Source organism: Lissotriton helveticus, chromosome 4_1 (assembly GCF_964261635.1).
Source record: "Lissotriton helveticus chromosome 4_1, aLisHel1.1, whole genome shotgun sequence".
NCBI lineage: Eukaryota > Metazoa > Chordata > Amphibia > Caudata > Salamandridae > Lissotriton > Lissotriton helveticus.
This window is the reverse complement of record NC_136063.1, coordinates 1,194,032,921-1,194,105,009: the sequence shown is the minus strand read 5'-3', so window position 1 is coordinate 1,194,105,009 and position 72,089 is coordinate 1,194,032,921.

Genomic DNA, 72,089 nt, shown 5'->3' with positions numbered 1-72,089 from the left:
ATTGGCTAGCCTGGTCAGCCAAGAGGTTTGAAAAAGAACGGCAGGATATTGAAGGAGAAGGCAGTACATCAGCATCAGCATCAGCAGGCCATCCCCAGTCAAAAAAATCCACTTCTGCACCTGTGGCTGTGGCACAAGTGACCTCTCAGCCGTTAAAGACACCGGCAACCAGATCATCTGCACCACACACAACAGTAACAGTGGCTGCTGTAGAGGATTGGCTAACTTTGCTTGGGTATGGTTCTCGAAAAAATGTCACAGGCACAGCAAAAAGTAAGCAAAGTGGAGGAACCGTTGAGGACCTTGAGTCGATGGTGCAGGACTATCTGAATGACTCAACAGAGGTCTTTCTTAATGATGAGCCATTGCAGTATTGGCATGGGAAAAAACAATTGTGGCCACAGCTCTCCAACCTGGCTATAAACTATTTGTCTTGCCCACTCGCAAGTGTGTCTTCTGAATGTGTTTTCAGTGCTGCTGGTGGCATTGTAACTCCCAAACGGAGCCGCCTCTCGCCCAAAAATGTGGAGCGGCTGACAATGATCAAGATGAATCAGCACCTCATACCACCAGATTACAAAGTACGAGAAAGCACGCCGCATGAAGACGAGGAGGACGGCAACATAGATGAGGGGATTTGTTCTCTGTTCGGTGACACTGACCTCATCCTGCCTGAATTCGCAGAGTATGATGACGAAATCTTCTTCTTATTCCCTGACACCGAGCCCTGAAAATGAGACAATGAATCAATAACTTTCTTTTTCGTCCTTATTCACTTTTATTCTGTGTGTCTGTCTTTCTTTGTTTTGCACAGTTAATTTAATTCAAACTTTAATCACCTAATCCCAAAAACAAGCCCATCAGCAGAACTGTCTTCACTTGTTTGCTTATTGATTTGAAGGTGCCGCAGTCTACATTCCTCATGTTCACAAGTTCTGAAGAACATGCTCCTCTATCCTCCTCCTCCAGACTCCGATTTCCCTCAAAGCAGAGGGCTGGATTACGCCCAATGAAGAAAGACTCAGCACTTGTGGGGGTGTTCTACTTCTTTGCGGGTGAGTTGACGGCTCTGGGCCCATTGCTGTGAAGCTCTAATAACGGATAAAAGTGTTTTGGACCAAATATGAGGCGGAAATTTCTTGCCGTTTTTGCTGACTTGCTTGCCTTTGAGGTGCTCTTTGGCGGGGTTCCGGGTGTTTGTGGGTGAGTTTTGGGGTCTGGGAGCACTGCTGCAACAGTCTAATGTTGATTGCATTTGCTTTTCAGGAAATCCATGGTGGAAAACAGGAGTTATGATGATGACCTAGCTGCACAGCGCGTTTGGACCGAAGGCCGAGAGATATTGTAAGTATGAGATTTTGCTTTTTTGCTGTTTGGGGGTGTTGTCGCGTGCTTTTTTGCGGGTGGGTTGGCGGGTCTTGGGGCATTCCTGGGAATGTCTAATACCGGATAGAAGTGTTTTGGACAAAATCCATAAGGAAAAGCCTTTTTTTTGCTATTTCTTCTGACATCTTGCTCAATGTAGCGTTTTGGGGGGCTTCCTGGTGTTTGTGGGTGGGTTGCGGGGTCTCTGTCGAAGCACTGCTGCGACAGTCTAATCTTGATTGCATTTGCTTTTCAGGAAATCCGTGGTGGAAAACAGGAGTTATGATGATGACCTAGCTGCACAGCGCGTTTGGACCGAAGGCCGAGAGATATTGTAAGTATGAGATTTTGCTTTTTTGCTGTTTGGGGGTGTTGTCGCGTGCTTTTTTGCGGGTGGGTTGGCGGGTCTTGGGGCATTCCTGGGAAGGTCTAATACCGGATAGAAGTGTTTTGGACAAAATCCATAAGGCAAAACCTTTTGGCACTTTTTGTAACTTAGGGTTCGTTAGGGTTAGCCCTAGCAGCAGGATTGCATGTGTTTCGGGGTGTTCTATTGCAACTCAGTTCCGAGGTTTTAGAGCACTCTTGGAGCGATGCTGGCTATGGATACTTTTGCTTGCTTGCAAGTGGTTTGAATACAATCCACGGTGGGTAAGGGTGTATTTGGGCCTACTTTTACTTTTAAAGTACGTTTTGTCACCATTTTTCTGCTAGGCCTCGTTTTTTGAGATCTGATTGGGGGTCTTCTACATTTGCGACTGGCTTTAGTAAGGGTCTTGGTGGGAGCATTGCTGGGAAGGTCAAATTTTGTTCTAAAACACAGTTTACAGTACACCTACCTTGAGGGGAAAGATCCGCTATAATATTTTGGCCATACTTATTTATCCTTAAAAAGGTGACTCAGACAGAGTACGCAATTTCAAAAATATTGTACTGTCTATTAGGGAAATCAAAGTGTGACTTTTTGCACCACACAGCGTACATACCTTATATTTATTTATCAGTGGTATTGTAATAGCACTTCCTGTTTTCCGTTCAATAATTACAGGCCGGGTTTCAGTCAACATCCGCCAGGCAGGCAGTGGACAGGGTGTCTTCTGTCAGTGGTCACCAACATTGATGGACGAAGCGTCAGCTGGAATGGAGGAGTGCCGCTAATAAGAGGAATTGTTTGCTGCATGCAACTTACTTACCAAATTCAACAGGACAACTCCAACAACATACAGAATACAGATACAGTATCCATTGTTTTCTTCTATGAGTGTGACTGCATGTGGTTAGCTTTAGTTTGTACCCAAAGATTTCTTTATCTTCAATTATTGTTTGTCCATCCTGTGCTTTTTTTTTCTTCTCTCAACAAAACCTACCCAAAAAGAAACCCCCATTCCCATCCATTTTCCAAACCCTAACCCTCTTCCCCCGGGCTGTGTGGTTTTGCTTGATGTCTGACTAAATGACATCAATAATTCCACACACTTGCTGGGGAGGATAAGGTCATAGCAACAGGCTGGTGAAGGAATACGAGGATATATTCTAGACTTACTCAGCTTCAGTACTATTTCTTGTAGTAGTAGGAGCCAATGTCAAATAAATTCAACGCAAGTACTAGTTATACTTGCAATACTTTACCATTTGTTAGGCTACATTGTGGCACTGTTCTAGTGTACTGTCACCTGCTATATTCTCGAGCGTACCGTAACCGTTGTAATGCTACAGTAAGGACAAACCAGGTTTCGTTTTCTTTTTTTCCATAGGCATGCAACTGCCACTGTGTCACACCACTAGTACCACCGCAATGAGAAATTTCATCCGCCCAGGATTGCCAACCTTAATCCCCATTTCACGTGGAGCCAGCCCTGGGCCTAGCCCTAATTTCTAACACAAATTACAGGTAAGATAAGCGTTTGGTGGGAGGTAGTATAATGGAGTATTAGGACTAGACGAGAGATTGACGGTAGTACTACTAAAGTCCTAGGACTCTTCAGGAAAACAAACTTACTGTTACACCCCCACCCACCAGACTGAAAAGCAGTAAAAAACAGGTATGGTCAGATAAAGTTTAAAAAAGTATATTTATGTAGCCCTAACAAAATAATCTCCCTCAAGACCCTCCCTAACACCAACGATTGTCTTTGAAAAGTCCCAAAAAGCACCCAACTCCCAAATCCCACCCCCCAAAAGTCTCTAAAAAAAGGGCAAGGGACACTCCACTACTGGAGGGTGCTGGTGAATTTTGCGGCCATGGTATCATACTCCTTGCGGAGGGTGGCATGCTCGAAGCGGAGGCCCTCCACCAAGTTCTTGTACCTATGGACCTCCTGCTCCAGGTAGGACATTCTCACTCCTAGGCGGCGCTGGCATGCCTTGCAGCTCCTGTGGGGGGCAGCTGGTCTTTTTGCTGCTTGGTGGTGGCGGTTGGCTTTGTTAGCCCGGCTCCGTACCGCTGGAGCACTGCGCTGGCTGGCAGCCCGTGGGGTCACGGAGGAGGATGCAGCTGTCCCAGTCGAGGATGTTGTGGTTGCACCGGTCGACTGCGTGTCCTCCGACTCCTCCAGGGTCACCAGCCGCCGATATTCCACGACAGTGGCATCCAGCCTCCGTTGCCGGGCCATTCGAGCCTGCTCCCTCCGTGATGTCGATTTGGAAGGAGCAACTATATGAAGAAAGAAAGACATAGTCTGTAACCAATGCTCCTTAACATTAATAACACAAAGTGATTGAGCCGAAAGTTGTGTCACAGTACAAGTAGCAAATTGAAAGCACAGTACATAACTATTGAGGACAGTATCTATCTAACCTCCCACTTCTGCATCCTTGCTCTAACATTAGTGGTAGTTTAATGAACAAATTCTACGACCACTATGGACTTCCATTACAGTCGACTATGACAGTACACCAGTCTTATTCTTCTTCTTCTCTCTTGTTTCGGAAAATTGGTACGTTATCTTATGCAAGCCGGCAGAATGCCAGCGCAGTGAACTTGCACCCGAGAAAAACAGACGCACACCATGATGAGTGAGACAGACTTGCGTTACTGTACCGGTCCAGTACATGCAGGTGGTGAAGCTATTACTTTTCTATTACGGGTGGCACTGAGAATACTCTGTTACAAGGGCTACTGCTTAATTAATTTAGCTTTCACCCTACAGTGCAAATGAGTACTAGAAAAGGAAAATGAAGTAGCTAAATAATTAGATTATCTATCACTTCACATGGGATGTATTTGATGACATATGGGATGACTTTAGGTGCTTTGCTTATTATTGAGTGAACAGTGATACACCCACACATGAATGACGTACTACTACTAAACTAAAGTTATTAAGAGAGGTACGGAGTGTCCACCGTAATAACCGGATATATGCTGTGCTTGCAGTTGCAATACAAACTATTGCTACTATTCATGGTAGTATTGGACAAATTTACAATTTCTTTTCCTTGCCTTCCCTACACTGGAACGGACGTGCGGGTGCGGTGTTACATGCTCTTCAAGGTAACACTTAGTTCATCCAGTGACCATCTACTCTCTCTAGATACACATGTGCTATCTAAGAGTCAGATAATACCATGCTCCAGGCATCCATCCATTCAAAGTATATGCACACATACAGTTTATGTTTCACCCACCCAGGCTGTTGTCCTTCCACCCATCCTTGCTTCATCATTGACCCAGCCATGCACCATACCATATTCTTTCCTTCCCAGCCACCTCGGGGGCCAAGCAAACACATATCATTCTTCTTTGCCAGCCATCATAAAATTTCTCGTCCTTCCACACTTACTTACACCCTTCTTTCGCTTTTCGAATATATAGCTTACCTGTGCCCGCCACCACCGTGTCAACCCTCACAGGCACATTGGTGTCGTCCGGCACTCGCACCGCCTCCTCCCCAGAAGTGTTGTCCTCCTCATCCACCACCTCCGCGCTGGCCCCGCCACCAGATGTTCCACCTACAAAGTACATTTAAGAATGTTAGAATACACCACTCACTACTATATAATATTTGGTCTAGGAGGAATAAAGAAAGTTAAAAAAAACGAAATACAATGTAATAATTTGTAACTGTATACTCTACAGTAAAAATGTCCCTTTTTCCAGGGAAGGCTGTTGTCTTGCTGCACTTTTTGGCACAACTGATGAATGCTTGCTTTTTATTTTTAACACACAATACTTTTTCTCCTAACAGAAGCTTGACTTCTAAGAACACGATCAGGGTCAAGCTCAAGTTCAAACCAGGTGAGAGCTCAGCTCGACCACAAGAAATGTGTCCAATTAATCGTTAGCACTAAGCACTTTTCCATTTTCAGTTAAACGGTTACTTTTATGACAAAGTTGATTTTAATAAATGTGTTTAGTTTTAATAAAGCTTTTAAACTTAAATAGACTCTGTGGTTTTTGGTCCTCCAGACTAGAGTGGATGAGCTAAAGGTTTTGGAATTTTTGCAAGCATGAGTGCCTCTGACACTTCTTGACTGTGACTCCGTACTCTTGCCCTGCGTATTATAATCTAATGATCATTGGGGATCAATCATCGGTGACTTAGGGAGCTAAATGACTCTGCCACACTATCTAGTCAGTAAGAAGATTGGGGGTTCTTCAAAGTCTGATATCACTGAGGTATGTGGAAAGAAAGTCTACCTGCGCCTATTATAATTGATAAACAATGCACTATTTAGTGTTCATAGTTCGGTTTGTGCAGATTTGTCCCTGCAACAGTAGTAGCATGGATTGTCCTCCTATCCAAAACAAAAGTAAAGTAGTATTTTATTCTTTCTTGGTGGTCATTCACCTTTTTATTGTTGGCAATTGTCAAAGCATAAACATTTAGAAGACTTGAAAAGACATTATGGACAATCCCAGAGGACTGCACTCAGTGCATAGAGCTATTGCTGACTAGAATGGGAGTCCAATGGAATTGCCAAATGTGCAATCTTAGTTAGCTACACACACAGACTAATAAGAATAATCTAGTAATACCACAGGGAGTCATAGTCGAGGCAGGATAAGAATTTAGATCCAGTCTACAAGAAGATCAAAGACGATTTAGAAAAAATCGAATGAGGAACGCTAGGAAAAAATAGGTACTCTTTATTAAAATTAAAACTTACTGGGGCCAGCAAAGGAGCCCTCGCCTGCCCGATCCTGGCCTGCATCCTCCTGAACAGCACCCTCCTCCTGTGTCCTCTTGCCCTTGGGGGGAGCTGATGTACAACATGAAAGAAAGAAAGACCAGAAAACATGGATGAGATTTGTCAACAAAAATTAAACATTTCAAAAGAACTATAACAAAATATTTTTGAGAAATAGCAAATATAGACAACTATTCCACGGGATATATTGACCTATCTCATGTGGTATACTACGTTATTCGTATTGCCTGATTTGCGGACCGTTGACTTTCAAAGTTCCTATGTAACTCAATAAACAGACTACTAAAAAGGTTTGCCTAGGCCTGGCAGGCAGCAGTCCGCAGCACGCAAAGTGACAGACAAAGTCCATCCTGCTTGCAGATCAGTGAATACTCAAACTATCAATCCACCGACCACCACCATAATTTCTTCTTATAGCCATGTGTCTAAAGGAAGGACTGGACTTCAGTCTGTTGGGGCTGATTTAGAAGTCCCTTGCGGCTCATTTTCCTCCATTGTTGCGTGACTTTTGTGACGCAGCGGCAGAACAAAAGAGTCGCCATGGTGCGACGTATATATTAAAAAAAAACGCATATGGGAGATGCATCACGTTGTAAAGCCCTGCACCATCAGGGGGCGTTCCGGCGCAAGGTAGGGCGTTCCTGCGCAGGAACGAATCCTAAAAGTGGGTGAGGGAAATCTACAAGTCGTCAATCAGTCACTTTTAGGACAATGATGCGTGACTCAAACCCTGCGCCTGCTTGAAGCCGACGTACGGCTTGATGCAGCATTGGGGAGATAGGGCACCCCAGAGCAAAGCTAGAGCTGCGCCATCGTTGGCACGCAACTCCAGCAATGCACCGCCTTTACGCCACAGATGCGTAAGGCTTCTGTGACGTTTTGGGCCAATGGGTGGTGGTGGCATGGCGCACAATTACTGCCGCATCCCTGCTACTTTGCAGGGATGCGCCGGTAATTGAAAATATGACCCTTAGTGTCTAGCATTACGCAGTTCTTTACACTACACTCATACATAATTTCTCAGGCCAATGAAATGAACACAAAATACAAAACAAATAGGCATAGTAGCAAGCAAGGCTACTGAGAAGGAGAGCAGTGCACCTGAAATGCATAGAAGATTTTGAAATATAATTTACCTAATGTAATCGGCAGCATTATTGCTCTTGGTAAAGAACAAAGATTTGCAAATAACAGAGCCGGATAAAACAGATTAGTGATGAAAGAGCTAGAAATGGCTACTACTACTCACCAAGCCCGGGGACCTCTACGCCGAGCACGTCCAGCAAGTCCTGTTCCCGGTCCATGACATCCGTCCAGCGGTGGGTGGCCTGGTTATAGGTGCGCCGGACCCCAGAGAGCTTAAACATGGCCCGGCACACCTTCTCCCACCGCTTCCGGCGCTCCCGGATGCCATAGCCGGTTGCGATCTTGCCGCCTCCCAGGATCATCTTGGGGAGGCGGCGCTGGACGTGAAAGATGAGTGCGGCCACCTCCTCCGCGCTAAAGATCTCCCGTGGCATGACTTGCTCCCCCCTCAAACGCCCGCACGGGAGCCGGGCACGGGGTGCGGGACCCTTCCCCTTCTCAGGGTGCTTCCTGGCTCCCTTTACCATGGTCTGGGCAGAAATGAGTTAAATAATAAAGAAGAAATAGAATAGGGAAGAAGAAAATAAAAGAGTTTAAAAAAGTAGTTTAAAATTAACAAAAAGTAGCAGAAAACACAAAAATATAGAGCTAGAAAAATAGAGGGATAGATAATAAGTAAAATAGATCAAATAAAGTTCACAAAAAGCAAAGGATGGCAGAGATTCAGAGAGGATACAGAAAGCATGCCCAGAACCATAGCAATGAATGAGAAACAAAATGGGAGCGCCCATTCACGACCGCGTGGGTAAGTTCGCGCGAGATTTTCCTCGCGATCACGCGCGAAATTGTACTAGCGAGCAGCACACTTTGCGAGATTACACATAGCGGCCGGAAACGGAATTACGTCACGCAAACAAGATGGCCGCGCCCGTGTACGACCGCTAGGGTAACTTCGCAAACGTATAGCTACAAGCGCCTTGCGAACACGCAAAAAATCACGCGAACATACACGCCGCAAAAAAAAATTGTATTCGCACGCATTCGCGGCTTCCGAAATCGATCTCGCACGGATTCGCGCCCCGCAAATCGCGCGAAATTGCAGAAAAACTATTTTTGCTAAACTGAAAGCAATCAGCAGGTGCAAAAGTTCAAACTTAACATTAGTAACCATTCACTCTAGTGCTTCCTGAGGGGCCCCTCCAGAGTTCAGTTGCCTATTTGCAACTATTCCATGACCCTGCTATGACCCAAACTGCAGGCTCATAGAATAGCGACAAGTAGACCATAAAGGTCCTGTGAAAAAAAATTGCACTGCAACAGAAAGCAAATTACAGATAAGGAAGGAAGCAGGTGCCAGCCAAACTGGAAGTTTCAAAATTACTGACACATTAATCACCCCCAAATTAATTCATGGCAGTTGAAGAAGGGCAGGTGTGCTTGCTTTCACTGCAACAGAAAGCAAATTACAGATAAGGAAGGAAGCAGGTGCCAGCCAGACTGGAATTTTCAAAATCACTGACACATTAATCAACCCCAAATTAATTCATGGCAGTTGAAGCAGGGCAGGTGTGCTTGCTTTTTTTCACCCCCATAATCTACAGTGATAAACAAACCTAATGGGTGGCAGTGAGGATGTACCAGAGGGTGGCATGGGTGTACCAGAGGGTGGCAGTGATGAAACAGAGGGTGCTGTGAACCTGTGATCATAAACCAGACGTAGAAACAACATAGTAGCGGCCGCTGCGAGACGAAAAGTAAGTTCGCAATTGCGAAATGGTCCACAAATCCTCGCGAACGCTCGCCAACACAAAAAACGTAAAAATCCGCAAATCCGCGAGAGTTCGCGGATCTTGCGTATTGCGAATCCATAAATACGCAAATTCGCGTATGCGAGATCCGCTAGATCCGCCCATACTTACCCTCTGCGTTGTCCACAGGCCTCTGTCCCTTTCGAATCCATTTCTTCTGCAACATGTATGTTTTTATTCTTTGTGCTGCTTCAATAAAAATGATTTAAACCTAAACTACGCAGAAAGGGTTAAACCTCTCTACGAACTAATCAAACCTGATTTTAAAACAGTTAATTGGACTCCAAAACACAGAGAAATTTTGCGTTCAGTCCAAAGAGACATGTTGGCAACAAAACATTTGCAAACATGCCTAAACATACGCAACTTAGTGATCCGAATCATTCCAGGACAATGCGGATTCACGTACTTAACTTTTAAAGAAGGTGAAAAAGTACCAATAGCTTACAAATCACATTTGTACACACAAGCAGAAATGAAATTCACTTCTACAGAAATAATTCTGACAGAGGTTCAAATTGCAGTAGCAAAAAAGAGAGCACTCGCACAGGGTAAGTGCATTATGGTCATTACACCTGTACCTGCCTTAGAGGCAGTGACAAACGCGAGCATTCTCAATGCTAAAGCTTTCCATCTAGGATGGATACAATGGGTTAATTCTCTTGCTGCAACAGACGTTTTTGACCCATATTTGAAGACACAAGCATTTCTACAATACGAACAAGAATGACCTCTGCCTACTGAAATTCTGCCTCTAGAGTAGTATGAATGTATAATTTATATTGATGGATCAGCTCAATCCGCTTCTGGGGTAAACGAGCCTATAGTGCTGCGTGCGGGATCATTAAAGGTCGCTGGCGCGACGGTAAATTCTGACCAATGGTCACTAAAAGGCAATCTCTAGGATCTAAGATGTTTTCAGTCTTACAATGAATATCTGCAGAAATGGATTCAAATGGTTACAAATATGTAAACGGTGGCACAATCAAGCATAAATTGCTTTGGGAAGAAGTAGTTCAATTATGACAAGGACTACAACACGCTCACGTGATACATACACTGAGACATCAACATGATGGCGTTCACGTTGCAGGGAAATCATTGGCTGATAAAGCAGCGAAGGCAGCTGTGCAAACGGCTTCCGCAGCTGCAATCACTCGTTCAAAAACGAAAATAGACGGTGTATTAATGCTAGCTGTCAAAGCTTCAAGCAAAGACAGTGGTAAAACATTACCAAAAGGCTTTCCACTCAAATACTCATATATAACTGATGCGAACAATGTTCAGTTTGCTCAAATCCCTGGAGTGGGGGATAGAGTAATTCCAAACATGGAACATAGATTAGGACTAATCTTAGCGGCACATGAAGGGCTCGCCTCTGCACACGCAGGTGTTTCCGCTACAGTGTCGTTATTAAAACAGAGATACTGGTGGCCGCGCATAACGAAACAAACCAGAAACTATGTTTTTGAATGTGAAATCTGCCAAAAGATGAAAATCTCTACAGTGAAACGTCCTGCGCAGACGCCCCTGTTAATTTACCTAGATCACTACAGTCCCATACAGAGGGATGGTAACCATAAATATATCATGGTCGCAGTGGATTCCTGCTCCAGATTAATTTGGATGTGGCCTCAGTGCTCGGCTGACGCTCGAACTGTTATAAAAGCTTTGCGAGTCTTTATCGGTACATACGTAGTTGGCATGCTACATTCGGACCAGGGTCCTGCGTTTAGCTTTCGAGCATACAAGGAGGCCATGGCCAAATTGGGCGTTGCATTGCGGTACTCTAGTCCATTCCATCCTGAGGGAAATTCGGTAGTGGAGAGAAAAAAACGGGACATAAAGCAATCTATACCAGCTAGGGTATTAGGCTCGGGTGACGGGCGGGTCAAACATCTAATAAGTGTCCAACATAGTCTTAATAATCTGCCAAGAAGTTTTCTAAGGGGTGTCACTACATATGAAGTCATTTTTGGAACCGGAATGATAATTTCGGATCTCGGTTGTCAGACTTCAGTGTAGAACAAAAACCCTTCGATATCAAAGACCATTTGGCTGTTTTGCAGGACTTAAAAGAAATAAGAATAAAACAAAGTAACATGTTTCTGAAGCCAACAGCCACTGAAGCGAAACTGGCCATCCCAGCAAGGCCTGTCTGGATTCCTAAGCTTGGGGATCTAGTTAGAGAAAAGATCGCGGACAGGAAGGAATTTGGGTCTTCTTACAGACAACCAGTACCTGTCCTGTCAAGAACCGTATTACTGCTGCCCCTTGCTGGTAAAAAGGAGAACAGGTTTGTGTCCATAAACCTGGTTAAACCACATCATGTGGCCAATAAGCAGTAGGCCAAGTGGACTCCAAAGATGTAGCAGTTGCCCGAATCTGGCTACTATCCAAGAGGTTCAAACTGAAAGACTCATCAATTTTGAAAAATCTGCAGTGCGAAATGAAGAACTAAGCAACAGAGCTATGGATCTTGTACCTCTTGAAACCCAAATAACAGTTCGTCAAGAAACACCTGTCTACAATGGAATAGCATCTGACTATACAAATGTAACAAGTGATCAAGTGGTTCCAGCGATTTCAATGAATCCTGATGCAATCCCTACAATTGACAGAACTGCCTCTGGTTATTTCATTAACCTTGATACGTTTTCCGAGGAACCCAGGGAACCTGAAACGATGCCAGTAAAAGAACTTTTAAAGAACAAGCAACAGACCTTTTTCATCACCTGGAAAAGACTTATCTGGCTTCACCATGGATTGAACTTTGGATTGTGTTGGGTGTACTTTTTCTTCTACTTTGGTTGACTCTGGTAATAACTTTGGGTATGCTGATGAATGGAAGATATGTAAAAAAGGACACAGCAAGTAAAAACATCAACTTAATCCTCAAGCCACACAAATCATCTCATCGTGAACAAAGAGACTTGTCATCAGTGAACATCACAGCCGTTCCTATACCTGGTGGTATAGCTTGGGGACAGAACTGAATATGACGTTTTTGGTCCGGCTGAGCTGTTGAAGATTCCACACCAGTTCAAGATTTCCTTGAATGACTTTGTTTCATTTAGTACCTTTTCTGATGATTGGGACTTAGAGACTGTTAATAATATGATGTCAGACTTAGAAATGTCTGCTGTATTTACAAATAATGAATACTTAGAAGGTTCATCAGACTATGAACAAATGTATTGTTATAATCACTATGGTCATCATTTCTTGCACAAATCTGCAAATCCTAGAAATGTACTGATGTATAACCAATGGGAACATTGTCCGAAGCCACCAAAGGGTAGCTCAAAAATATTTTATGGCAAATTTCTATACTTTTCAGGTTTTAGTGTATCTAATCCAGAATCATTTTACTTTAAAAATTTTAATAGGACAGGAATGAAAAGTATGTTGACAAATACCAAACAAATATATTCTGTGGCCTTTTATGCTCAGCTCTCTTAGTTAGGTTTTGAATTTTGGAAAGACAACATTGAGACAAAAATTGTCTGGGGCACAAAAGACTCGCAAGTGCAGGGATTAGAAGCCTTATTTAGAGCCTGCACCATCCCAGAGCACATAATGTTTTTGAATGACACTGTCCAACAGACATCTCTTGTTGGGTTAACCAAGATAAAAGACCTGAACAATCCATCCATACCTACACCTACACCTGATGTAAATGTAAATGATACTTGTATAGCGCACTACTCACCCACAAGGGTCTCAAGGCGCTTGTACGAATACCGCTGTGGAACCCATCCTGGCTTATCCCTGTGAGGTGTCCACTCCTGGGCACCCCCAAGGTGGAGGCCAGGCATCCTTAGCGTTGTGGGAGCTGTTGTGGAGATTAAGCAAGCTATTGCCCAGAGTTGCAGAGTGGGACTCCATGATTGGAATAGGCACGAGGCGAGAATTATCAGGTCAGTGGAATTTTTGAGCTCAAGACCCGCCTAGGCGAGGAATTGAACCCTGGTCCCGGGCTAGACCTCTGCATCAGGGTCTGCTGCTCTAACCATTGAGCCACACTTCTACACATCAATCATGATAGTGATAACACATCAGAGGGGGAGGTCGACGTACATACTATTTTGCTTCACAACAGAACAGATACAGATTGGAAAAAATGGTTAATCTGGCCCACAGACTCAAACAACTGTCAAGATAGACTCCTGAATAAAACACAAGGGTTCACATTCACTAGGCCAGACCCGAGATATGTTCAGAGACAGCATCCAGTTATACTAACAACATACAGTGTAGGGAAACTGTGCCTTGAATGGTTATATAGATCTACACTCAAGGATGTTAAACAACACTTATCTTTAAATGAAGATGGTGCTGATCTAAGGCACTTCTTGCAAGGACCTACTAAACCGCGTCATAAATGTTTTATATACGCCGGTATCTATGCATTGTATAATGAAGCATGGAAGATTACACAAGCAGAGACTGCAGAACGAATACGAGAAATTGATCCTATTAACTTAGAGAAATCTCTCTGTGTAGTTGACAATGGGTTAATGACTCTGTCATCCAGGATATATTCTTTGGCCAGCATAGTATCATCTGCTATAGATATCATGGAACAGGACTTGGTCATGCTGCAACATGGTCCGTCGCAATTAAGTTCTATTATGCTATTAGGTTGGACGTTACAAAATCTACATTCAGGCTATGTGCCTTGGCGTTTAATCAATACTATGTCACTGTTTTCAGAATTCAATCTCACTGAAAAACAGATCATACTGGCACAGAGGGGAGCAGACTATACGGTGCTGAGCATTAAAAAAACTGGAAAGATTGCCATTTACAGTCGCTGAAAAGCCAGCAATTGAGTGAATAATACACGGAACAATCACTCTCCCTGTTACAATTTTCCATTTTCAGTATTGCTAAAAACATATACCAGCAGGCATATATGAAAGGTTGGGAAAAGAATACCTCAGGACAACCTGGGAATTACCATACACACACAATATCTCCAAAAGCTAGCACCTGCCCTGAGCAGTTGTTATCCAATGGGAGGTGGATAACATGGCTAAGAGCATTAGCTCGGTAATGCATGAATATCGCTGACTTTTCAGCGATATTCATGCATTGTGGCCGTTTTTTATCGCATTTGCGATAAACCTTGGTAATACCAAGGTTTATCTGCGATAAAAATCGCCGCAGCTCAGCGGTAAAATTTTGGCTCTAACCAAGCAATAGCGATAATTATCGCTATTGTTTGGTAATATGCCCTGAAGTTCCTAGATAGAAACATAATAACACAGGTACCTTCCAATTGGAACATTGCTAATGCAACCAGCGCTGACGGCAAAGCTTCACATCTATGTACGGTTGATTTTCTGAAAGAGGTTATCCAACTTTCACGTACAATAGTAGATGAATTCTTTACAGACTTAGAAGATTTGGGGGCATATTATCAAGGGATTTATCTCCCTATCAGCAACAGGGTGCTAACACACAAATTCGCATGTTAGCACCCTTTTTTCTCCACGCTTCCCCTTGCATCTCTAATAAGATGCAAAGGGGGCGTTCCAGAGAAAAATAATAGGAGAAATGTTGTTAAGCGACATTTCTCCTATTATCAAGGATTTCGCTAACCCTGTTAGTGATAAAAAAAGCAGCGCTAACCGCGGTTAGCACTGCTTTTTTTACACCTGGTATTTTCCTGACTTAGCCATGATATCCTATGGAAGGTGGATATCATGGCTAAGTTTGTGAGCCCCTATCATCAAGCTAACTCCAAACTTCGAGAGATGATCGTTGGTTTTCCACCGATAATCTCTCATTTGTCAGTTAGAGCGAGAATTTGTATCACTTCTGAGATAAACCTTGCTAATAGCAAGTTATCTCTGCGATAATTTCCGGCGATGCTTAGCGTTAAAAAATTTGTTGCTAAGCCTCATTAGCGATAAATATCGCTAATCGTTGGTAATATGCCCCTTGATGTTTTCCCCAAACAATAACACTGACTTTTGAATTTGGCACGCAGTGTTCTGAAAGACTCTGAATTCAACCTTCATTTTTTCAAAACAAAGTTCTAACTTTGGGAATTTTTTTTTCAATGATTCAACTTTTGCTTTTCCAAATTTGTATTTTTTCATTTTTTTTGGGCACAAAAGTAATCTGCTTAAAGTAGAACTATTCATAGAGAACAAAAAAAAATGAAAATTCCCAGAGAAAATATTTGACCTTGTTCACATTGAAACAGTTTATATAATCTGCTATGAAGTGGTCTCAACTTTTTTGTTCTGTATTTAAGAGCCATTTCATGAATGTATTTTTTCATGATTCATTCAGTTAGCATTTTCAAATGTCAAACTACATGCTTTGTATGAAATATTACTTTAAATGTGTACAGCACAAATGCTCATTTGTGTACAACCAGTACCAATGCAATTTTTATGTATTTTGGGTGGGTTTTGAACACATCATGTTTAGATATGTTTAACGTGTTTAGAAGTTAGTAATGTCATACATAAGAAAGTGGAGTGGGTGTTGTGTGGCGTTTTAGGCTCAGATTACATTTTCCTAATACATGCCCTTATATAGCCATAGAAATCAAGCCCTTAGTTAGGCATGGCTACTTCCATCCATTCACCAAACGTCACAACGATTTCTTGGAAAACCAGCTTAAGCCATTAGGTGACTTCCCCTTGCTTGAATATTGATTTCTCCAAGAACTCAGTTACTTTACAATGAACAACTATTTCCCAGGGGTTCATTTATGACGTTCATATGCCCGACTTTATGTCAAAGCTATGGCATTCCTAAACACCTATAAGGTATAAATATACCTTCACTTGCTATAGCAAGATAAGGTGGTTCTGAGCAGTTCGAAGACCTACTTGCCCGACGCAGCTTGCTACAGCAAGTGCCGAAGGAAGCCAACTCCCCAGCTGACGCACTGATCAGGAAGCTGCCTTTCTCCTGCCGAGAATCCAGCTCCATTGTTTCCGGCTCCCCTTGCGGGGTGTTGGGAAATCGAGTCCCGAGATAGAGATACAAGACCTCCTTCATTCTGAGGTATGGAGCTGATTAGATCCAAGAGAAACCTTTGGTAGATTCTTGGCAAAACTAAACCTATGCAAAAAGGCCATACTTACTTCCTCCCTTGTACTAGACCTAGGTTAGGTACATTGGGGTAGGCATATTTTAGAAGCACCAGTTGAGTATTTTAGTCTATGTTATTTATGTATGTATTTTTATATGGCTTAGAAACCATACAATGCTTGTACAGTATTATTTCATATTACTGTTTACTCTGTACTCGTTATACTTTGCAGTCTGCCTAACAATTGTAGAAGTTCACTTCTCTTGCATGAGAAAGAAGACTGTTAAATAAACTCTTTTATTGAAAACACCTGTCTCACTATTTCTCTGCAACTCTGTAGAAAGGAAGCATGCACGATTGCCTGAGTAAACTAGTTATCTATTGTTTCCATGACTCTGAGAGATATATTCTTATTCTTGGGAAACAAAGTTGTCATGTTTATGCGATTTATCAGAAACTAATTCCTTCTTGTGTTATTCGAGAAAGTTTCTAGTGAGACCTATTGACATAACTCCTAGGTCACTACACTACACTTTTTTCAACGCCTGCTTCAAACGGTCTTTTTTTGGTTCAAAACCCTGTCTACTATTGTCAGCAAATTGGTATAAACAACCATGTATCACTCATGGGATGCCCCCTTGACTCAGAGTATTGCAAAGCTGTGCTGTGCGCTGCGTTGCAATACTTTCAGGAAAATTTCCAGCACAAAACCAATTTCTGTGCTTTAAAGTAAATAAGAAACACATTTTGGCAGCTTTGCATCACTATTTTTATGAGAACCCAGCACAAAATATTTTTTAATCTGGGCCTTAGTGTCATCGGATCACTGACATAATATCGACTGTCATAATATCGAGATGTCAAAATATCGAGGTCAAAATATCGACTGACAATATATCGACTTCCTATCTTCAAACAGGTAAGTACAAAAATATCGACTTTAAAATATCGAGTGTAAAAAATATAGACTGTCAAAATATCGTTTTTTTTAAATGTCTTAAAAGTAATTTAAAAGTAATATAATAATAAATAAAATTAATTTTAACTTATTTAAAATACTTAAATAAACATAACATTAAAAAATAAATAATATAACTTTAAAAATAGTAATTTATTTTGAATACATATATATATATATACATATTATTAACAAAACATATACAATATTTTTAACGTAGGATAGCAAGAGGTTTAAATGTACTGTAACGACTCCAGTGAGTGCAACAGAAGGGAAAGCGTTGGATAGCGTAGGGGTAAAAATTACTATTCCCACTCCAGAGAGTGCAACTGTAGGGAAAGCATTGGATAGCGTAGGGGTAAAAATTACTATTCCCACTCCAGAGAGTGCAACAGTAGGGAAAACGTTGGATAGCGTAGGGGTTAAAATTACTATTCCAACTCCAGAGAGTTCAACAGTAGGGAAAGAGTTGGATAGCGTAGGGGTTAAAATTACTATTCAAACTTCAGAGAGTGCAATAGTAGGGAAAGTAAATACTTTATATATAAATATAAATAACATAAATAGTAATAACAAATACAAATTAATTAAAATATTTAACAATTGGATAAAACATATTAAATAATTATTTATAAATACAAATTAAAATTATTTAATTATAAAAATTACCTACTAATACTAATTAATTAACTATTAACAATAAATTAATTTACAATTTAAAAATTAATCTATTAATTTTAATTACCAATTATATTTTAATTAATTACCAATTAATAATTATTTAACAATTATTTCTAAATAAATATCATTAAATACATTTACAAATTTAATTAATTATAATTAAATTACTTCACACCCTATTCCCATATAAACCCACAACCCGCTGCAGAAAATAAATTACTAAAATTAAAATATTTATCAATTAATCAATTATAATTAATTACCAATTATATTTTAATTAATTACCAATTAATAATTAATTAACAATTATTTCTAAATAAATATCAATAAATAAATTAACATGTTTAATTAATTATATTTAAATTACTTGCCACCCTATTCCCCTATAAACCCATAACCCGCTACAGAAAATAAATTACTAAAATTAAAATATTTATCAATTAATCAATTATAATTAATTACCAATTATATTTTAATTAATTACCAATTATTAATTAATTAACAATTCATTCTAAATAAATATCAATAAATAAATTAACATGTTTAATTAATTATAATTAAATTACTTCCCACCCTATTCCCCTATAAACCCACAACCCGCTACAGAATTATATTACACAAATAATTAAAAATAATATTAACTTACCTTAAATTCGATATTTTTGTTGTCTATATTATGTCTAGTCGATATTATGTCCATTCTATATTTTTGATTCGATATTATGTCCATTCTATTCGATATTAATTTTTCCTAGTCGATATTTTTGTTGTCTATATTATGTCTAGTCGATATTATGTCCATACTATATTTTTAACTCGATATTGTGTCTAGTCGATATTATGGACTCGATATTTTGACTCTATACAGTGTCATCGTCTGTAGCTGGGCCCTAAAACTGATTGCTCAGCATTCAGATTAAAACAGTACCAGCCGATCATGACAGAAACCTGTCTCAATGAGATCTTACGAAATCAAGAGCACATTTACGAAATGGTTAAGCAGTGCAGCCCAGCACGTCACCTTGCTTTGCTCCACTGTGTGACAGGGAAAGGACTTGAATGTGCTGTATTTAAGTCATAATGGCACCTTCTAGGAAAGAAACCAATCCTGAGAGGCATATTCCTCTTTCTATGTGTGCTGCAGAATGCAGCACACATAGAAAAAGGAAGTAACAAGGAGAAATAAAGATATCTGGGTGATGTATCTTTTTGGCGCATTCCCAAGTTTACCAATTCTGGTAAATCTGAGAATGCGTCAAAACCCCCCCATGCAATTCCCATGGAAAGCCTTCTCAGGGAAGAGTAAGGCAATGCAGCGGTTTGTGCTGCATTGCTTTATTCCAGATTTATGGATCCACGGGGTCATGCAAAGTGACCTTGTGTGGCTTAATAAATCTCACTTAAGGGTTGCGTTGTGCATGTCCCACGTTGTGTGGTGCAAATGCGACACAAACTGGGTCATAAACATGCCATTACACACAACAGAGGACCTGTTCACACAGTGATTCTTATCCTTAGATCCACACCTTTATTCAGAATTAACTAAGGGCACAGCGGTTAAAAATGAATCGCCTGTTTTTACCAGATCTGGGTCACCACTTTTAAAACAAAGTATACTGTGCGAGTTGTTGCGTTGCTTCAAACTGATGTGTCTCCCACACACTCTACCTCCCCTAATGTGAGAAAAGTGCTTTTAAAGAATAGCAAGAAGATACTTAAAGGAAAAAATGTGTGAAGCGGTTGGTGGTGCCTCAAGGAAGTTACACCATGGGGGTAGGTAGGAAGGTACTCGCCTACTATCTCAGGTTCTCATCATCAGCAACCACCAACCTAAACAGAAATTGTGCTGAAGAAAATAAGGGTGAACACTGGTGCTAGAATGTCAAATACTGCAAGAGCATCAGTGGGAAATCCGTTGTACCGCAGGATTCAACCCCACTAAACTAAAACTGAGCTAGATCACACTGGTTATGGAACTTTTATTCAGTGCTGTGTGTCTACCCTCTTAAAAGCCAACATGTTTCATTGCCCAAGGATAAACTCACGGCAACTTCATCAGGGCGTGGGTTCTGTCACTCCACCCTGCACCAATTAATTTTTGTGTTCCGGAATAAAGCCCATTACGAAGTACTTTTCTCACATTAGGGGAGGGAGAGTGTGTTGGGGACACATCAATTGGAAGCAACGCAACAACTCGCACAGTATACTGTGTTTTAAAAGTGGTGACCCAGATCTGGTAAACACAGACGATTAATTTTAACCGCTGGGCCCTTAGATAATTCAGAATCAAGGTATGGATCTGAGGATGAGAATCACTGTGTGAACAGGTCCTTTGTTGTGTATAAGGTTCAGAGTGGGGGATGACCTGTTCACTACCCCTATAGCTCCTTTTTGTATAAGGTCATAAAAATGCCAATCAGTACATAAAAGAGTGGTCATGAATTTTGAGAATATTGCCTTATTTACATGTTGGTAGTATGCATGCACCATCTCAACAGAGACAGAGTATACATATCATCAACATAATGGTCCACCCTTCCGATTTAGATGTGGATGGACCATAGGTTTGACTACAATGATTACTATTCCATCACTGCCAGAGCCAAACCTCTCCAATAGTCTGTTGGAGCAAAGGTTGTCGGAGAAATAGCTATACGCCCACACACACAAATAGTATAGGTGGTTATATATACAGTTTCGACAGTCCATCACCGCCAGGTAAAGACTAGCAGTGAGGGATAGTAAAATGGTAATAAAGCTACCCTCGCCAAGGGAGTTGACTCCTATGGCACGGGGATTCTTTTTTTGAAAATAAAAAATAAATACTGTTTGATGCAGGATTGCATCAGCATGATGCAGCACCACACCAAACATTGAAATGCATTGACCTGAACTGCTGTGACATTGGCTCCTGAGAATATATTTTTAATGATCACCGGCTTGATGGTCATTTATGAATGTGGCAGGCTGTCCTTCCACCAGGGGAGTAGAGTAATTTACTGGCAGAATGAAGAGACGCCCCCATGTATAAATCAGCCCCTTAGGGCTAGATGTAGGTGGCTTAATACCTTTCGGTACTGCTGAAAATTCGGTAAATTTCAGTGTTACCGACCGGTATTTAGCCATGTGCGATGTAGGTATTACCGAATTCCATCGGTAATGACGAATTGGTGAATTTAAGGGAAAGCAGTTACTGATTCCCTATTTACTGATCGGCCGACACCGAAACACCAAAATAAAGAATCGGTAAATAAGGAATCGGTAACAAATCGCTAATGCGAAATACAAAAATCGGTAATTACCACTGACCCAGAGCAGGTGGTAACCAGGTGCAGTGCATAAAAACAGCCCCAAAATGCAACAGTGTGAACACAATGGCGGCCCTCTACGTCATAGCAAGGCGGCTACGTTTGCGAGCAGCAGGACTGAGGGTTTGGAGACGGGAAGAGCGTGTGTACAGACTGCGTGTCACACTCTTCCAATTGACAGAGGCAGAAATACATGATAGGTACAGGCTACACCCACAAACCATCCTACACCTGATACGGGACCTGCACCCATACCTGGAGCATCAGACACCAAGGGCGCATGCCGTACCAACACAAGTGCAGGTGCTCTGTAGCCTGCACCTACTCGCATCAGGAAGTTACCAGGGTCTGATAGCTGCGTCAGGTGGTGTGTCACAGAGTTGCCTGTCCCGTTTCTTTAACTCTTTTTTTTGGATGCCATGAAGCAGAGAATGCATCACTACTACATATGCTTCCCCAGCACACAAGCGGAACTGCAGAAGACAAAGCTGGATTTCTGTCAAAAGGCACAGTTCCCACATGTAATAGGGTGCATTGATGGGGCCCACGTACCAATCTGCCCACCTGCAGCTACAGAATACATATACCGCAACCGCAAATCCACTCATTCCATCAACATGCATGTGATATGTGATGCAGAATACAATATAACTGATATTGTGGTCAAATTTCCAGGGAGTACCCATGGCTCCTACATATTCAGGAACAGTGGGATATATACACGTCTGGCTGCTGGTGAATTTAGAAAAGGATACCTGCTAGGTAAATCAATTTGACACACCCTGATGTATACCTTGGATGAATGTATTGGTGACTCATATTATTGGCACTTTCTTTCCCATTGAGGTGACAGCGCATATGTCGTGCAGTCATTTATCCTAACTCCATACCTCACCCCATCCACCCCAAGTGAGAAGAGATACAATGTGGCACATAAAAGCATGCACAACGTTGTGGAGCTCACCTTTGGACTACTAAAAAGCAGGTTCCGTTGCCTCCACAAAAGTGGAGGTGCACGTCAGTACCAGCCCATCATCTGCTGCAAAATAATAGCAACATGTGCAATGCTGCATAACCTTGCCATAAAGAAAGGAACAGCAGTGGAACTAACTAACTCTGAGGACGAGGTTGATGACTGTCCACCGCCAGAGCACAGCGCAGCAGGTGTGGCAGCAGCACCGGATGGGAGACACAGATGGGCTGAGATAAAAGGCAACTATTTCTGAGTGAGTAAGGAGACATGTTGTTACAGAAGCATTTCTCACATTGAGGACATGGAAATGGCCTCTCTCCTGTGTGAATTCATCAGGTGAGAGTTCTGACTGAGTAAGGAGACATAGCCAGCTGCTGTATTTGAGTGATGGTGTTTAATGATCAGAGCACACCACCAAGATCAAAAGCAGTGTCCATACAAACATGGGTTACATCACCCATTTCATTACAACCATATCATGGTTGGCTCTACTTCTTGCGCCCATGCGCTGCACTGCCATGTTCCTTTGCCTCACTGTCCGCACTGCCACTCTGTCTATGGCCAGCGCTGTGGCATTCGCTGTGCCTCCTGGTCTCTGTGGGAGAGGGCGTAATGCTACTATGGCTAGTAGCCTCCTCACTTTCCCCCCATCAGCTGTAGTGGCCACCTTGTCTGTTTGGAGCACTTCAAGTGCAGTGGTCACTGTGACCAGCACCTAGCCACATCCCGACTGCAGTGTGCCATCTCCTCCTCCTCCTGGCTATTGAGCGTCTGGAGATGAGAGAGATTGCAGTGAACAGGCGGTTCACCGCCTTGATGTAATTATCCAGTTTCTGCCTCTCCCTGCGCCTAGACAGACGATCCTCCTCTAACTTGCTACAAAGCAGCCTCACAGCCTCCGCCACGTCACTCATGCCCTCAGCCATGGTGGTGTTCATGGGACTGATGCCCTTATCAATGTGATGCATGTGGACATTTGTGTGTGGCATCTCCCACTGCACTGACTTGATTGCTTTCCCTTGCAGGCGCTGGACCTTCAGCATGTTACCTTCCAGCCCAGCAAACCCACTGTAATCTTTGCCTTGGAACTGAGGACTGGCTGCCCTTTCCCTGCGACGTCTGGAAGATGTGTGGGCGCGCTCTGCTGGGGACTGTGTTCCTGCCCTGTTGCCTTCCTCAGCCACTGTAGACTGTTGGCCCCCTGTGCTGTCCTCCTCGGACACCTCCATCTGCTGGAGGGTAGCCACTGCATGCCTCCTGCCTGACGGTGGTGGTGGCGTTGATTGTGGCGGTAGTGATGGTGGTGGTAGTGACGTTGATGGTACCTGTGGTGAAGAAGATGGTGGTGGTGGTGGTGGTGGTGGTGGCGTTGATGGTGGTGGTGGTGGTGGTGGGGGGTGGTGTGCCATGCAGTTGACTGGTCCTCCTCTTATCTCCTCTCCGGCCTGGGTGCCTATCCTCTGCTACCCTTTATTGCACTGCGAGATGGCTCGCCTGTGAAGACAGAATGTAGATATGCTCACTTATCTGGAGCATATCCATTGTAATAAATGCAATGACTGCCAATCACACTGACTGTCCTCTGCTTGCTAATTGCTAATTGGTGTCACATGCCTTTGGGTTTGCTGGACTGACTATTCTGAACTGTTACTTCTGACTACATCTCCCATAATGCATTGCAGGTTATGAGTAAGCCATGTACTGGAGTGGGAGTCCCTATGCCTCTCTGGGGTTTGGGGGTAGGTTGCGATTTGTGACCCACTAAGAATTTCTAAAATCATGGGGATGGTGACCTGCCAGGGTCAAAAGACCACCATGTCTGTGATTGCTTTTAAAGAATAGTTTTCTTTGTTTTAAATGCAGACTGTATGCCTTAAAGGAAAATGGGTTGCATTTAAAAAAGAAAAATTAAAAGCTTTCTGTTTTTTTTATTAAGAGCAGAGTGCCTGCTCTTAAAAAAATGTCTCCACCATTCCCATTTGCAAATGGCTGACCACCTACATGAAGAAGGTAGTAAATGTTTTCAGACTTCATTTTGGTAACAACATATTCTTACATACCACTGTGATTCGGTATTAGGAAGGGATGCCTTAAATACGCCCCTTCCTAATACCGAATTGCAAATTGGAATTCATGCATACCAAAATGCATTTTACCGGTAACCAATGGCCTGATTCTGTCAATGGGGCCATTTGCAACCGGTAAACTGCGTGATACATATGACTCTAATTCTGGCAACAGCCAATGTTTCAAACTGTTCGGTATTTTGCGATGGGGTAAAACAGTGCTTTCTCTGAGTTGTATAAGTTATATAACTAGTATATTTCATGCAAGGTTTTTGCAGTGAGCAGAGAAAACACCCACTCATTGCCTTAATAAAACCTCAAGCTTTTCTGATGATTCAAGGCAATAAGCTGCTGGACAAGAATTTAATCACAAACAGGCAAACCATTACACAGCCAAAGCTGAAATGCTGAACTCCAATTTTAAAAAGGTAAACCACCAGCACCAACCCATTTCTAACAATCCTCTGCAAGAGTAGGCTATCCCAGTCTCTGCATTCCACCATCACAAAGTGAATTAGTGGATCTGGTTAAAACAAGCTAGCCAGCCAGTTGCCATGCTTGTTCACCACAAATCTTCAAGAACATTCTTTTAACTTCCTCTGCTGCCACAGCAGTAAAAAAAATCATAAAAAATTCATTAACTACAAAAAAGGCAAAGCATAAACCAGTTGTAAAGAAAACAAACCTGGACAAGTAAGACCCAGACAGTTACAGACCAATTTCAAATGGACCTTTACTAGGCAAACTGATAGAAAGAGCAGAATTCACCCAGATGTCACAATTTATTAATTATAATCCATACTTTACAACTTCCAAACAGAATTCCATCAAGGAAGAGGCACTGAATCTGCCCTCATCGCCATTTGGGATGACCTTAGAAACACAGCAGACCAGAACGGGGTGGCTGCACTATTTCTCTTGGGTCTTTTAGCTGCCTTTGACACAGTTGATCATGGCACTCTCAGCCAAAGACTGCACAATACCAGCATAGATGGGACTGCTCTCGACTGAATCACTGAAGCACTCAGGCTTGATACAATACATTCAGTTTATTCCAGCTTGCTCCAGGAATCAGAGGCTAACACACGCGTTCCGGCCACCTGTCTTTCGGCAGTGTTAGTTACCACAATGATTTTCACATTTAAATAACAAATGATTTCCTTTGTTGATCCAAACAATCATTAACGGCTCGCTCCTAGCTGTTTCCTTGGCGGCCATTTAACTTTCATGTTGTTGATACCTCATGCTATGTCAATGTTTGATTTATATAATCCATTACATAAATATGAGGCCACCTCCTTACAGAGGTACATGGTTGTGGAACGGATACCGAGGCGACTCAGGATTTACACCATCGCCTTGTGTGAAAACCCTGAACCCAGCTTATTGAAAGATTTGGCAAATCACACTGTGGCATCATCTAAAGGCAGGTGGCGGGAACGCGTGTTAGCTTGTGATTTGTGGAGCAAGCTGGAATAAACGTAATTAATTGTATCAAGCCAGAGTGCGCAGCTTCATATGTTTTGCGACATTAGTGTTTGAAAGTATCATCCTGGAACCGTCTCCGCGAGCTGCTGCACCCGTACCGTAGAGAGTGGCGAATTTCTGGTGGATTGCATATGTGGGTATAAATATATATATTACCTACTGTATGTCACCAGTAGATAGTTATAGTTAGGACCTAGTTTCCATAGGAAAAGCGTTATTTTTTCTGAATATCTTTGGCGCCGTTTGGCGAATCTTTGTGAAATTTTCAAAACTAGTGGCTCCTACAAAACCATTGAAATTCCCCCTTTATAGTTAACTATAACTCGCGTGCCCGCAATGCACTGCTGATGACGTCACATATTACATCATGTCATTTGATGTCATGAGTGATGTCACTGACCATGTCATGAGTGATGTAATATGTGACGTCATCAGCAGTGCATTGCGGGCACGCGAGTTATAGTTAACTATAACGGGGGAATTTCAATGGTTCACGTGTGTGAAACCTATAGTTTTTTCAGTGAATTTCTAAGATTTTTAAATGCTAATTTTTAACTATAACGTGGCTGAAACCTATGGTTTTTTCAGTGAATTTCAAAGGTTTTGTAAATGATAATTTTTAAATTTATTGTTATATTTTTTTTATACTGATTTACTACATTATTTAAAATTATTAATTTTTAGATATTTTATTTTTTAAATTACATTACATATTTTTTATATAAATTGAAAAATAAATCTTTTTAAAAATATTGAAATTGTAATATTTTTATATTTTTTTATATATTTTTAATTTATATATACTTTATATAGCAGGTAATGATATCCTATGGAAGAAAATTCAAGTTACTGGTAAGTACAGTTAAATTTACTTTTCAGGAACAGTAGTGAGCTGAAAGATGCAGCACTGAGGTCTCTCCTGAAAACAGGTGAGTAAATCAGAATTCGTAGTTCAGCTGATTTTTGAGGAATTTTTTAAAGTTCCAAAACTCCACACTTAGAAGAATTTTCAAGTAAAACATGTCAATGTTTGCCTATGGAAGGAAATTCAAGTTACTGTAACTACAATTAGAATTACTTTTCAGGATCAGTAATGGGCTGAAAGATGCAGCACTGAGGTCTCTCTTGATAATAGGTGAGTAAATCGGAATTTGTAGTTCGGCTGATTTTAGAGGAATTTTTTAAAGTTCCAAAACTCCACAATTAGAAGAATTTCCAAGTAAAACATGTCAATGTTAGCCTATGGAAGGAAATTCAAGTTACTGTAAGTATGGTTATATTTACTTTTCAGGGTCCGTCCTGGGCTCAAAGATGCAGCACTGACGTCTCTCGTGATAACAGGTGAGTAAATCGGAATTTGTAATTCGGCTGATTTTAAAGAAATATTTTAAACTTCCAAAACTCCACACTTAGAAAAATTTCCATGTGAAACCAGTCAATGTTAGCCTATGGAAGGAAATTCAAGTTACTGTAACTACGATTAGAATCTTTTTTCAGGATCAGTAGTGGGCTTAAAGATGCTGCACTGAGGTCTCTCCTGATAACAGGTGAGTAAATCGCAATTCGTAGTTCGACTGATTTTAGTGGAATTTTTTAAAGTTCCAAAACGCCACACTAAGACGAATTTCCAAGTAAAACATGTCAATGTTAGCCTATGGAAGGAAATTCAAGTTACTGTAAGTATGGCTACATTTACTTTTCAGGGTCCGTCCTGGGCTCAAAGATGCAGCACTGACGTCTCTCGTGATAACAGGTGAGTAAATCGGAATTCGTAGTTCGGCTGATTTTACAGGAATTTTTTAAACTTCCAAAACTCCACACTTAGAAGAATTTCCAAGTAAAACATGTCAATGTTAGCCTATGGAAGGAAATTCAAGTTACTGTAAGTATGGTTACATTTACTTTTCAGGGTCGGTCCTGGGCTCAAAGATGCAGCACTGATGTCTCTCGTGAAAACAGGTGAATAAATTGGAATTCGTACTTTGGCTAATTTTAGTGGAATATTTCGCTCAATAGTGAAGGAAGGGGGCGGGGCCTGAGGACACATGTGTGCAAACACGCCCTGTAGCACGTTTTAGGTTGGGGAATATATTCCTCTTCAATCCTGAGGTCACCTGTGAGCCAACTAGCCCATCAGGTAACTCCAGTTTGCGCCAGGGAGCTGCGTTATAGAGAGGTGTTCAGAGGGCACGCCCCCTTTTTACAACACTATGCAACGCAGCTCCATGGCACTTACTAGAGGTAACCGTTGGACTAGTGGGCCCCTAGGGGACCTCTGGATTGAAGAGGAATATATTCCCAAACCTAAAATGCGCCACAGGGCGTGCTTGCACACATTTCACCTCAAGCCCCGCCCCCTACCTTCACCACTGTGCAAACATGCCCCGTAACGCGTTCTAAGTTGGGGGATTAAGTCCCCTTGCGTACTGGGGGTCCCTGGGGGCCAACTAGCACATCAGGAACCTCCAGTATGCGCCATGGGGCTGCGTTGCATAGAGGTGTAAAAAGGGGCATGGCTTCACTACACCTCTCTGCAACGCAGCCCCCTGGCACATTAGCAGAGGGAGAACTAATTCCCCTTGCATACTGGAGGTCCCTGGGGGCCAACTAGCCCACCAGGAACCTCCAGTATGCACCAGGGGGCTGCGTTGCAGAGAGGTGTAATGAGGCCACGCCCCTTTTTACACCTCTCTGCAACGCAGCCCCCTGGCGCGTTTGCAGAGGGGGAACTAATTCCCCTTGCATACTGGGGGTCCCTGGGGGCCAACTAGCCCACCAGGAACCTCCAGTGTGCGCCAGGGGGCTGCATTGCAGAGAGGTGTAAAGAGGCCACGCCCCTTTTTACACCTCTCTGCAACGCAGCCCCTGGCGCTTTTTCGGAGGGGGAACTAATTTTTCTTGCATACTGGTGGTCCCTGGGGACCAACTAGCCCACCAGGAACCTCCAGTGTGCGCCAGGGGGCTGCGTTGCAGAGAGGTGTAAAAAGGGGCATGGCCTCTTTACACATCTCTGCAAGGGAGCCCCCTGGCCCATACTGGAGGCTTGTGGTGGGCTAGTTGGCCCCCAGAGACCCCCAGTATGTGATGGGAATTACTTCCCCTCTACAAACGCGCCAGGGGGCGCGTTTGCCGAGAGGTGCAGGGAGGGGGCGTGGCCTCCTCCCGATCCCGTTTAAAAAAAACTTTTAAGTAGGGGGGCTGTGTAGCCCCCTTTCTTTTTCTTTTTTTTTTGGCCCTGGGGACTCCATCCCCCAGGGCCTGCCCCCAATTTTTATATATATATATTTTTAATCGGGAAGGGGGCTGCGTGGCCCCATCCCGTGGCCTATTTCAGCCCCGGGAACCCATCCTTCGGGGCATGGCCAACTTTATTTTTTATTTTTGTGTGTAGGGTGGCTGCATAGCCCCCCTCCTATGCCCCCCTTAGGGCCCCGGGGACCCCATCCCCAGGGGCCGGCCTTTTTTTTAAAATTATTTTTTGGGGGGGGAGGGGGGCCACGTGGCCCCCCTCCCGGGCCACTTCTGGTCCCGGGGACCCCATCCCCCGGGGCCCGCCCTTCCTCGTTGGGGGCCGGTGGGGGTCCCCAAGCCCCCCACGGTCCCTGCCGGCTCCCCGCATCTTGCGAGAGCCGGCATTGCTTTTCTGTATGGGGAGCAGCTAACATGCTGCTCCCCATACAGAGAAGCAATTGGCTTTGATTTTTGAAAGAGAGAGCAGGTTTCCTGCTCTCTCTTTCAAAAATCAAAGCAGTTTGCTGTGGTAGGGTGGGAGCCGCAAAGCTCCCGTCCTACCACAGCAAACAGCAGTGTCCCGAGGGTGGGCACCCCAGGACACTGCTAGAGCCGGCCCTGGGGGATGGCGGTCCCCATGGCCATCGAGGGGGGCTGCGGCACCCCAACATCAACAAAGCCCCGGGGGGTGGTGGTCCCTGGGGCTGGGGGGTCCGTCACGGACCCCCCTATTTTGCATATTAGTGCCCCGGGGAGGGGGCGGTCCCTGGGGCGTGTGGGGGGGCTTAAGCCCCCCCACACAGGTTTTTTTAGGTTTTTTTAAACGAAGCCCCGGGGTGTGACGTTCCCCTGGGCTGCGGGGGCGGCGTGAGCCCTAACAATTATAATTACAATTACTGTGCCCCGGGTGTGGTGGTCCCTGGGGCAGTGTGGGGGGATTGGGACCCCCCACACTTTTTAAATCATTTTGCCCCCGGGATTTGGTCCCCCAGGGGCTAATTTATAAAAATGCAGACACCTTTTTTTTTTTTTTTTGCGGAGTTCGCGTACCGTACGCGGACCCCATGATTTAAAAAAACATATTTTTTTGGGCCTTGGGGGTCCTTGTGGGACCCCCTGAGCAGGCCTAGGGGGTCAGGGTGTTTCTACCCTGCCCCCTTTTTGCATTTTCCATGTTTGTTTCTCTGCTTTCTTGTGCCTCCATTCTACCGAGGCACAAGATGGCTACCAACACTTCCTGGTTTGGAGTGTTGACAGCCAATTAACATTTAGCTCGTGCTCGGGAAGTTACAGAGTACAGTAAGCTTACAGTAAGCTTACAGTAAGCTCCTATAGATATACTTATGATTTTACAGATTTTTATGATTTACACCATTTAACATAAAGCGTGATCTGCAAACCGAACTCTACCTTTTTGCCAAATTTGGAGTAATTCCGTTCAGCCCTTCAGGCTGTAGCCCTGGCTAAAAGTCCTATGAGAAATTGCATGGGGAAAACACGTTTTGGGACTCCCCTTTTTTCTGGCCCCCCGATTCACGAATCACCCCCAAACTTTGAGGGAAGGAGCGGAGCAGAGCAGGCCATTTTCTTTATGAAAATCGCGAAGATTCGTATACCGGTGCCAAAGTTTATCCAAATAGAATGTTGCGGATTTCCTATGAAAACTAGGTTTTAACTATAACTACCTACTGGCGACCGCCAGTAGGTAATATATATATATATATATATATATATATATATATATATATATATATATATATTACCTACTGGCGGTCGCCAGTAGGTATATATAGTTAGGATTTTTTCTCTATGGGTTTTTTGAAAATTCTATGTCTAATAACTTTGGCGTTTGTGGACGGAATTGGCTTAAATTTTCAGGAAAATGGCACATTTTGTTTCTGAGCAGCCCTTGAAAATTTGGGGGGGGTTCGTCCAGTGGGGGCCGAGAAAAAAGGGGGGTCCCAAAACGTGTTTTTAACATTGAGTTTTCCATAGGGCGGTTGGCCTCACTTTTAGCCCGAACGGCTGAATGGATTTGCACGAAACTTGGCAAAATTGTAGGGACTGGTAGCCCGATGTGCCTTTTGTAGGTCTCAATATATGTGCTCCAGTGGATTTTGAGAAATTAACGTTTAAAAAAAGATATATATCTGTAACAGCGGACCGGGCAGCGCTCTGGTTCGCGGACTTTTCGCGCAACGGAGCTTTGTGAAGCGAAGCTGATTGGTTCTCCGGCGTCTGTCAACATTCCAAACAGTCCGTAGCGGCCGCCATCTTGTCTCTCGGTAGGCTCGAGAGACAAGAGGAGGCCGAAGCGAAGGGGCAAATGACCATAAGGGGGCATAGTACATTGTCGCTCACCCCCTAGGTTTGATGTGGAGGTTTTAAAAGGGCCCCGCGGGGCAAAAAAAAATAAAAATAATAATAATCGAACAGCTGAATGGATTTGCACGAAACTTGGCAAAATTGTAGGGACTGGTAGCCCGATGTGCCTTTGCTAGATCTCAATATATGTGCTCCAGTGGATTTTGAGAAATTAACGTTCAAAAAAAGGTATATATCTGTAACAGCGCACCGCTTCGCGTACTTTTCGCGTTACGGAGCTTTGCGAAGCGAAGCTGATTGGCTCTCCGGTGTCTGTAAACATTCCAAACAGTCCGTAGCGGCCGCCATCTTGTCTCTCGGTAGGATCGAACAGCTGAATGGATTTGCACGAAACTTGGCAAAATTGTAGGGACTGGTAGCCCGATGTGCCTTTGCTAGGTCTCAATATATGTGCTTCAGTGCATTTTGAGAAATTAACGTTCAGAAACAAGATATATATCTGTAACAGCGCTCCGCTTCGCGGAGATAAAATTATATGTGTATTACCTAGCTGTTGCTAACACCAGTTAGCGACGGCTAGTAGAAGATAGCGACCATCTTGGGCCCCACTTTGCATGTGAGTGATATTTATCACTAATGACATGCAAAGTGGGCATGCCAAGATGTTAGCGACTGGAAACAGTCGCTAACATCGCTATCTCCTATTATCAACTTTTGGAAATATTCGAGATAAGGGCGAATATCTCTAAAAGCTACCACCTGCCCTGAGCAGTTCTTAGCCATGTTATCCAATGGGAGGTGGATAACATGGCTAAGAGCATTAGCTCGGTAATGCATGAATATCGCTGAGTTTTCAGCGATATTAATGCATTGCGGTCGTTTTTTATCGTATTTCCGATAAACCTTGATAATAGCAAGGTTTATCTGCGATAATTTCTGACGGTAAAAAAATCGTTGCTAAGCATCGTTAGGGATAAATATCGCTTAACTTTGGTAATATGCCCCAACGTCTGTTAACGTTCGATTCGAAGGAAATCAGGAAGTGTTGAAAAACATTGTCTGCGCCATCTTGTCTTTTTTCAAATGCCACACTTTTGTCGTGCACGGCAGCCATTTTAGATGCCTTGACCAGACCCACTCTGTGCACGCTGTCGATCCTTAGCATGGCTCCCCACCCTCGCAAACATCTCCCCCAGGCAGTGGTCACCCCCGCTCTCTGTCTTATGCATGGGTAATAAACCTCCCCCATCTGCGCTGCTGTTCCCTGAGAATCACACCCTGTGCCCGCCCGACACCTCCCTTTCGCCCTATTCACTACCGCACCCTCTGACACTCCTTTTCCTCTGTGTCCGATTGTCCAGGCTGGTCCTAGGGTATCAGCTAGCCCTGCAGATGTAGTTTATGGCCACAGCTGTAAAGAATCACCCCTCTTCAAAGGAGTTATAGTAGATCAAGGCCCACACTCGATGAGATTCGTCACAGCAGAAGCGTTGCTATTATCTGAAAACCATCCTGTATTGTGATTGGGGAGGGGACCGAGCCTGAAGCGGAAGATTCCAGGGATGACTGTTTGTACATCAAAGTTTTTACAATTATGTGTCACATTAAAAATATATAGCACTCCGACAAAGTAGTAAGATTATAAAACTTTAATAATTTATAAATATATACAAGAAAACAAAAATAGTAATAACATATAAACATTTTTAGGGAAAAACAACGAAGTAGCGGTCGGCTGTGCGAATAGTCCCAACGCAGCACAACGTCCAGATTTCCGGCGTGGGGCGTCGCGGGGGGTGGGTCATCAGTAGCAAACTGTTGTGCGAATAGTTCCAAGGCAGCAGAACGCGTTGAAATCTAGATGACACGAAAGTGATGTCTAGTAAGTTGCCACCCAGCAAATAACGGCATGGGGCGTCGCGGGGGGTGGGTCATCAGTAGCAAACTGTTGCGCGAATAGTTCCAAGGCAGCAGAACGATGGCACCAAGGTGATGTCCAGTAAGTTGCCGCACTGGTTTTGGTATCCTACAATGCTGCTCCGAATAACGGCGTGGAGCGCCCGGGGGAGGCGGCGTGAACGGGCCTCTCCAGGTGGAGTGTCATCTGTTGTAGTGGGGCGCCCCTTTACCGTTTCAGTTGCCATTCCGTCCGTTTTTGGTCCACTGTGTCAAAAGCCGCAATTCAGCTGAGTTGCGCCCACTCTTGCGGTGCAGCGATAGGCGGCTGTCACAGGACTCTCAAAATGGCGGCAGGCTGTTTCCTTTTTGGGCCTGGTCCACTGAAATGGCCCTGGGACACCTTGGAAATCGGACGCTTGTCTGCTAGGTCTTGGACCTCATTCTCGAAAGCGTCCCCTCCGCCTTGAGAATTCATCAAAAGTTTTGGGGGCTCCGACTCCTGCAGGCTTCTGGTGGGGAGCGGCTGCCATGATTGCTCGCGGAATGACCACGACTGAGCTACGAGATGGTGGTGCTTTCATGCTGACGCCAGCTTCAGTCTGAAACATCCAGAAACAAGGTGGGGCTTTCATCGTTTGGGGAAAAAAAAAAGTTTTCATCCTATGAAAAGTGTTGTTTTTAGGTCACATGATCAAGCCTTCCATCATTAGGAAACCAAAAGTAAAATGAACCAATGAAAAGTTTTATAAACAAGTCACATGACCTGTTATGCGGCATAGGGTGTAAAATTAGGAGAAAATACGTTGGCACGTGAGGCGGCGTCAGTAGCGGACCGATGTGCGAATAGGCCGAAGGCAACACAACGCGCCAAGATCTGGATGGCACCGAGGTGGTGTCCAGCAAGTTGCTGCACTGGTGTGGCCATCCTACAATGCTGAAAGTCGGCGTGGGGCGCCCCGTTGGCCTGTGAGTTTGCGTCAGTAGCGGACCGATGTGCGAATAGGCTGAAGGCAGCACAACGCGCCAAGATCCGGATGGCACCGAGGTGGTGTCTAGTAAGTTGTCGCACTGGTGTGGCCATCCAACAATGCTGAAAGTCGGCGTGGGGCACCCCGTTGGCCTGTGAGTTTGCGTCAGTAGCGGACCGATGTGCGAATAGGCCGAAGGCAGCACAACGCGCCAAGATCCGGATGGCACCGAGGTGGTGTCTAGTAAGTTGCCGCACTGGTGTGGCCATCCTACAATGCTGAAAGTCGGCGTGGGGCGCCCCGTTGGCCTGTGAGTTTGCGTCAGTAGCGGACCGATGTGCGAATAGGTCGAAGGCAGCACAACGCGCCAAGATCCGGATGGCACCGAGGTGGTGTCTAGTAAGTTGTCGCACTTCTGTGGCCATCCTACAATGTTGAAAGTCGGCGTGGGGCGCCCCGTTGGCCTGTGAGATGGCGTCAGTAGCGGACCGATGTGCGAATGGGGCCAAAGGCAGCGCAACAATATTTTCTGATTTGAAGACACCACAAGGCGCTGAGATGCCAAGATCCGGATGGCACCGAGGTGGTGTCTAGCAAGTTGTGGCACTGGTGTGGCCATCGTACAATGGTAAAAGTCGGCGTGGGGCGCCCTGTTGGCCTGTGAGATGGTGTCAGTAGCGGACTGATGTGTGAATGGGGCCAAAGGCAGCGCAACAATATTTTCTACTATATTTTCGGAGTAGAAGACACCACAAGGCGCTGAGATGCCAAGATCCGGATGGCACCGAGGAGATGTGTAAGTTGCGGACGGATGTGCGAATGGGGCCAAAGGCAGCTCAACAATATTTTCTGAAGAGAATACACCACAAGGCGCTGAGATGCCAAGATCCGGATGGCACCGAGGTGATGTCTAAGTTGCGGACCGATGTGCGAATGGGGCCAAAGGTAGCGTAACAAGATTTTCTGTATGGAAGATACCACTAGGCGTTGAGATGCCAAGATTCGGATGGCACCGAGGTGATGTCTAGGAAGTTGTGCCACTGGTGTGGCCATCGTACAATGGTAAAAGTCGGCGTGGGGCGCCCTATTGGCCTGTGAGATGGTGTCAGTAGCGGACTGATGTGCGAATGGGGCCAAAGGCAGCGCAACAATATTTTCTGACTGACACCACAAGGCGCTGAGATGCCAAGATCCGGATGGCATCGAGGTGATGTCTAAGTTGCGGACTGATGTGCGAATGGGGCCAAAGGCAGCGTAACAATATTTTCTGTATGGAAGATACCACTAGGCGTTGAGATGCCAAGATTCGGATGGCACCGAGGTGATGTCTAGCAAGTTGGTGTGGTCATCCTACAATGCTGAAACTCGGCGTGGGTCACCCCATTAGCCTGTGAGATGGCGTCAGTAGCGGACCGATGTGCGAATAGGCCGAAGGCAGCACAACGCGCCAAGATCCGGATGTCACCGTGGTGGTTTCATAGTTGAGAGGCACTTCATCTGCAGTGGGGCGCCGAGATCCGGATGGCACCGAGGTGATGTCTAGCAAGTTGCTGTACTTGTGTGGTCATCCTACAATGCTGAAACTCGGCGTGGGTCACCCCATTAGCCTGTGAGATAGCTGTTCTTTGGATTTGGGCCTGGTCCACTAAAATGGCCCTGGGACACCTAAGAACTCGAACGCTCGATTTTTTTTTCCTTTCCTGTACATGCAAAAAAAGGTAAATGCCCGGTATGTTACACGCTTCATCTGCCACGATGAACTCTCCAGAGGAACCGAAAAAATATATAGTTGTGGTAACTATACCATGCATCGTCATATGGAGAGGTGGCACCAATTAATTATAGTGCTGCATAAAAGAGAGATTTGGAGGAGAACCCCTGACCTGCTAGTACATTCATCAAAGAAGTGGCACTGAGAGCTTCAGAGGCAAGGGAAACGGTCCCAAATATTTAGAAGAACTTTGGAAAGATTAAAATGACATGTTTAGATTGTGGTAAATTAATTTCATGTGGGCAGATGAGTGTTACTCTAATAAATACAGCATATGAACATCATCATAGTCGATGGTTGGTAGAGACATTTTGATTATATCCTGGACCTGCCCGTCCTCGCCCAAAATGGCGCCGGAATAAATGGGACTCGTAACTCCTTGTTGTGTACTGGTTGCAGAACCTTGAAATCACGAGATACATATGCAGTTTTGAAGCACATGGCGGGCGGGGACGAGACTTGATTGAATATTTCGACATCCCTATTGATATTAAGTTCTGATGTGTTATTGATTACTGTACTGTTGAAAATTCGAATTAACGTCACCCATGGTACTTGCCCGCAAATGTATATCTAGATAATTTTATTGTAACTGGCCCTGTCGTATTTTAATTATAAAATGTACGTCCACCGATTCCGTAACTGTTAGACACCTTAGTTTTTGCAACCTAATGGCCCGCCCGTTACGTTCCTCTACAGTGTAAATGTCTATTCATCATATACGATTACAGTTTGCTCCGTGGCAGGCCCACGTGGTTATAGGCTCGTATTTGTATAATGAAATTTTCACAATAAAGGTTTTTAAAAGAAAACATGGTAGTAGTGTATACATTGGTAAAGTTTTTAATAATAGTCACTGTTTTAGAATCATTAAAAGGCAAGTGAAATAAAGCAGACCAATTACATGAAGGGTAAAAGGTATAATACGAAGGAACGCAGTAAAGATAAATGGTCAAGGGCTGTTGTGTTTTCTATTCCTGCAACATAAAGTGATCGATAAGAATCTCATATTCAGGCGTATCGGCGACTAAGACAGCAGGTCGACCCTCTTTTGCTCAACGGCTCCGTCATGGGACGAAGAAACGCTCTTTTTCTCGAAAAAAGAATATATTTTACTTGCAGGACAGTTGTAAAATTTCCGGGAAAGTACATTAGCCTGGAACATTATAACATATATTTAAGAGAAAATAATGTTCGGAAGTAATTAAAAGCGTAATTTTTAGGTGATATGACCAAGGCTTTCATCATTAGAATAAGAAAAGTAAAATGAACCAATGAAAAGTTTTATTAACAAGTCACATGACTTGTTATGCTTACGTTACGCGCTGCGCGCCCCGGATGACTTCCGGATGCGCTAACGCGGCGCGTCATATGACGCATTACGCGACAACGCAGGTCCAGAATATAGTCAAAATGTCTCCACCAACCAGCGGTCGAAACACAACCCCTTTCAGCAGGCTAAATAGTTCTGTTAAATGACAACAGAAAGGACAGGCAACAAGAACCATCAGTCAAAGAGGGGAGGGCTAGTTCTTCTCTACCGGGTTACATTGGGGCGCTACCGGAACTGATCGAATTGGTAGTCTACAGTGTTTCTGGATGTTTCAGACCGAAGCTGGGGTTAGCATGAGAGCAGCACCATTTCGTAGCTCCGTTGTGGCCATTCCGCAACCAATCATGGCAGCCGCTCTTTATCGTTATTTTGGGCGGGGTGGGTGGCGGAGCCGAGCTGTTTTGCAGCCATCATTGTGTGGAGTTCAGTTCATCTCACTAGTTTTGTATTTGTCATGAGGGGTTGTTCCTAATGTTTCTATTTTAGCGAGGTCAAAAAGAGATGCCATTAGTGGCCTACTGATTTTGCTCGATTCCTTTTCTTTTTTTTTACACAATTTTTCGTTATCTGCAAAGACTAAACAGAGTATTGCGACTCTGTGTTTGTTTGTAAATAGAGAATGAACCAAAGAGAACTAATTCTAAAACAGTAAATACTTGGATAACAATCAATCAAATGGAGAGAGAAGCAGGCACGACGGATTACAACGGGGGCAAAGGCCTGCGTTAACTACCTTTCACTATCTGCAAAGAGAGAGTACTCCTAATAGAAATGAGGGGGGGGGGGCACCATTCAAAGCAGATCAGTGTGCATAAACACGAAAATGTTTTCACTTACCACGTACTTGACATTCGACAGCTTATGATATTTGCTATTAAAAAACCATTGAAATTCACTGAAAAAACCATAGGTTATAGACCATATATAGTTAGGAATTAGCATTTACAAAACCTTGAAAATTCACTGAAAAAACCATAGGTTATAGACCATATATAGTTAGGAATTAGCATTTAAAAAACCTTATTTTACTCACACAAAACCATTGAAATTCCATATATAGTTAGTTGCACTAACTATATATCGCGCACCCGCAATCCACTGCTGATCATGTCACATATTACATCATTCATGACATGGTCAGTGACATCACTGATGACATCACTGATGACATCTCAAATGACATCACTGATGACATCACTGATGACATCTCATTTGACATCAATGACCACATCACTGATGATATCATTCATGTGACAATACAATGCATCTCCTCACATTTTAATATAACCTCTGTTTCACCCAGTGTTAAATACAGAGTATAATTTTTGAAACCATTGACACACCAATACTAGTTACTACATACGTACTCACTGATTCCTACGTCTACACACACATTCACTCATTCACCCATACAATCATTCATACATACAATCACTCATCTTTACAACACTATCATATGCACTCATACACCTATACAGACACTCACACTCTGCCACTCATCCATGGAGTTACTCACACACCTAGTCAGTCCTGTAAAGAATCAATCACACTTCCATTTTCTTGTCTATACAGTTAAACATAGAGCACCTTACATTTTCAAACATATAGTAACACATACTTACTTTCTTATACAATCATTGATACAAGTACACATTGATCTGCACAGAGTCACACACCTCCCAGCCAGCCACACACACACTCAGTCTCCCATACAAATACTTGGACAATCAATCAATAACCCATATAGTTAATTATATAGCTACTGATCAACACATGCAGTAGTTTACAGAACAACAGACATAATGATGCACAAATTAAGACAGTTTAGTCACTAACCCATGCACTCAGTGAGACACATTTAATCACTCACTCATACATTCAGTCATGCACCTACTAAATCCTTCGTCCAGACAGTTATACATCTACTCATTCTTCAATATCTAAAACATATTTAAACTTTACAGAAACACACAGTCACTGGATGATGTCATCAGTGATGTCATTTGAGATGTCATCAGTGATGTCATCAGTGATGTCATTTGAGATGTCATCAGTGATGTCATCAGTGATGTCACTGACCATGTCATGAATGATGTAATATGTGACATGATCAGCAGTGGATTGCGGGTGCGCGATATATAGTTAGTGCAACTAACTATATATGGAATTTCAATGGTTTTGTGTGAGTAAAATAAGGTTTTTTAAATGCTAATTCCTAACTATATATGGTCTATAACCTATGGTTTTTTCAGTGAATTTTCAAGGTTTTGTAAATGCTAATTCCTAACTATATATGGTCTATAACCTATGGTTTTTTCAGTGAATATATATATATATATGTTGTTGCCTCACCTGCACATTAAAATCTGCTAAAGCTAGATCCTGTGGTCCGTTTCTCCTTTTGCTTTGCCGATCTGGATGATTGGAAGTGGCGTGTGGCGTCTTAGTTTGTATATATACATATATATTACCTACTGGCGGTCACCAGTAGGTATATATAGTTAGGATTTTTTCTCTATGGGATTTTTGAAAATTCTATGTCTAATAACTTTGGCGTTTGTGGACGGAATTGGCTGAAATTTTCTGGAAAATGGAACATTTTGTTTCTGAGCAGCCCCTGGAAATTTGGGGGGGTTCGTCAAGGGGGGGCCGAGAAAAAAGGGGGGTCCCAAAACGTGTTTTTAACATTGAGTTTTCCATAGGGCGGTTGGCCTCACTTTTAGCCCGAACGGCTGAATGGATTTCCACGAAACTTGGCAAAATTGTAGGGACTGGTAGCCCGATGTGCCTTTGCTAGATCTCAATATATGTGCTTTAGTGGATTTTGAGAAATTAACGTTCAAAAAAAGATATATATCTGTAACAGCGGACCGGGCAGCGCTCCGGTTCGCGGACTTTACGCGTAACGGAACTTCGCGTAGCGAAGCTGATTGGCTCTCCGGTGTCTGTCAACATTCTAAACAGTCCGGAGCGGCCGCCATCTTGTCTCTCGGTAGGATTGAGAGACAAGAGGAGGCCAAAACAAAGGGGGAAATGACCATAAGGGGGCATAGTAGATCCTCCCTGACCCCCTAGGTTTAATGTGGAGGCTTTAAAAGGGCCCCGCGGGGCAAAACAAAAAAAAAATTTTGTTTTTGTTTTTTTGCGTGGGTAGCGCCCGGTTCGCGAACCGGGAAGCGTTCTGGGCAGCGTACTATAAGGAAAAAAGAATGATAGACTTTTCAAATACTGTATGTTAATTGATTGTTGGTTTTGTTGATTATTTTTTTATTTTTTTATTTTTTAAACAATTATTTATTATTGTGATTGTGTTTGAAAATTTAATAACATTTCTAACATTTAACTAGTTTATGAATTACATATAAAAATGATTAAAGACTCAAACAATTTTTTAATATTACATACAATTTTATTTTTCGGATTGTTTTTCAAAATTTAATAGAACGTCTAGCATTTGACTGTCCGATATGTCCTCTTGTTGAGTGAACATAAATTCCCACATTTGACCGTCATCATAATGAAGTAAATGATCCACAGATTCTACACATTGAACTAATTCATGGTCCCGTGATTCATCCATGAAATCTGAGTCATCATTGTCCTCAATATCTTTTTCTGTGTTGTTCTCCAGAACAATTTCGAAGGAAACATTCTGCTCACCTTCCATTTTATTGCTGTAATTTGCATAAAAAATAAATATATCAGTAGAGATAGGGCACTGTTGGGTTTAAGTTCAGACAGGTACTTGTGAGTTTATAACAGAGAAGTAATCTATGGGCACTGTATGGTTTCAGGCGTGAAGTAGTACTATTAAAAAGTGCCTGTGAAGAAGCCTAAGTAAATTCATAATTATATCACAGAAACCTAAATCAATCCATAATTATATTAAAGAAGCCTTTCTCAATGTCTAACTCTTACAGAGGGATAGTATATAACTATCTGAAAATGTTTTCAAATTTATAAAATAATATCTCACCTTCTAAAAACAAGTTTAAGTTGTGAGTGAAAATGATCTTGCAATGTAGTTCAGGAAGTAGTAGTCAAAATGGCTGTGTTTCTCTCTCTTCCTTTATATATATTCAGGTACATAACCAATCAAATGTCAGGTAAAAAAAGTAGAAAATGAAAGTAACATTTTAATTGGTTGTCAATTCCAACACTTCAGATGTGTTTTGTGAAGTAATTTACCTCAGGGTATTTAGAGAGGTCTACAGGCTAAATGGTTAAATGGAATTTCAATCAAACTTGTGAAAATGGTAGGCATTGGTATGTAGTATGAGCTAATCTATATTTGGTGAAATTGTCTCCAGTCGCTTTTCTGTAAACTACTTTCCCACCTTTTTTGATGGTGCGCTTCCCAGGGAGCGACCCGGTACGCGAACTGGCGAGCGCCCCGGTTCGCGAACCTTAAGCGTTACGGGAGTCCACCATTTTGTGTTTCGGTCGAATTAAGATACAAGATGGAGGGCATATAATGTTCAGAATGGGTAGAAGGGGGCACGTTAGACTTATCTTGACCCCCTAGGTTTTCTGAGGGTGGCTGAGGAGGCCCATATGTGCGAAAAAAAATATTTTTTTAAAAATTTAGCGAGGTTAGCTCCCGGTTCGCGTACCGGGTAGCGTCCCAGGGAGCGTACTTTGTTGAAAATTAGTGAAAAAAGTTAGAGTAAAATAATAATTGTGAGTGATCAGATGTAGGGTAGCTCTGAGAAGAGCTTTTGGGTTTATGGTACATTTAGGTACTTATAAGTAGGTACCAATGCACAGTCTTAAATTCAGAATGAAAATTCTGTTGCCCTCATCTGAGAAGTGAACTCCATCTCCTCTGTAGATATCTTGCATGTAGTAACGCAAGTTATTGTTGTACAGGGAGCCCATTCCATGGTCTCTCATGTAAGCTGAAACAGATTTGTTTACATGCTTCCTCGACTTCTCAATTTGTGGACAAAATTGGTTTGACCACCTCCATTTCTGTCTTTGGCATATATTTGAATATACCAAGGCAGTCTGAGGAAAAAGTGCCATTAATTGCTCAAAGGTGTCCTTTAAAAGCATTTCCAGACCTACCCCAGTCAAAGTGCCCAAATCATTACCTCGACAGTGCACAATTAACAGGTCAGATTTTGGCAAATGCATAAAGGTTTTCACCAATGGTATCAATTGGTGACATTTTAATCCTCTGTGGCCAAACCACTTAATTTCCACATCTTGTAAATTGAGGTTAGGTAAATTCCTGTTCTCAGCATACCTCTGTGCCCAATAGATGTAACTATGTCCAACAATCCAGACAGAAAACATGGTGAGAGAAGGTTCTCCTGCAGTCAGATGAAGTGTGGCAATGAAATGGCAGTTGAAAAAATAAGAGTTTAAAATGAAAAAAACTGTGGAGTTTCTGTGTTAATGAAGCAGTAACAGTGATTGGTGGATTTTGATTGCTGAAAACAGAAAGTTAGGGTGCATGGATGAGTTCTTTGAAAGATGTATTTTGAGTGGTCAAGAAAAAATCATTAAATGAAAGAATGCACTGGATATGAGGTGCACTGAGAGTTCAGAGTTCAATTGCAACATTGTTGTGTGAACTTGCAAACACCAGAGGCCTTCAAGGAGGTGGTTGCTATGCAAAAAAGGCAGAAAGGGCAGAGGGGGGAAGGGTTTTGATTTGAAAAAAAGTGAGGGAAGAGTTTTGATTGGGTGACATGAGAGATATGTGTGAAGAATTACAGCATTTCTGTGCTTTTGATAGCTGCAGACTCTGGAGTGCATACCTTTTGCTCTGCTGAAGACAAATTGGTGTGTTTCTGAGACTGTTTTGAAACTCAAAGTATTTGCTAAGGTGAGAAAAGATTTCTTTAATTTAGATAGAGAATAGTGTGCTTTAAGGAGAAAATTATGAAGAAAGTTGTGTTTTTCAAATGTTGCTTTGTCTCAAGTGTTTTACAAATAGATTTTGTTTCTTTGAGAAATTGTAATTGGAGAAAATGTGAAGTATTAGTACTGACAGGGTTTTTTTGTGCATAGGAGCTGTGGAGTGTTTTCAAATTATGACTTGAAAATCGTTTTTGAGGAAAATGAATGGTTATAATATTTATGACAAGGACATAATGGTGTATGCTTCTTTATAAGGCAATTGAGTGTCTCTGATGTTATTTTTCCCATTTTAATGTAAGACCTTTCTCTGTGGAGCAAATTGCTTGTAAATATGCTCCCACCTGTGCATGGCAAATTTAGATTTTGAATGTTTGTGTTACATAGCCATGTTAAAAGTGACCCAACCATGCTGGAAAGGCAATTAAAAAACGCTTTCATGTGTCTTAAGGACATTTTAAGTCATTTCCCCATGTGCAGTGTTTTCAAATTATGATTTGAAAATCGTTTTTGGGGAAAAGGAATGGTTTGTAAATTTATGACAAGGATATAATGGTGTATGCTTCTTTATAAAGCATTTCAGTGTCTCTGATGTCATTTTTCCCATATTACATTAAAAGACCTTTCCCCGTGGGGCACATTCCTTGTAAATATGGTCCCACCTGTGCATGGTAAATTTAGATTTTGACTGTTTGAGTTACATAGCCATGTTAAAAGTGACCCAAAAACTTGCAAAGGCTTTAAAAAAACACTTTCATGTGTCTTAAGGACATTTTAAGTCATTTCCCCGTGGGCAGTGTTTTCAAATTATGACTTGAAAATCGTTTTTGAGGTAAAGGAATGTTGTTAAAATTTATGTGCGCCATATGCCCCCAAATTTCTTTTTCAGGGGTGCAGCAGGGTGTTCTTGAGACACCCATGCACCCTTGGAAAAATTCCTAATTTGCGATGAGCTAATTGCTAATCGCAAATTGCACCTTCATTCCTATGGGCCTCCTGGCCCATGGAAATGAATGGGTAATTTGCAATTAGCAATTTGCTCATCGCAAATTAGGAATGGTAAAGAATCGCTATTTATTCCTTAAAATTCGCTATTTAGGAAATGCAAAATAGTTTGATGATACATATGGCGGTTCATCTCTAACAAGATAAGAAGCTTAGGGATACATTTATGATGACTGGCGCAATGAAGTGGACATCACTTACTTCATTGGTAGAGCTTTACATGTATTATCTCCTCTGTATTCTTCATCAAGCGTAACTTTCATCTGCAATCCTGAGTAGGCCTCACCTTAAACAAACCTCTGGATAGGGCACACCTTATCGTCATCCTGAATTAATCATTTAAAACGCTAGGGACAGATTTATGATAGGTGTATGCCTCTTTTGCGCCACTGTGCGTCACTTTTGTGATGCAGCGGCGGTGCAAAAGATTTGCTATGAGGCGACAAAATTACAAATTGATGCATTTAGGCAGATGTGTCATGGTGTAAAAAACACCGTGCCACATGAAACTGATGCAGCAGTGATGCAAAAGATGCACCATGTTGGAAGACAGGCCTCACTTGGGGCCATATGTATGAAGCTAATTAGCATTTGCAAAGGCCGAAGTTCTGTGAATTTCGGCCTTTGCGAATGCTAATTAGACAAATGGTATGTATCAAACAAGTTTGATGCAAAATAAGGAATAGCAAAATTTGCTATTCTTTATTTTGCGATTGCACTGAAGGATTTGCAAATTTTGTGATTTCTTAAATGCAATGTATCAAACAAAAAATATGCAAAAAATGCCATTAAGGATTTGCAAACTACCACCAACTTCTAGTTGGTGGTAATTTGCTAATTCTTTTCAAAAAGCTTTTTTTCCAAAAAGAAAAGGTGCCATATGACGCCCATACATGCCCTTAGGGCATGTATGTGCGCCATATGCCCCCAAATTTCTTTTTCAGGGGTGCAGCAGGGTGTTCTTGAGACACCCCTACACATTTGGAAAAATTCCTAATTTGCGATGAGCTAATTGCTAATCGCAAATTGCACCTTCATTCCTATGGGCCTCCTGGCCCATGGAAATGAATGGGTAATTTGCAATTAGCAATTTGCTCATTGCAAATTAGGAATGGTAAAGAATCGCTATTTATTCCTTAAAATTCGCTATTTAGGAAATGCAAAATAGTTTGATGATACATATGGCGGTTCATCTGTAACAAGATAAGAAGCTTAGCGATACATTTATGATGACTGGCGCAATAAAGTGGACATTACTTACTTCATTGGTAGGCCTTTACATGTATTATCTCCTCTGTATTCTTCATCAAGCGTAACTTTAATCTGCAATCCTGAGTAGGCCTCACCTTAAACAAACCTCTGGATAGGCCACACCTTATCGTCATCCTGAATTAATCATTTAAAATGCTAGGGACAGATTTATGATAGGTGTATGCCTCTTTTGCGCCACTGTGCGTCACTTTTCTGATGCAGCGGCGGTGCAAAAGATTTGCTATGAGGCGACAAAATTACAAATTGATGCATTTAGGCATATGTGTCATGGTGTAAAAAAAACGTGCCACATGAAACCGATGCAGCAGTGATGCAAAAGATGCACCATGTTGCAAGACAGGCCTCACTTGGGGCCATATGTATCAAGCTAATTAGCATTCGCAAAGGTCAAAATTCTGCGAATTTCAGCCTTTGCGAATGCTAATTAGACAAATGGTATGTATCAAACAAGTTTGATGCAAAATAAGGAATAGCAAAATTTGCTATTCCTTATTTTGCGATTGCACTGAAGGATTTGCAAATTTTGCGATCACTTAAATGCAATGTATCAAACAAAAAATATGCAAAAAATGCCATTAAGGATTTGCAAACTACCACCAACTTCTAGTTGGTGGTAATTTGCGAATTCTTTTCAAAAAGCTTTTTTTCCAAAAAGAAAAGGTGCCATATGACGCCCATACATGCCCTTAGGGCATGTATGTGCGCCATATGCCCCCAAATTTCTTTTTCAGGGGTGCAGCAGGATGGTAAAGAATCGCTATTTATCCCTTAAAATTCGCTATTTAGGAAATGCAAAATAGTTTGATGATACATATGGCGGTTCATCTCTAACAAGATAAGAAGCTTAGGGATAGATTTATGATGACTGGCGCATCACCAGGGATGTGCCAGTCATCCTGCGCTGCTGTTCCGCCACCCATGGTGTGCTGCATTTACAATGCGCCGCAGCATGGGGCAAAAATGGCACAGATGCGTGACGCATCTGTGCCGTAAAGGTGGCGCATTGCTGGAGTTGTATCGCAAGTGTGATGCAGCTCCAGCAAGGCTCAGGGGTGCCCCATCTCCACAATGTTGCGTCAAGACCTATGCCTGCTTCAAGCAGGCGCAGGGTTTTGACGTAGCTTTCTCCTATCTGATTGTAAATGCGGCACACCATGGGTGGCAGAGCAGCGGTGCACGTTAACTGGTGCATGCCTGGGGATGTGCCATTTAACATAAATCTGCCCCTTTACATTTAAGTATGTGCAGGGGACACAGAGTCGGTGAGGCTTATCCAACGTTAAGAAAAGATGAGTCCTGTTCACTGAAAAATTAGACATAGGCTTCACCTGCTCAGCATCGCTGGACATGGCTATATAATAGCTGCAAAATGTTACTCTTGTTAAACAATTTTACTATTATAATCTCTGAGATTTGTCTCTTACTCTGCAACATCTCATTGTTGTTATCTTTCTTTAAAGATAAAGACAACATCAACATGAGCGACAATCAGCAATCAGTTGATTTTGACCTCATCATTGAACTCGTAATTGAAACATCAGTGGATTTTGATCCCTTGGATGATTTAAATCCTGAGGATGAAGAAGAACGTGATGAGGATGCAGATTTGTCCGAATTATATGACATAGGATGGGAAGCTGACGTGCTTGAGCCTATGGAACTATAAACATTTATTTTAAAAATGTATAATAAATAAAAAGTAAAAATGTAAACCGTTTAATTTAAAAATAAAGACACCTTCAAAAACAGGTTATGTGTAGTGTCTTCAATAAAATATTAAAATATGCTCATAAAATTAGATCAGATTCACATATAAAATAGCACAGGTAACATGAATATAAATTCTATTTCTTTTCTGCTATTTCTGTATTCTAAATTTGCCAAGCACTAAAAAATCTTCTATGTAAAAATGTCAAGTAGTGTTTTAAGTTTTTGATTACTGTTATTGATTTACTGTTGGGTAATAGTGGTTAATAACATTTTTTAATATATTTTACCACAGATTCAACTGCAGATCATTTCAAGATTTCACCATGCCAACGAAAGAAAGACTGAGAAAGGCTGCAAAACGTCAAAGACAGCAGGGCAATGAAAAAAAGCAGCAGTCCTCTAATAAAAAGATTTGTCAAGTCACCAAGAAAGCACCGGGTAAGAGTACAAAAACATTCATAAGAAATATTTGTAGTAAAAAAAATATTACTACAGAAAATGTTTCAGTCCAGAAAAAGAGAAGCAATTCAAACGGAAAGGAAAGGCCAATGAAAAATGTTACTGCTAGAGCAAGAGATAACTCTGTGCATGATATTAGAAGGAAACAACAGTTTAGGGACATTCGTAAACGAATGTTCCGCAACAGGATAATTGGCAATTTGTTAAAAAATATTAAGAAAGGTCAACAGAAAGTGGTTTTTTATAAGAGAAAAAAAAAGTTGAGAAAGTTATTGATCAGGCATTTGAAATTAAACGTAAGTTATTTATTTTGATAATCAATAGAATTAGGAAGCTAAACAAGGCAATTTATGATTTCAAAAGAAATAGTAGATGGAAGAGAATAGTTAATCGTAGTAATTTTTGTGAAGTTTTTTCTGGAGAATGGATGCATAGTTCAAGCTGTGAGGCATTTTTTAATGAGGAGAGTTATTTCCAGGATAATGATTTGGTGCATGCAGTTGACACCAGTGGTCGTGCTTATGAAGTGAAAGATGGTTGTCCAGTTAAAAAAGAAAAACTTGTGACAACAGAGGCAGAAGAGGTGTTAGGTAATGAGGTTTTAGGAAGATGTGCTAAGGGTCCTGTGTACACCTGGAAGTGTAGTAGTATTTGCAGTGTGCGACAGGATTCCATCAATTTGCTTTGTGATTTTGTACGGTCATTTAATAAGAAAAGTTTGAAGCAGAAAATGAGGTTGTTGCAAGAATTAGATCCTTGCAGAGTGAGAGAAGTGACAGGTTTGCATGGTCATTCACTGGCTTGTCTTTCCAGGAGAGTATGCCAGAGTGTTTTTCATCATTTCAGGATGCTAGCAGTGCATCATAATAAAGTGAGGAAATTAGTTAGAATGTTGTATTATGCTAAGAGTCCAGCAATTATGCTTAAACAATTATGCGCTGCTCTTTTGCATGGTTCTGAAATAGATGTGAAGAATATATGTGAAGAAATTGAGTTTTGTTACTTTGGAAGTAAAGAGGAGAATGTTGAAATTGACCAAGAAGAAGCGGGTAATGTGGAAGATAGTGTACAGGTTTCCAGTACAGATAATTTCCAGAGGGAAATTGCGACGTTTCAGTTCAAATCAAGTGAGAGGCCAAATTTCACTTGTGTGTGTTGTCGACGCACTTATTATAAGAATCAGACTAAGTTAGTGGATTTATATGCATAAAGTGAAAGGGAAAATAATAGTGAATGGAAGGATTTCACAACATACTTGATGGTGGAAAATTGTTTTGATTTGGGATTGGATCAACGTGTGTGTACTTATTGTTGTTGCAAATTAAATCAAAACCAGATGCCTGGTAGAGCAGTTCATAATAATCTGGAATTGGTTGAGATTCCTTCTGAATTGAAGGATTTAAATACTTATGAATCTATTTTGATTCAAAGTATCCATCCCTTTCAGGCTATTGTAAGAATGGAGCCAAAGACAGGGAAATTGCCTCCATCAGATTTACAGAGAGGATTAAAGGGAAGAGTTGTTTATTTGCCTCTAGATTTGAAGAAAACATTAACACAATTGGAGTAGAAAAAGTGGAAGAGGAACCTCTGGTTATCTTAGTTAATGGGGTTCCGACAAAGAATAAGAAAATATGGCAAGATTTAGTGGATGTTAGGAAAGTTAAAAAGGCAACATTGTATTTGAAAAAAAATAATAAATACTATAAGAATGTATATGTTGCAGAAGAGGAAGTAAGTGAGGAAGAGGATAGCGATTTGTGTGCTGGTCAAATTGAGAAAGTAGAACCCTCTACTAGTGAAGAAATATATGAACATTATAGTGTTCATCCTTTGCATTCCAAGGAAGTCATGGGGAATGCTATTGAGTTGTTTCAAATGAAACAAGCCAAAGGGAGTCCCATTAGTGTTTGGGAGGAAAGTTTGGAAGCTCGGTGTTTCCCACAGCTTTTTCCAACAGGTCAGGGAGGAAGATATGATGAGCGACCTCATCAAATTCCTGCTTCTGAATACCGGACTTTGCGATTGTAAGCAGGAGATGCTAGGTTTCGACAATGCATTCCTTATTTGTTTCATCTCCTGTTTGAAAGCGATCTGTCTGGACTGTCATATGCAGTGAACCACTTCTTGAAAAGTGGTATACACATGCAAAACATCTCGGCAAGTGACTTTATGGATAAAGTCAATGTCCAAGACAGTATTTTGGATTCTCACCTGATTAATCTCATGGCGTGTCAGCGTGGTACTAATGAGTACTGGTACCGTCGTCATGGTGATTTAAAATGTATGCTGAGGAACTTAGGAACTCCCACATGGTTCCTCACTCTGAGCTGTGCCGAGTATGGCTGGGAAGACTTACTTGAATTTCTACGAGAGGCAAATGCTAACGTAGAAAACATCTAATTCAAGACACCCGGAGAACTGTGCTCTTTGGATCCAGTCAATGTATGTAGGTACTTCAATCGTAGATTTGAAGCTATGATGTCTTTCATCATGAATAAGAAGAATCCACCTCTTGGAGAGGTGTTCGATTTCTTCTGGAGAAAGGAGTACCAAGCAAGAGGTGCTCCTCATATACATATGTTGCTGTGGATCAAGGATGCACCTAAATTTTGAACGGATCCAGAAGACTCAGTGATGAGTTTTATACAACAGTATTCTACGTGTGCTGTTCCAAACGCAAAGGAGAAGAAAAGCCTAAGAGAAAAAGTTCTGCGTTTCCAAAGCCATCGATGTGGAAAGTACTGTCGTCGTAAATTCCGAAACAAGGACAAGTTCTACACCAAATGTCGTTTCGGCTTTCCACGACCGGTGATTTCTAAAGGAAGAGTAAACAGTTTGATGTCTTCGCTGCGACATAATGTGATGAAGAAATCACCTAAAAACACATACAATTTGAAGAGGAACCAAGAGTCCAAGTACATCAACGACTACAACCCGGTGATTTTGTCCATGTGGAATGCTAACATGGATATACAGTTTGTGGCTGATAACTGTATGGCTGTGGCTCGGTATGTGACATCTTACATCACCAAAAAAGAGAAGACAGAATTGAAGGATATGTGGGAGGACATTTCCCATGAAAAGAGCCTCAGCAAGAAGTTGTACAGTTTCAGTCTGAAGATGTTGTCGCATCGAGAAATCGGAGCGTACGAATGTTCTGACCGGTTGTCTTCAGCAAGTCTCTATGCCAAGTCCAGGAGTATCGTTTGGGCGAGTCTTGGTCTTGCTGCAACGCGTAATCGAGTTCTCAAACCTGTGCGGGAAATTGAGTATTTGGCGGAAAAGGAGCCAAACAGTACCGACATTTTGAAGACCAACATGTTGGATACATATTATCCAAATCGAAGCATTCACCTCGAGAATGTTTGTCTGTATGAGGTTCTTCAAAATTACATATTCAAGAGGAACATCAAAGAAGATACTGAGAAAGGAGTGTATGCTGTAATAGGAAGTGAGGGATGTCTGGTCAAGCAAAGAAAATGCCACTTGGTAAACCATCGAAAATTGAGTGGCGAATCTCCTGAAAAAAAGGAGTTTTTCTATTTAGCACTTTTGCAACTTTTCAAGCCTTGGCGTGCAGAAGAGGAACTGCTTGGAGATTTTCTCTGTTACGAAGACTCTTTCAATGCCGCCAAGGAGACCATAGAATGTCCTGCTTTTCCCAAATATGTAGAAATGTTGAATGCGGAAATTGAGCAGGAAGCAATGATTGCAGCCGAGATTGCCAGAGACAGTTCTCAGGACAGTCAGAGTTCTGCTTCATTGAGTCAGGATCCACTAGGAGGACCTGTTATCGAAAATGAAGCTGCCACTGCTATGAATGAAGTGGAAAGAGCCATGGCACATGCTCAGGAGGATGCGGTTAACTTAGAAGAGTTGGAAAGACAACTCAACGTTGAGCAGAGGAAAATATATGACGAAGTTACCATGCAAATTGATCATGGATTAAGTCATGACAAGAAAGAGTGCTCATGTACGTCGTTGAAGCCTGTCCGACTGTACGTGAGTGGAGAAGCGGGAACTGGAAAAAGTTTCCTCATTAAAGCAATTTCATGTTATTTGCAGGAAAGGACAGAGTCATCGCTGTCTTGTGTTGTCACCGCTCCAACTGGACTGGCAGCACATAACATTAAAGGGATTACTTTACATCGTTTACTGATGCTGCCAGTGGAGCATGACAACAAATTACAATATCACAAGCTATCTGGAGATGCTTGTTTTGAAGTTTCAAGAATCTTGAGGAAAATGAAACTTCTTATCATTGACGAAGTAAGCATGGTTTCCAATGTCATGCTTGCCTTTGTGCATTTCAGAATGCAAGAAGTTCTCAAAACAGAGTATGATGTGTTATTTGGTGGCAAACACATCATTGTTTTCAGAGATCTTCTGCAGCTGACACCAGTGAAAGGGCAACCTGTGTTCAAAATGCTCACGCATGAAGATACCAGGAAGTGCCTAGGCAGCATTGGCAACGTCAATATATGGTTAAACTTCAATTATGCTGAACTGCATGAAAATATGCGTCAGGCGAAGGATGAAGTTTACAAGACTATTCTACAAGATGTTAGAATTGGAAAAGTGACCGAGCATGGGAAAGAAGCTTTACATGCACGATTACTGTCAAATTTATATCCAGAACAAGATGTTGTGCCTGAGAATATTTTTCAGAAAATTACTGAGAAGAAATCTGGAATATGTTTGATGCCAACTCTTGCAGAATGTGCCAAATTCAACAACAAAATGTTGCATTTAGAAAAGCAAGAGATTGTGAAACTGGAAGCTATTGACAGAGTAGAGCATATGGGATCAACAATTATTTTGTCTGAGAATCTGAAAACAAAATTGGATTCATTAGAGAAGAGTATATCTAAAACTGCAGGTTTTGAAAAGACTCTGAATGTGTGCTTGAACTGCCGTATAATTTTAAGAAGGAATTTACATGTTGAAAGAGGTCTGGTAAATGGATCAATGGGTAATGTTGTTGATTTTGTAAAATACAGAAATAGAGATGGAATTGAATTTTTAAAAATTTAATTTGATGGCATTGAGGAAGTACAGCTAATTGGTCGTTGTTCTGGTAGATTTTTGCTTGTAAAAGACTTATATGTTCGCCGTAAGCAGTTTCCTGTTTGCTTGGCATATGCGGTGACAATCCATAAATCGCAAGGTTTAAGTGTAGACAGTGCATTGGTGAATATTGGCAGTTCTGTGTTCAAGGAGGGTATGGCATATGTGGCATTGTCACGAGTTAGAACTTTATCGGGATTGTACTTGATTGAGTGTGATGTCACAAGCATTTGTGCGGATCTAGATTGTGTTAAGGAATACAATAGGTTAAGAAGAGAGTATGTGCCACATTTGCCTCAATATCCTTTGTTTGAGAAACGTGTGGTAGGCCGGAAATGAAGAAATGTGACCAATACTGGGGAGGTTGTAGCAAAAAGACGAAAAGTCGATGAACCTGAAATTATGAGCAGAAACAAAAAGGATTCTGTTGAAGATGTTGTTGGTTTTCAATTTGAAAACAGTTCTGGTGTCAACTGCTATGCTAATGTAGTGGTTAATGTTTTGTTTTCTCTAGAAAATGTAAAAGAAGAGATTGTGGTCAATTCTGATCAAAGATTTTGCAGTTTGTTAAATTCTGTCTTAGAAAAATGTAGCACTGATAGAACAAACATAGAAAGTGTGTCTGAAATTCGTCCAGGATTGTGAAAATGATCTTCAACATTTTAATTCTGAAAGTTGCGGAAATGCCAAATGACGGGATTGGCTTACAAGAAATCCAAGAGTTATAAATGGCTCTGACAAGATTTGGCCTTGTGGAAACTTGTGGTAGAGAGCAAGAAGTCATTTATTGTATTTAACATGTTTTTCAAAACGATGGAGGTTTTCTTTCAGAAAGTGGCGGGCTGAAAGTAATAACAGCACAACAGAGTGTAAGCTGTTCATAGGACATCCTTTGACGTCATGGAAAGTAAGTTAACTTTAAGGAGTTCTGAATTCTGATTTGTTATGTTGTATGGGTTTTTTAAACACAATCCTTTTGATTGTGGTTTTTTTTCCCCGCTGTTATATGATGAATACCTTCAAGTCACTGTTTTTAGTGAAATTTGATACATTCTGAGAACAGCAAAAATAAACCATTTAACATGTATAATTAATTCTGTACTGTTTCCATTTATGATGTACATTTAGAACTGTGTAGGAGGCATGGAGAAGGAGAGGCTTCTGTAAGTGTCAAAGTTCTTGCATACAGTGCTCATATTCTACGTAGTCTTTCATATGATAGACTACATTTCCACAATGAGATACCTAAGCAAAGGAAACACAGGTCATATGATTGTGGAATGAGCAAAAAAATTTGCATGTTTTTCAATTATATTACCTGTGTTTCCTAACATTACACACCACGTTGTGTAGATGAGGTTTAGGCCTGTTCCTGGAGACAGAGGAGGTCTGACATTTGTTCAAGAGTGCAGTGGACATTACTCACTTCGTTGGTAGGCCTCCACATGTATTATCTTCTCTGTATTCTTCAACAAACCTAAATTCCATCTGCAACCCTGAGTAGGACTTACCTGAAACAAATCTGTGGATAGGTTACACCTTATTGGCATCTTGAAACAATCATTTAAAATGTTAGGGTCAGATTTATGGTGGCAGTGCGCCTCTTTTGCTCCATTGTGGGTCACTTTTGTGTAAAAGATGCACCATGTTGCAAGATAGGTTTCAGTTCATCTCCAGCAAGATACCATCAGTTTAAAATGTATATAATTAGCATTGTGTAGGGGGCATGCAGAAGCAAAAGCTTTTATAAGTGTCAAAGTTGTTGCATGCAGTGCTTCACTTCTAGGTACTGTTTAATATGCTGGACTACATCTGCACTATGAGATACCTAAGCAAAGGCAACACAGGTGATGTGATTGTGAAATGAGGAAAAGAAACTCCACATTTTTCAATTACATCACCTGTGTTTCCTAAGTTTATTAATGACATTGTGCAGATGAAGTTTAGGTCTGTCCACGGACACAGAAGAGGTCTGGCCTTTGTTCAAGAGTGAAGTGGACATGACTTACTTCATTGGTAGGCCTTCACATGTATTATGTCCTCTGTTCTCTTCAAACAACTCGAAATTTCATTTGGAACCCTGAGTAGGTCTCACCTCAAACAAACCTCTGGATAGGACACACCTTATTGGCATCCTGAAGCAATCATTTAAAATGTTAGTGTCTTGCAACACTTTTCTGAGACAACAGCAGTGCAAAAGATGCACCATGTTTTAAGATAGGCCTCACTTCATCTGCGTCAAGATACTGTTAGTTTAAAATGTATATCTTTAGGACTGTGTAGGGGGCCTGGAGAAGCAGAAGCTTCTGTCAGTGTCAAAGTTGTTGAAAAACTGTTTGTCCTTCAATCTTTTCCCTTGTCTTTTGTAATTTTTAAATACATGTTTTAATATTTTTCAAATGTTTGTTCTCTCTTTCACAGATTGAAAGTATAAAAACAAAAAGTGAGTAATTTAACGACAATTATAAGGTAAATGTTTTGTATTCTTTTCGTTACATTTCTATCACATTCACCTACTATTAGTTCCACAGCTTCATTTCTTTAACCCTCAGTTTCCTGCCTTTGCTACTTTCCTCATTCCTTTCTCTATTACCTACTTACTCAACTCCTTCCACTCTTTTTCTCAGTCCCTCTCTTCTCATAGTTCCTCACTCTTGTTCACTCACTCCGTCTCTATTACTCTTAGTGTCTTTGACTGATCACTCTTTCACTACTTGTTCATAATGCTTTCTCTGTGTAGTTGAAGCACACTAAGGGGCATATTATAAACACAGCCAATAAAATATTGCTGTTTTTATTGGCAGAAAACTGGTGCAAAAGTGGTTTTAGCGGCAGTTTTCTGCTGCAAAAGCGGCTTTGGTGACATATTTCTGCCGATAAAAGCTGCAAAACTTTTATTGCCTATGTTGATGATATGGCTCTATGTTATTTACATTTCTTTGCTGTTTCAATTAATCTTTTTCTGTTATTTTTTGTTTTCTGTTTTCTATTTTTTCTCTCTGTTATTCCCCATGTTTTAATCTTATTTTGAACATTCACTCACATTCTCCAAGAAACTCTTCTTTGTTATTCTTCTACTGTCCTTTTTTTCTTTCACTTCCTTATCTATTTTGTTTTTCACAATTATACCCTCTTAAATCTTTTCTTCGGTAAATAGATCTATTAAACAGTATCTCTGGTTTACTCCCTATAGCTGTCTTTCTTTTAACATCACTCTCTGTTTACTTTCCTTATACTTACTCTTCTTTTTTTTTTTTTTTTTTTTTGGTTCGCTCCCGGTTCGCGAACCGGGAAGTGAACTGGGAAGCGAACTAAAAGAAATAGAGCTTGCCAGAGTGCTAAACATTCTAGCAATTTTTTTTGAAAGGGGAGGTAGTTCTGAAAAGAACTTTTTTTAATGTTTTTGTTGTTTTATATATATTTTTTTTTTTTGAACATTTTTTGGGTTTTTTGTATTTTTTGAACAATTTTATATTTTTTTTGGTTTTTTTGGGGGGGAAACAACAAAAAACAGGCATTGAAAAGGGCTCAACAGGAGCAAAAAAAAAAATATTTTTTGGGGCGTTTAGGGCAATTATGATTTTCATAAGCTACATTTATTAATGTTATGCTCATGTTTCCACAGGAAATCAATGCTCCACAATACAAACAGGTGAACTTGAAGTGTGCAAAGTTCTCTTGAATGTTTGGCACGGTTTCCCGTGCCTCTGCTCCTGACAACGATATTTGAGAAGTTGACCTGGCCACAGGAGTTGTTGTTGGGTTCTCCTGCTGGTCACGTATCTCTGCCCGGCTGTAATTCAATGGATGCCACCTGTTCATGTGCCGATGCATGGTATAGTTCCCATAGCTATACTTTTTATCAGTCCCTCTTGATAATTTCTCTTTGCAAATGAGGCAGGTGACATACCTCGCATTTACTTTCTTCTGCCCTGGAGGGATTGAAAAAAACTGCCAAATGAAACTGGCTTTCCTATGGGAAACCTGGGGCACCTCTTCCAAGAACTGTGGTCCTTCTCTCTCCTCTTCCTCTAGTTCTTCCTCTTCCTCCTCTGTGTTGGTGATGACCTGGGGAGGTGGTCCTCTCTTCCCATGAGGAGGTGGAGGTGGTGGTGGGGGTGCACCAGCTGAAGCAACTACTGAAGCCATTGCTCTACTATGAACAAAGGTCTTCCTCTCACAATGATGAAAGTCAGAGTGAGGAAAGAAGGAGGGGTTTTCATCATTTGGGAAAAACAATAGTTCTAAACCAATGAAAAGTGTTATTTTTAGGTCACCTGACCTAGCCTTACATGATTATGAAACCAAAAGTTAAATGAACCAATGAAAAGTTTTATTAACAAGTCACATGACCTCTCACGCTTATGTTACGCGCTGCGGAACGCGCCCCGGATCGCTTCCGGGTCGCTGCGCTTCGCGCCTCGGTTCGCGCTCCGGAGCACTTCCGGGTGCGCTAACGCGGCGCGTCATAAGATGCATTACGCGGCAACGCGATACGTCCCGCTTTCGCGACGCGCCGCGGATCGCTTCCGGGGAGCTGCGCTTCGCGTCTCAGTTCGCGTACCGGAGCACTTCCGGGTGCGCTAACGCGGCGCGTCATAAAACGCATTACGCGACAACGTGATACTTCGCGCTTCCGCGACGCGTCACGATGTTGATTTCTAACGCGGCAGTTGCGCTAACGGAACGTTTACCGGTTCGCGGACCGGGTCGCGGCATCAAATTGAGCTAACGGAAAGCTTCCCGGTTCGCGAACCGGGAGCGAAACAAAAAAAATATTTTAAAAAAAAATTATTAATAAACATATAAAATATATTTTGGGATTTAAAGAAGAATATATTTTACAGCTATAGATATTAGCTTTTAAAAAACCAATGAAATTCACTGAAAAAACCATAGGTTATAGACCATATATAGTTAGGAATTAGCATTTACAAAACCTTGAAAATTCACTGAAAAAACCATAGGTTATAGACCATATATAGTTAGGAATTAGCATTTACAAAACCTTGAAAATTCACTGAAAAAACCATAGGTTATAGACCATATATAGTTAGGAATTAGCATTTAAAAAACCTTATTTTACTCACACAAAACCATTGAAATTCCATATATAGTTAGTTGTACTAACTATATATCGCGCACCCGCAATCCACTGCTGATCATGTCACATATTACATCATTCATGACATGGTCAGTGACATCACTGATGACATCACTGATGACATCTCAAATGACATCACTGATGATATCACTGATGACATCTCAAATGACATCACTGATGACATCACTGATGACATCATCCAGTGACTGTGTGTTTCTGTAAAGTTTAAATATGTTTTACATATTGAAGAATGAGTAGATGTAGAAGTGTCTGGATGAAGGATTTAGTAGGTGCGTGACTGACTGTATGAGTGAGTGATTAAATGTGTCTCACTGAATGCATGGGTTAGTGACTAAACTGTCTTAATTTGTGCATCATTATGTCTGTTGTTCTGTAAACTGCTGCATGTGTTGATCAGTAGCTATATGAGTAACTGTATGGGTTATTGATTGGTTGCCCAAGCATTTGTATGGGAGACTGAGTGTGTGTGTGGGTGGCTGGGAGGTGTATGACTCTGTGCATATATGTGTGAGTAGTTGATTCACTAGATGTATGGGTTCAAAAGTGCATGTGGAAACAGCTGTATGGGCGGTTGACTGTGTGCATGAGTGTATTGGTGAGTGAATGGATATCTCAGTGCTACATGTCAAAGTAAGTACATATGTAAAATACAGTACATGTGAGAGTTGACATATATAAATAACTGTGCATAGGAGCCAGTGAATGTGTGAGTGGCTGTATGCATCATTGTGAACTTGTATCCAGGATTGTATAAGAGAGTAAATATGTTTTAGTATATGTTTGAATAAGTAAGGTGTGTATAACTGTATAGTTGAGAAAATGGAGGTGTGATTGATTCTTTGCATGACTGACTAGGTGTCTGAGTAACTCCATGGATGAGTGACAGTCTGTGAGTGTATGTTTACACTGAGTGTATCTAAGGTTATATTAGAGTCTGAAGAGGTTCATCGTATTATCACATGAATGATGTCATCAGTGATGTGATCAGTAATGTCAAATGAGATGTCATCAGTGATGTCATCAGTGATGTCATTTGAGATGTCATCAGTGATGTCATTTGAGATGTCATCAGTGATGTCATCAGTGATGTCATTTGAGATGTCATCAGTGATGTCATCAGTGATGTCACTGACCATGTCATGAATGATGTAATATGTGACATGATCAGCAGTGGATTGCGGGTGCGCGATATATAGTTAGTACAACTAACTATATATGGAATTTCAATGGTTTTGTGTGAGTAAAATAAGGTTTTTTAAATGCTAATTCCTAACTATATATGGTCTATAACCTATGGTTTTTTCAGTGAATATATATACATATATGTATATATATAGTTACAGGGACATTATAGTTAGCCTGACATTTCAGTCATACAAAACAAGAAAAATTCAGCAGTTATAGTTAGCTGAACTAACAATAACTTATGCCCCTGCAATGCACTGTTTATGACCTCACATATTACATCACTCATAACATGGTCAGTGACATCACTGATGACATCACCAATACCGTTTTTATTTAGTTATGGTACCTATAAAGAAAGAAAGAAAGAAAAAAGAAAGAAAGAAAGAAAGAAAGAAAGAAAGAAAGGAAGAAAGAAAGAAAGAAAGAAAGAAAGAAAGAAAGAAAGAAAGAAAGAAAGAAAGAGAGAAAGAAAGAAAGAGAAAAACAGCACCTCTCTCCAATGCACTACTTTATGTCTCATACTATACATCTCTCTGAACATAACTCCTACCTCCTCTCTTCCCCAACATCATTCTACTACTATGACATTTCTAAGATCCTTTCTTGTCTCTTCTCTCCTCTAGCCCCCCTTAACTCACCCAAAACCTCAGTCTACTGCTATGATCTTCCATATAACCCTTTCTTGACTCTTCCCTCCTCCATCCCTTCTTGACCCACCCCAAAGCTCATTTTACTACTATGATCTCAAAATAACACTTCCTATACTCTTCTATCCTGTATCCCTACTTTGACTCATCCCTAACCTCATCTTACTACTATGATCTCTCTTTAACCCTTTTCAGACTAGTCCCTCCTCTATCCCTGTTTTGACTCATCCCAAACCTCATTTAACTAATATGATCTCTCAAATAACACTCTCTGGACTCTTCCATATTACCACTTCTAGAGTTGCTTCTCCAGATAAGTCCAGTTCCCTGTCCGGTGTGTTTGCTCACCTGCACCATGGCGCCACTCACTAAGACCCGGATCCTCACCCTGAATGTCAGAGGTATGCACACTGAGACAAAACACTACTCTGCCAACTCCTACATTATGAGTCAAAATGCACACATCATAATTCTTCAAGAAACTAACACCACAGCTGTGGAGATGCAGCACCTTACTTACAAAAGTGCTGGAGAGGGTCCGTTATTCTTACCACCTACTCGGCAGATGCACATGGGGTTTTAATCTAGATTTGGCTGGTAGTCACCTTCCAAGCATTCAACACTGTCATAGATAAGGAGGTTAGCATATTCTCATTGCAACCAAACACTGACAAGGACATCTTTTGGAAAGCTCTCTCCTGTGAATTAGTGCATAGGTCTGGATGCCGTGGATCAGAGAACGAGTTTACAACTTTGTGTTTGAACTACATCTGGATTGATCCTGCCCCCACTCCCTCGCTCCCCCATACGTCCACATGAAACGCATCATCAAGTGTGCCTGCCAGCGGGTAGTTGTTGACACTTGGAGGTATGTGCACACACACTCTTGCATGGATTCATTCTATTAAGCAGCGAATGACCTACATGTGCAACTTGACTATAGTTTATGCTCTACCTCGATCCTAGATTTGGTCAGGCACATTAGTTATCTTGGCCATATGATTTTCTATCACAACGCTTAAATGGTGAATGTGGCATGCAAGGCCCAGGTCCCCCAGCTGCCCACTTGCATCTCTCCAGGGACACTGTAGGAAAACCAAGCCATGGAATCCAACAGGGCAATCAAATGGGATGCCTTTAAGTTTATTACAAGAGGGGTATTCCTGCAGGAGTTGACAGGGTCCACAGGGTCCTTGAGAGAGAGAGAGATCGAGGGGATTGAGAAACTTTTATCAGTCCTAGAAAAGGCTGCTACCTGACAGATCTCCAAGGGGCCTGCGCTGACTGAGGCCAAAACTTAACATGCTACTCTCCTGGAGTGGCTGTGCTGCTTAAAGTTCAATGCCTTCAAAGTTACGATGCATCAGGAAGGAGTTAAATCTGGTTGCCTTCTTGCATGGCTGGCTCACCAGGAAGCTCACTTGGGCCCAATATTGGAGATTTTTTTCACCTATTTGTGGTACCCTATACACACAATGTGACATCTTGAACATCGTAAATGATTTTTTCATGTGTTACTCCTCTATATACAAAGTGTCCACTTCCCCAGATGCTGATGTGGTCAGTAGCTTCTTCACACGACTCCCTATACCCAAATCCCCAATGTTGCTAGAGAGGACATAGACGCCTACATCATGGTCCCCTCACCTAAGCAGGCTATTTAAAACTTAGCTGGGAACAAAACCAAGGGCCTCAGTAGGCTCCCTATATAATGTCACAGCACTTTTCCTTCACTCCTCACTCCCAGGCTGGCAGAGATGTTTAATGAAGCCTTGCAGGTGGGAGTATTACCCCATCCCCCCGAGAGTCTATACTGAAGCCTGATAAGAAGCTGACCCTTTTGTCATCATACAGACAGTTTGCTTCTTCAGTGCAGATTATAAGATTTTAGGGAAGATCTAAGCTGACAGGTATGCTGAGGTATTACTATTATCCTGTCTAACTCACCCAGATCAAAATGGTTATCTCAGGGCTCAGCATATCTCAAAACATTTGGTGCCTATTTTATGTGATAGTTCAGGACTCAGGGCGACTCCTATATGCAGCTTACCTGATATTGGAACTTCAAAAGGCTGTTGGCACACTCACAAGGGAATCCGTCTTCCAAGGGTTGGTCAGGATGGGGGTGGGTGGATGCCTCAGAGCATACATGCAACTGTTATACACTGACCCCCACTTCCAGGGTGTACTTGAGCATGCTTATTTCACCACCCTTTTCCATGGGCAGAGGTACTAGGCAGAGTTGCTCCCTCTCCCCCTGCTGCTGTGATCGCTATGCAACCCCATGCATTAGGTTCCATCTGGAGGGTGAGGTTTGGGGGAAGTCCTTGGATAATTCAACCCACACAGTGTCTCTTTATGCAGATGATCTACTCCTCTACATCCTGAACATCCGCTCAGACCTCCCCCCGATACACACTACACTTTAGGAGTTTGTACAGGTGGCAGGTCTCCAGGTCAAATGGGCCAAGTCAAATGTATACCCACTAAGCTGCATCATTGCTCCACTCAAGAAGCCAATTCAGGGAACCTTACTGAACTGGAGGGGTGACACAGTTTGATACCTCATAGTTTGCCTCAATCACTTACCACTTGATTTGTATAAAGGTAACCTGAGCAGTGCACCATCCATCCAAAAATCTCAGGTACAGTTCTCTGAAAAGCTTGCCCTTAGCTACCACAGTAGAAATAGCTTGTCTAAAAGGATAGTCCTGCACAGGCAGCTCTATTTTTCCATTGTTTCTGTCGTCCCAGGATGATTTTATGGGACCCATGACTCTATGTTAGAGATACATCTTTGGGTAAGCATGCACCACCGTATTGAACTAAAAATCTGCAACTGCCAGTAGGCAGAGGCAGACGCAGAACCCCATTGTTTGAGGCTTGCTACTTAGCAATGTCACTTATTTGGTCTTGCAGTGGTTAGGGGGCAGTTTGTGGGGGAGACATGCATTGGGTCTCTTCCCTTGACACCGTCTGTGCTCCGGGGTTTCCTATTTCCCATAATCACCCCTTAGACGCCATGGTCAATGCAAGTCACGATTGCCCGCAAATTTCTTGCTAAGGTCTCCCACCTCATGCACCATGTTTCAATGTACACTCCTGCCCTGCCCTGCCCTGCCCTGCCCTGCCCTGCCCTGCCCTTACAAGGCCTGCCAAGCTTCCCCGGATCCCATTTAGCCACTGACCTGAGGAGCTCGCATGAGCAATCCTTGACCACGGTGAGTGACCTCTTCATGGATGGCCATCTCCTCTCTTTTGATCAACTTGTCTCTGACTAAGCCCTTCCATGAGGGCATTATCTCACATACTGCCAGCTACAAAATATGTTTTGTGTCCTCTGGTCCACACAGAATGAGGAACCCCAAAGCACTCCATCCTACTGACACTATTACACATGGGGATGCGACATCAACACATATATACATTTCTTTAAGGCAACACACTGGTATCGCACTGATAATAATACGAGGCAAATGGGAAGATGATATTGGACTTCCCATTTGCCTCGTATTATTATCAGTGCTCTGGAAGGTCCCCAACTAATGTCTCAAAATGCCTGGTTTAAAAGCATACATGTCTCCAGTTTGCCCTGAGCCTACCTGATACCAGAACAACTCAACTGCTACTTCCCTAGAGCTCACTTTAGCTGCCTCTGCTGTCATTGGGCTTCTGCCAATCCAATGCATACATTTTGGTCTTGCCAGGGCCCCATCTGATGATTAGCATTCTATAAATAACACATTGCAGGAGATTATAGAGCTCATTGACATCAACACATGGGAGGCCTGCACCCTCTGCATATTCAAACGTAGGAAATGCCACAAGGGACAAGCTTTGCCAGAATGGCTCTCTTACTTGCTAAGGAGTCCTCAACCTGCAGTGGGGGGTGTACCAGGCCCTAACAGTAGCTGCATGGTGTGCAGCACTACGGAAATGGGGAAGGCAGAGGGCAAGAGCTTACATTATGAAGATGTCCAACATATTTGTAAAAGGCCAATTTCTATGGCCTCGGATGTTCTCCTGGACAACTTCCTGCAACTCACTGAGAATGTTGATTTGCCCCCATGAACTCTATTTTGCCAGTTGACACTGTGCACTCTATAAGCCTGGCCCAGAGTCTAGCTATCTCATGGGCCCCAATCGTACTAGGGTATATTCTCTAGTCTCCAACCAGCGTGTAACCACTCCTCATCACCTACCTGGGTAGCTGGGAACCCACTCTGACATCTAGCCAGCCCTCTATGCAAACTACTGCACAGTTGAACCCTCACCCCTTGCTCTACCCCCACAACCTCCAAACACAATATCCCCACCTTCCTCTGAGTCTGGATCACCATACCTCTCCCTTAGTTCAGGGCAGTCCCTCTGTTCACCGAATTCATTTATTGCACAGTAACTACTAAATAGTACTCAACCCTCATCGATAATGAACTGTCCCAATGGCTGTATTACTTCATTCAATATCTTTCATGTTTGTTATCATTAACCAACCATGAAAACTGTGATCCTGTACTGTTCTCTGAATGCCATGAATAATAAGTGACAGTCATTGTTTGTAAACAAAAATCCCAATAAAACAGTTTTAAATAAATACACACTTCAACACACCCACAAATCAGTTCACCCAATTCATGCTTACCCTCCAAATTGCTCAACAACAACTAGTCTCTTCTCGGAAGTCTCAGGCATTGGAACTGTATGCGGAGCTCCAAAACTCCAAGAAAGAGCAATTTTGGCATCTTGAGACAAGGAAATCCTAGGAATCCTTTGAAAATTAACTGGAGGGGCCCTCCATTAAAGAGGAGGTGCACTTGTGCAACTATCCTCTGCTATCATTTTATTACAGCGAAACCCTGTACCCCTGTAATCAAATTCCAATAACTGTGGTACCCCAAAATTAAAAAAATCACAATTTACTGGAATAGATCCCACTCCAGATCTGGTCTTATGTAGGACAACACCACAAGCACCATTAACTTAACAAATAGCATAATAACTCACGAAGACCACTCGATAACGGAATTGTAGATAGGGAGAAGTTTGAGACTTTATCACAATAATCTTTCAAAATTAGAGCTACAGAATAAATGGCATGAAGACAAGCATCAAACCCTTTATAGAATAAATGTTAAATGTCGTGAGCACTTGAAAACAGGATACGTAATCGGAAATTATAACAATTCCAAGACCCCAATGAACAGGTAAATCAATAGAGAATCGGACAGAGTTCCTAGGGAAACAGGCGAAGTCTCTGGCTCACCTCCAAATCCAGGGTTTTTTATACTAATTTTCTCATATGGTATCAAATTTGCTAAGGCACAGTTTCTACATTTAATAATCAATGTTTGACAAACCAAAGAAAATGTTAACACTATCCCATTTCTGATTAAGAATCAAGTCATCAAGTATCCTTAACAACACAACTTCATAGGAAGTCCAGTCAAAATGCAAAATTCAGAGGACAATGACAATACACAAGCTCCATGTACTGACCCACAAATGAAGTGACAGCGGATTAGTTCTTGAACTTTAGAAAATGTTTACATTAGTATTCATTCACGTCACATGACAAAAATAATAACCCGGTATTTGTAAAGTGCAAACTAATCCCACCCTAAGGGTCTCAAAGTGCTGGGGGCAGTCGGGAGATTGGCACCTAGATTCATCAAGCCGAAAACGGCTCGCAAAGGGCCAGATTCTGAGAATCTGGCCCTTTTCGAGTGCAATTTTTGCATTTGGGATTCATCATCCCAAATGCAAAAATCGCTAATTGCGAAATCGCATATTTGCGAGGAATTGCATTTAAGGAATCTCTATTTGAGATTCCTTAACTGCAATTCATCAACCATTTTCAATTTGCGAATTCGCAATTTCTGGCCGCTATTTACCACGAAGTCAGACTTCGTGGTAAATAGCGAAAACTCTGAAAAATGCACTTTAGTGCATTTTTCTAGTATGGTACACACACACATGTCCTTTGGACATGTGTGTGCGCAACATCTGGCTACATTTGCTTTTCAGGGGTGCTACAGGGTGTCGTTTAGACACCCCTGGCACCCTTGAAATCGCATCCTTATTTGCGATTAGCAAATTGCTAATCGCAAATAAGGAATAATTCCCCAATCATTCCTATGGCCTTTAGGCCCATAAGAATGAATGGGGAGTTATTCCTTATTTGCGATTAGCAATTTGCTAATCGCAAATAAGGAAGATGTAGGAATCGCAATATTTTTTGCTATTCCTACATGAATCCCGTTTTGCAAGTCCTTAATAGTGATTCCTTATGAATCGCTATTAAGGACTCGCAAAACTGGATAATGATGAATCTAGCTGTAAGTGAGCTATTGCCCAGAGTCACATGGTGCTGGGTTGACCTGCCGCCAATGATCGAACAGTGAACCCCGTGCTCTAGAGTCAGCCACCCTGCCTGCTGCGCCACACCTCTCTCACAAATGAAAAAACACTAAAGTATATTTATTCCTTGTTTTGCAAAGCCTGTGAGGAGAGAGGAAAGAGTCACAGAAAACCCTGATCGAGGGGTAGATGCGGGAACAAAGGGACAGAGAGAGGAACAATATCCGTTTTAACTAAGTGCCTGCTTTCATTAAATTGTGGCCTAACTAAAACACGTTAACAATACACTTCTAAGTCTTGTTAAAACTCGTTTCAACTGCAAACATATTGGCTCATCATTTACAACTAGAATTCATTCTGAAAAGCACTGATATTTAATATTAATCATGAACTCAAAAATGCCAGCCACACTTTTCACAGCACTACTTTCTCCTTTTAGTGGAGTACGCCATGGGATATGTGACTTTTCAAGCTGTCTCCCTTATGTACTTATCTCCCCTTCACCCACTCTTGTTCTCTTGCCCGACTGCTTGTCCCATTCCCTCCCTCTTGTGTTTCCTTTATTGCTTTTGCTCGAACCCATCCCACTACATTTCTTTGCCATTCCCATCCACCCTTCACCATGTTGCTTTATTCCCTAAACAACCTCCCCGAGTGTGTTGTTTCCTACCCATCCTCCTCCATGTTCAATATACTTTACCAGCCCCCTGACATGTTGCTTTGCTGTTAGCCTCACCCTCCCTCTGTTGCAATAATATTCCCCCACCATCCCACTTCTGCTAACACCTTGCCCGCCTTCACAAAACTCTTTAGGGCTTATTTACAACCCTCTTGCACCACTTTTGCATAATTGTTAACATGGGAAAAGTTACCTACTGATCTAATCGGATCTGTAACAAAAAGAAAAAAAATGCCATCCTCATTTTGTGGGTATGCAAATGTGTACATCTACAAAATTTCCGGGGTGGCATGTCATAGCCTTTTTTTAAACTTTAGCCACGCTGCACAGCATCACATATGCTGAGTAGCACAGCAAAAAAACATTGGCAAAGCCAATACTTCACAAAGTGCAGAACATTTGGCTTTGCCATTGCTTTTTTATTATGGCCGTGAATGTCTTAATTTGTTTCAATGTTTTGTTAAACTAGTGTAATGTTAACTGACAGGTGCATTTCTGCCATTGAAATGTACTGGTTTAAGAAGGGGGTATGCACATTATTATAAAATGGATCTTTTGCCAGCACCCTGAATAGAAGAGTATGCAAGATGCGCATGTTTTATATGCTGGCCAGCCTGAGAAAAGAGTGTGGGTCTGGATTGCTATATACTGGGAGTCCTTCCACCTGCAGGTGAGGTCCTTGAGTGAGGAGGAGGAGAGCGCAAGCCATGTTACAGCACTGCATCAGAGGCACTGAACTTTCTTAAAGAAAACTAGTCATGTGACCTTCTTCCTCCATTCTGACATATGAAGGCACCGTCAAAAACAAAATTGCCGTTTTGCAAAAGATACAGTTCAACCACGTTATACATCATTACTGCAACACAGTAATGTCATTTTCTTTTTTCCAGAAAAAAATGACCTAACAACTAGACTACAACATGAACATTATGAACAGATGCCCCACATGTACCTCAAGCTCTCACACATTTCTTAACTGTATATGAAATGGTTTAAAAAAAGAGGCACCTTCAGCCTTATTGAGAGCTGGCGAAGCAGGAGCCGACGTGCAAATTGGTAGAACCCTCTTTGCAGCAAACTCACGTTTTGGCTCCACTTTATATAGTATTGTGAGAATTGCTAGGAGTGGCAAATTTTGCGTAATTTTCTTTTGTAAAATAAATGAAATTAATAAAAACGTACGTTAAATGCATAAGTTCCATTTAATGCCATATTTTAGAATGCAATGAATCCTGACGCTTAGTTTGAAAGCAAGGGCGCATCCAGCGTAAAAAAAATATTGCAAAAAATCAAAATTAAAAAAAACAAGCACTGGATACAGCATCCACATGCATTGTGGTTGTTCTCGTGCCCTCTTGCTAAATGTTTCTGTGAATGGCATATAACTGCATTCTGTACTAGTGCAATTTCTGGAATTTCGAGTAATAAGCCTATAGTGAATTTGCAGAAATTATGCAACATTGCCCTTGAATGATGTCAATTTTGCTCGGGCCTAGAAACTGGCAGGTACAAACTGGTGGACCCTCTGATGGATCTGTAGGCGCCAGAGAAAATGAGAATGCCCGCATACATGCAGGGGGAAACTCCATAGGCATCAGGCATTTCTGCACAGAGAAAAAACTAAGGTCCATGGGGCATATTACCAACAACTAGCGATAATTATCGCTATGTTGGCTTAGCTGCAATATTTTTATCGCAGAGCTGCGGCGATTTTTATCGCTTAGGAACCTTGCTATTATCAAGGTTTATCTCCTAAGCGATAAAAATCGGCCGAAATGCATGATTACCGAGCTAAAGCTCTTAGCCATGTTATCCACCTACCATTGGATAACATGGCTAAGAACTGCTCAGGGGCAGGTGTTAGCTTTTGGAGATATTCGCGCTATCTCCAAAAGTTGGTAATAGGAGATAGGGATGTTAGCGACTGTTTCCAGTCGCTAACATCTTGGCACGCCCACTTTCATTGTCATTAGTGATAAATTTCACTGGCCCAAGATGGTCGCTATCTCCTACTAGCTGTCGCTAACTGGTGTTAGCGACAGCTAGGTAATAGGGAGATCATTTTATCTCCGCTTTCTTGGCCTTTAAAGCCAAAAAAGCAGAGATAAACCCCCCATATTATCAAGAAAGGGCGATACATTATTGCCGCTTTTATCGGCAGGAAACTGCCGCTAAATCAGCGATAATGGGCTTGATAATATGCCCTTGTGAATTCCCATAGAAGCCAAGGTTCTGGTGTTAACCTGGGCTTCTATGGGAATTCACAAGGGCATATTATCAAGCCCATTATCGCCGCTTTAGCGGCACTTTCCTGTCTATAAAAGCGACGATAATGTATCGCCCTTTCTTGATAATATGGCCTTGGGTCCGCCTTTGGCAGGTTCTGTTCCCTGAACGCAAACCTGCAGAGCTGTGAAAGGAACCGCAGAAGTGGAGGCTACCTTTGCAACTAGTAGATATCCCACGAGGCAGCCATTAATTTCTAAATAGTGTGGCCCATTCCCCAAGGTCTCGATGGCCCTTTCAGTCCTCACATCTGTACAATGCCAATTATGTCAGGATAATTCTTCTTTCGAGGTAATGTATTTCTTATTTTCCATATCCAATGTCAACCAATGTGCATTGTCTTTTCTTTCAAACACAAGAAAGGTACCGAGTGGTTTAAGCCGAAGTGGTGAGACCCACATCAGCATTGTGCGACATTATCAGCTAGATTCATGAAAGGGCCGTTTTGCGAGTCTTTAATAGCGATTCATAAGGAATCGCTATTAAGGACTTGCAAAACGGGATTCATGTAGGAATTGCTAAATAAATTGCGATTCCTACACATTCCTTATTTGCGATTAGCAAATTGCTAATCGCAAATAAGGAATAACTCCCCATTCATTCCTATGGGCCTTTAGGCCCATGGGAATGAATGGGGAGTTATTCCTTATTTACGATTAGCAATTTGCTAATCGCAAATAAGGATGCAATTTCAAGGGTGCCAGGGGTGTCCAAAGGACACCCTGTAGCACCCCCTGAAATGCAACATTACACAGGTGTTGCACACACACATGTCCAAAGGACATGTGTGTGTGTAACATGCAAAAGAAAAAAATGCACTAAAGTGCTTTAATCTATTTTTTTGCTATTTACCACAAAGTCAGACTTCGTGGTAAATAGCTGCCAAATATTGCGAATTCGCAATTTAAAATTGGTTGATGAATTGCATTTAAGGAATCTCAAATAGAGATTCCTTAAATGCAATTCCTCGCACAATAGCGAATTCTATAATAGCGATTATTGCATTTGGGATGATGAAATCCCAATGCAATAATTGCGCTGGCAAAGGGCCAGATTCTCAGAATCTGGCCCTTTGCGAACCGATTTTCGTTTCATGAATCTGGCCGTAAATACTTTAAAAGCAACAACCGCATTCTGATAATCAGAGCTTGCTGTAAAAGTGTCTCACAAAATAACTTTGGGGCATATTATCAAGGGGGTTTATCTCCGCTTTTTTGGCTTTAAAAGCCAAGAAAGCGGAGATAAAATTATCTCCCTATTACCTAGCTGTCGCAAACACCAGTTAGCGACAGCTAGTAGGAGATAGCGACCATCTTGGCCCCACTTTGCATGTCAGTGATATTTATCACTAATGACATGCAAAGTGGGCGTGCCAAGATGTTAGCGACTGGAAACAGTCGCTAACATCGCTATCTCCTATTACCAACTTTTGGAGATATTCGCGCTAGGCGCAAATATCTCCAAAAGCTAACACCTGCCCTGAGCAGTTCTTAGCCATGTTATCCAATGGGAGGTGGATAACATGGCTAAGAGCATTAGCTCGGTAATGCATGAATATCGCTGACTTTTCAGCAATATTCATGCATTACGGCCGTTTTTATCGCATTTGCGATAAACCTTGGTAATACCAAGGTTTATCTGCGGTAAAAATTGCCGCAGCTCAGCGGTAAAAAATTGTCTCTAACCAAGCAATAGCGATAATTATCGCTATTGCTTGGTAATATGCCCCTTCGTGCGTTCCGTCATTTTCAGTTGAGCCATCAAAAGCTTTTTTTGACGTATCAAAATTCACGCGACCCACATTTGTTTGGAGTGCGTGCAACGGAAAACATTGAGAATGATGAATGGTGACAAATAACTAAAGAGCACCAGCTGATATCTCCCCTCACCAGCTGCCTGCGCTCTATTTCCCATTCAACAACAAATTGTTCAGGAAAAAAAAAAAGAACACGCAAGCTGATTCCTCTGCTTATCTATCACCCACTGCGAACAAACTTTAGTTCCCCTAATTACAGCCAGCCTTTATCTGCCATTTATCCGGCTCGCCCTCATCTTCATTTTAATTATGCAGAGGAATGAGCTGCTTAAATTATGGTTGGATCGTGAGTCAAAATCGCTTATTGCCATCTAAGAAATAGATAATTTCCTCAGGGTCTCGCAGTGTTTTGAAAACAAAATTATCATCAGCAATCACATTCTGCATCATGCTTTTTAACACCGTTTTCTCGGCCGTATGTCTTATTTTTGTCATCTATGCACTTGGCACAGGAAGAAGGGTTGTAGTAATATGTTTTGCCAGCAGCACTAGGGAGAGGCATATGTTCTGAGCTCATGTGCCATGTACCATCTGAAAGTCGTGTGATAGCAGGTGTCTCTTTGTGCCAGGTGGCCTAGTAATTGCTTGTGGGTGGTTTGTTTCTTGCTAGCTAGTGATACAGAAGTTCACAGCACACTGGGATATGATGTTTGAATATGTTTCATTTTTACACTCTTTCACCATTCACACCACCTAATTCACAAAGATTGAGCTTTCACCTGGGGACCTGGCTCGTGTAATAAGGTGAATGAGAGAACTATCACCTCTGCGATGGAGTAACCAGTCCACCAAATTTTAAATTAGCTCCTTACTCTTTTAGTACTCCTGAGATTCAGGTCAGGAACGATGCAAAACATAAGCCCGAAGTACTTCATGCCTACTCCTAAAATTAATGAGTAAGGTAAGAGTACTGCATGACAAAGTCTCGCTCATACACCACTCTTTATGAATCGGGAACGTAATATATAAAGGGAAAGGTTGTAAAATCTATAATCAGAGAAAGTTTCATATTGTTGTCCACTTGCAAGTATGAAAAGGGGGGGCCCTCGGCCCCCCCGCACGCATGGCGGCGCGGCGACCGTCGCCCCCCCTTTTTCCTTTGTTGTCATTCGGCGGTGGGGGCGTGCCCTGGGGGGCGC